This window comes from Alnus glutinosa, chromosome 4 (assembly GCF_958979055.1).
Source record: "Alnus glutinosa chromosome 4, dhAlnGlut1.1, whole genome shotgun sequence".
Lineage (NCBI taxonomy): Eukaryota > Viridiplantae > Streptophyta > Magnoliopsida > Fagales > Betulaceae > Alnus > Alnus glutinosa.
Window position 1 is genome coordinate 3,873,047 of NC_084889.1, and position 68,017 is coordinate 3,941,063.

The window sequence follows — 68,017 nt, forward strand, 5'->3', positions numbered from 1 at the left end:
CTAATCATGCTTTTCAAATGTTGAAGGAAGCTGTCACCCATGCTCCTGCCTTGGCCTTGCCAAATTTCACTCAATCCTTTGTCATTGAGTGTGATGCGAGTGGAGTAGGCATTGGAGCTGTCCTTATGCATAGTAATCGGCCCATTGCATTTTTTAGTAAGGATTTGAAAGGGCGCCCCTTGCACTTATCGACTTATGAAAAGGAGCTCTGTGCTCTCGTGATGGCCATCCAGAAATGGAGACCATATCTGTTGGGGCAAACCTTTGTGGTCAAAACGAATCAGCAGACTCTTAAATTTCTGCTTGAGTAGAAGATTGGTACACCATGTCAACAGAAGTGGCTTACGAAGCTGCTTGGTTATAGCTTTAAGGTAGAGTACAAGAAAGGAGTTGAGAACAAGGTGGTTGATGCCTTGTCTAGCAGAAAAGGTTGGGAAGATGATATCAGCCTGTCTCTTCTGTCCATACCTACTGCTGCTTGGATTTCAGAGGTCAAAGCTCATTACCAGGTGGATCAAGACATGCTAGAATTGCTTACTAAATGAAATGCTAATCAATTGGATACTAGAAAATATGCTCTTCTGGATGGACTGCTTTTTTATAAGGGCAGACTTTGTTTAGGAAACAATCCGGACCTTCGGACTCAAGTGTTGCATTTTGTTTATAGTGATCCATTGGCAGGTCGCTCGAGGTATGAAAGGACTATGCAGAGGGCTAGAAGGAATTTTTACTGGAAGGGCATGAAGGCCGATCTTAAGAGATTTACTAGAGAATGTTCTGTATGCCAGCAGAACAAGCATGAGAACACTCTACCAGCTGGACTTTTATAGCCACTTCCTATTCCTCATAGGATTTGGTCTGACATCAGCTTAGATTTTATGGAAGGCTTGCTTGTTTCTCAGGCCTATTCGGTAGTCTTTGTAGTGGTGGATCGCCTTTCCAAATATAGTCATTTCATCTCTTTGTCCCATCCATACACATCAGCTATTGTGGCCCGGGCATTCATTGCCAATGTGTTTAAATTACACGGCATGCCAACTTCCATAGTGTCAGATCGTGATCCCACCTTCACCAGTGCTTTTTGGAATGAGTTTTTTTTCGCATGCAAGGCACTTCACTGAATATGAGCACCAGTTATCACCCACAAAGAGATAGGCAAACTGAAATTGTCAACAAGAGTCTTGAGCATTACTTGCGTTGCTTTTCTCAGGATCGCCCTAAGTAGTGGACTGCTTGGCTCCCTTGGGTTGAATACTGGTACAATACCAATTAGCACTCTTCCATCCGTATGACCTCTTTTGAGGCGGTGTATGGCATTCCCCCCACTCGGTTGCTCTCTTATGTTCCAGGAACTACTATTGTGGAATCAGTAGATGTTTTGCTACGAGATAGAGCCCAGCTTATCACTCTACTTCGCCACAACCTCCAGCAAGCTCAACACTGCATGAAGAAATATGCGGATTTGTGAAGGAGTGAGCGCCAGTTTGAGGTTGGACAACATGTCTACCTCTGTCTCCAGCCCTACTGCCAGAATTCAGTGGTTACTCGACGTGCTCTCAAGTTAGCACCTCACTTCTATGGCCCTTATACTATCATTCGGAGAGTCGGCTCTGTGGCTTATGAATTGGACTTGCCACCTACTTCTAAAATTCACCTTGTGTTCCATGTTTCTCAGCTGAAACTGAAACTGGGGTCTTCTTCAACAGCTGCTACAAACTCTACCTCTTATTGATGTTGATGGCATCATTCAGCCAAAACCTGAGGAAATTCTTCTCCACCGTTTTCGTCCACAGAACAACCACTCAATCATTGAACTGCTCGTTTGTTAGGCGGGTCAGTCTCTAGAGGATGCTATGTGGGAGGAGTATCATTCCCTTGCGCATGATTACCCTCACCTTGTGGGCAAGGTGCTTTAAGGGGGAGGCAATGTAACGAGCTTCCAGTGAGCTCGCCACTTGGATGGACACGTGGAGTGGCAATGGACGCGTGGCAGGAATAATAAGCTGCTGCTGTTGGCTAGCTTGAGCTGAGACGCATGCAGAATAAGTTATGCCTTTTGTACATACGTTGTTGTTTAGTCTTTTAGTCGTTAAGACTTGTTTTAAATTCCTGATTGGGACAGTTTGGGTGCTAAACATTTGTATAAAAGGGAATGGGTAGTTTTGTGAGGATTCATTCGATGAGTTGTGAACAAACTGAATCTGGAGGTTCATTGGCTCCTCGAATTGCCAAATTCTCTCAATAAAGCTTGCTAAGCTTGTTCTTCCATTGTTCTTCTCTTCTCCTTTCTCAATTTCTTCCTATTTTCCTCTTAATTGCTTGAAGAATCTCAGTAACAAGATCAGACCTGTTACACTCTCTCTCTCAAATAATTTATTTATTTATTTATTTTCATATTTCACAGCGCCAGAATTGCAAGGCAAGCCTGAAGATATCTCCAAAGAGAAGGCTCGCTTGGCTGCCATTGAGGTCCTCTCTCTCGGTCTCTTATATCATATGTATATATGTATGTATGTGTGTTTATGTATTGCTAATTGAATGTGTGTGTTATATCGAATGGGAAGGTGAATGGGCCAGTGCTGGTGGAAGACACTTGCCTCTGTTTCAATGCTCTAAAGGGTTTACCTGGTATGCCATTTTTCCCTTTTTTTTAGTTTTTGTTGTGTGTCGTTTTTTGTTCATTTATGCTATACCCACATGTACAGATATACAAAATTTTGTATATAGTACTTGATTATTGATTTATTTGGCTGTTTGAAACTATTGCAGGGCCATACATGTAAGTTCTGTTTTTCTCTCGATCTTAGTCTTGAAGTGAAGTTCCGTATCTCATCAATTTTTGAATGCTCTTGGTTATGCCATTTATGTCTGCTGGATTTGATTATAAGTTTATATGATGAGTAAGTTTATATATTTATTTGACAATTTTGCGGGAAGCAATGTGAAAAGGAAGGCTTGCTTGAATTTTATGAAAAATGGTGCAATTGATGCTCACATTTATGAAAAAAGTAGACAATTCTATTAATAAAAAATCAATTCTTGCTTGTTTTGGTTGTTCCAATACTTGGTTTGGGCGAGGCGGATTTGGCTATTAGTAATCGCTAATTAGGTCATTTAAGCTTTCATGTAAGCTAAAAGTATTTGGTGCGTTTTCTTCACCCGTTGACAAAAACATCATCGTTGGTTGAGATACTCACATATCCTCAATGATGTGGATTTCTACTGATGCTGTAAATATTTTTGAATCCTTACTCTCAATTGTAGTATGTTGTCATATGAAATGGGAACTTCTTTGTCCTGGTTTAGGTGAGGATAAGAAAATTCTCGTTGTTCATTGGTCTCAAGGCCTCAGGCTTGATATTGATTCATTTCCTTGTGAAAAAAAAATAATAATAATAATAATTTATTTACGTGCTTTACTATCTTCATTTTGGGGAGTGGATTGGATATGGTATTATTTGGGCCTTAAATTTTGAGAAATAAAGAAAAATTACCATTAATTGTGAGCTCGAATGTTTATGCTCTTAAAAGTCTTCTGCCTGGTGAGGGTTATGGTCATAGCATACTAAAGTTTGATCACTTGTGTTCGTTTATTTGAAACTGAACTTTATGGTGTTGATTGCTCGTCTTGAATTAGTTAATTGTGAGCTGGGATGTTACTTTATGCTCTTAAGTCTTCTGCCTGGTGAAGGTTTAGGTCATAGTATACTAAAGTTTGGTCACTTGTATTCGTTTATTTAAAACTGAACTTTATGGTATTGATTGCTTGTCAATTAGTTATTGGTGATTTTGTAGTGCTTGACAGCTAGTGCAACTGCATGAATGGTTTCATCTGTCTTTTTTTTTGCAGCTTCAGGCTAAAGGCCGTGTTACTTTTTTGGAGAAACCAGTAAAAAATATTTCCAAATATAGACGCTTTCTTAATTCAGAGGTTTGTGCACTCTCTCTTTTTCCCTCTCCCCTACTAGGATTTGTATTGTATAAGTACAATTGCCCTTGTTCTTGATTGAATATAACTTCATTCATAAAAAATAAAATAAAAAACAGCAGAGGAAGTATTAACTTAAAAACAAAAAACAAAAAACAAAAGGAAAAAAAGAAACAAGGTTTCTGAACTCTCATTATTGGTTTTTTTCAGGTTCTATGCCAAAGGAATTGTCGAATTTCATATCTTTCGTTATCTGTAAGTTTTTACGGTTTGAGTCAAAGCTCTTTGTGCTTTCTTGTAGTCTTCACATAAGCACGCGTGTGGTATACATATCGGTCCTAGAACAGCATGCGAATTTTGATGCTCATTCAAAATATGTTATAGTTTCTTATGCTCAATGTTTTTGATAATTTGCTTTCCTCAACCTTATTTTAGAGGGCTAAGCAAACCAACAGGAGACTGATTTGTTCGATTACCACAGAAACCTTGCAAAAGCCAATTGAAGAACCCGGAATGGATACGCGAAAATAAGTCTTTTTGAAGGACTATAAGATACATGATTACTATTTTGATATGGTACACATACTTAAAACAAAACAACATATATGGGTTGGGACTTCATAGAGTATTTTGTGGCATATGCTTTTGTGTTTGCAAACTTATAGAATTATGATTTCAGGTAGATTTGAAATTTTCTTTGGGCGAAGAGAAAACAACCGTTAGTTCAAAAATAACTATCTTCCCTAGAGTTGAAGGTAAGTTGTGACCATTCTTCCCACTTAGTACTTTATTCACAAACAATATTTATATCTTTGATCTGTAGATAATTGGCTTTTCATGTGCAATGTCTTTTTCTCACATTTTCTTATAGCATTGGTCTAAGTATTAGCTCTTTTTTCAATCTTCTGTGTGATTTCATGCTTATGTAAAGTTTTGGAAGAATTATTGTCATTTTTATTCTCTCTCTTTTTTTTTCTTTTTTTTTTCAAACATTTTCTTGTGAAATAGGATCTTCATCTTCTCTGGTTTTTCTGAGTAAGGTCGTTAATCTTAAGCTTTTAAGATCATGTGCTAATTAAAATTGTGACTACAGGGGAATCGAGCCATCTGTTTCGGCATTTGAAATTAAGAAGGCCTATAGGAAAGCTGCACTTGGACATCATCCTAATAAAGTTTCAAAATGTGTTGATTCATTTACTTGTGAAAAAAAAAAAAAAAAAGGTGCCAATTTATTGATGTGCTTACTGTTATTTAACATTTTAAACTAGTCCTTTCTTCATGTAGGCTGTTCAATCCTTGGCAAGAAGTGACAATGGTGATGACAAGCTGTGGAAGGTGATAGCAGAAGAAGTTCACAAGGGTGCTGACAAACTTTTTAAAATGATTGGAGAGGCATATGTAGTACTTTCAGACCCTATCAAGGTGTGGCATGCATATTATCATTATGTAGTCTATTTATCTTTCCGTCGCTAATGTTCGAATAATTTGACGCCTCTTTCCTTGTTTTTTTGTTTTTTTTTTTTTTTTTTTTTTTTTTTTTTTTTTTTTGTATAGAATATCCTATTATGAAATGTTTAACTATTACTTAGAAAATGTTGTTGAGTTAGTCCTAAATGTGGCTTTGCAACTTGGCAGGGATGCTGTATTAGTTGGCTTGCTCAATTGGGCACACAACCTATAAGATGCTTTTCTTGGCACTAATTACAAAGTTGCTCTCCACTTATTTGCTGTCTCTAAAATTTTGTTTGTAATTTCAAGGTGTAATGCAAAATAGTTATTATAGGTAGATAGTTGTTTTGTTTACATTTTTGTTGCCAAGTATTTTTATAATATATAGTCTTTATTCCAGACATTTATTCCACAAGCGCATATCAGTTTGAATGGGCTTTGGATTTTGAATAGTCATGGTTGGACAATTGCATACAAGTCAGAAATGAAGAAGAATAGGTTAATCATGAACAAATATGTTTTACTTAATCATTTTTAATGCTAATGATGTATGTTGGCCGTTATAATTTGCATTATAGGTTATTATTTCTAAGTCACTTTTACAATGCTTTTGATGTGTTTGGAATGAAAGATGTTGTGGGTGTCTGCATGAATGTAAGGCTTTGATAGTCTTCCCTTTTTTATTTTGACAAGTAATTGGACTGTTAATTTGTGCAAACTTAAAAAGAACTGCATAGATTTTGGTTTTTTTTTTTTTTTTTTGGTTTGTTTCTTCAAATGAGCTCAAGATGGGTTTAAATTCTCAGGTCAAAACTTAGTTATGAGTAGTGATTGAAAAGGACTTGACCTGTGACATCATTTTATATCTTGCTTTTATCCCTTTCATTAAATCACAATATATGTAAGTTAAACTTGACTTGTTTACAAATTCATAAAAATATATTAAATTTGTAAATATAATATCTAGATTATATATTGTAATTTCACACAGTCAAATAGAAGTCACTGTTGAGGAGGCTTTACCACTTTTTATATATATATAATGTTAATAATTATAGTGATACATAACATCGGAAACCAAGCACGTGCATCCCAACTAGTATTTTTTTTTAATCTGCTTCAATATTGGCTACATTCCCATTATTTTACATTCCATCAACTTGCTTTGAGCCAATTGTATATGAGATCGAGATTTGGTGACAACTACCTTTCTTTCTTTATTTTTTGGAAAAAAAGACCACCTTTCTTTTAATTCGTTATAACAAATTCTGTAAGAGTTGTCTTTTTCTTATCAAATCTATCACATGCATCCAGAATGTACTTTGATTGGTTGACTACTCTATAAAATTAAGCTCATCCTTGAATGTGCATGGCTTTTTGTTGTTTTTTTTTAACGTATTTTGAAGGGGGGAAAAAGTGTTTTAATATGAAAATAGTTTTGGTCCATCCAACAATTGTAGAGAATTTGTTTCCGGCTCCTTTGAACACCTACTGGCTACCTAAACATATGAATTTTATAAAACATCTCTCACAATTACAATCGAACAAACTACAATCCGGACAAGAAATTGCAGCCAATCCCAAACCATTTGGATGTACCCAGATGCTTGACTTTCTCGTTATTAGCTAAATGCTAATAATAATGCAACTTCAAAGAAAGATATTTTTCATAACGATCGATACTTCATTATTTAATTAATCTAATATTTTCTTTTGTAAATTTTTGATATTTTCCCTTATATCTGAAAATACAAGACAGTACCTTTTTTCATATATTCTTTGATATATATAGTATTTTTTACAATAATTTCTTTTCTTTTCTTTTCTTTTTTGGTTGTAAGTGACAATAATTTCTGATATATCAACAATATATTTATTAATGATATTTTAAAATATAGATACTATTTCTCATTATCGACATGATATCTCCTTATATTTCAACGAGATTCTAAACCATAATTAAACTTGGAATCCCATATGAACACATCAGGCCACAGCTTGTTTGTTTGCAATTATCATTTCCTTTTCATATTTCATGCTTACAAGTAGTCGTCCAAAACACTTCAACGACACTGATGCAGAAAATAAATGCAAGGAGCTAGCATAGATGCCAGTACAAGAGTTAGAAAAACGCATTGTTCAATGTTCAGACCGACATGAAATCTAGAGTTTTTTTTTTTCACATAAGCCTTCTTGGGGCTGCCAAACACACTGATGTGTTAAGGGTCCAAGTAAATGATTTCTGCCTGCATGGAGGATCGCCGGAATCGCAGCAATTCTTTTAGCAATTCCCATCCTCCATGGATGGAAGCAGGCTTAACACTCATTGTTTCAAGAACTGGGGTAGCTAATAGCAGGAAATTGATGAAATTTAATTCAGGTTTTATACCAAGGATGCCAACTATTTTCACTTGTCGCAGTTGGTCGAATGGACAACTCCAGTGGTCGTCTTCCCAACAGTTGGTGAATGTCACTGTGGCAACCTGTTCCTCCGGGCGAGCCTACACAAGTTCTATGGCATTAAAATCTTTGGAAGTTTACCTCCCAAGCAAATGATGGTAATGCATTATCAGTTTATAGTTTAGCTGTCGAAATGTCAAGTATCAGCATGACATGAAAATCAAGTATTTGACAGCATGTGCATGCTTGTGATGTCAATTTGGATGAAGCTAAGGTAATAATCAGTAGAAAGAAACTCACCAAAACTTCTAGTTCTTGTAGATTAGGGGAACTTCTTAAGAGGCACAGAGCAGTTAAAACCTCCTCCACATCATTGAAGTTTATGCGTATGGAAAGATAATTTAGATGAACGCATGGTGTAGGCAACTTTCCTGGCACAATTCCAACAGCCAAATACTGGAGCAAAAAGAAGATAGAGAACAAATATAGATCAATCTCCAATAGATGCAGTAACATAGCACTTGGACCTCCCTGTGAAAACTGAATCAGTTCATTGGGATTTACAAAACTATTTAAGCAGCCAAGTCGATGGTGCAAATGCCAAGAAATAAGCACAATGACACATAGAAATGAATTCAATAACTGAAACCTGGAAAAACCCTTCAGTGCAGAAACAAAGAACCTCGTTTCAAATCATAGGCAATTTGCAAAACCCAATGAACTCATTCACTTCCCTGTGGCATATGAGGGCCCCTTAATTATGTTCACACAATTATTACCTTCAAAAAGTAGCTCTGAACCTCCAGCCTTCGAATATGGGGCAGATGAACAAAAAATTTGAGCAAATTGCTAGAATTGGAATAAGCTCGCCTTTTATCACTGCCAACATTTACATATAATCCAATGGAAATAACAGTCAAACAGAAGGTGTTTTCAAAACTAATGTCCTCAAAAGAGCCTCCAATATCAAAAAATTGGAGATTTGGTGCATCAATGTTGAGATGGGTGAAACCGTCAAAGTTCATCAATGTCAATCTCTCTAGCAGAGGGCAGCTAGAAATCAGACTTCCAAACGCATCTTGGGCCAAGGTCACATGCTGCAGATCAAGGCTCTTCAAGCTCCTGAAGCCTTTAAACGCCAATGGAGGTTTTAGCAAACAATTAAATAACTCTAAATGATTCAAATTGTGGCAAGAAAATAGAGAAGAAGGCATCTTGTAGCGTTGCCCCTTCCAAATTTCAAGAACGAACTCTTTGATAGAGCGCCTTGATAGATGAAGAATCCACCTATCAATGTCAGGAATCCCTAGAACATCTCGGTGAGATAGTTTGAACTTGTATATTGGGCCATTATGAAGTAAGAGAACATGATCAACAATGTTCACAAGTTTATTCTTGACAATTGTATGATCTTGAGAAGAAACAGAGAAACATTGATTATCAAACGCAAGATGTGGAAGTGTAGCCCATTTGTACCTCCACTTGCTGGACAAAACACTTGTCCTAACTGCCTCCCTAATTGACAAATTTGACAAAATGTGATCTATAACATGCCCTGGTAAGTTGCTGATCTTGTCTAGCTCCATCTCCATTCAGCACAGGCACTTTGGTGCTTCTCTTTATTTCTGAAATATTTCAGGAAAAGAGGAATCAGAAGTCAGATTCAAAGACCTAGGGTACATAGGTCATTTACTTAGTGAGCATTTTAGAGGGGGAGAGAGAGCCGAAATCCTTCGGAAGAACCAGAGACAAAATGTATTTAACCATGAAAATAATTACAATTAACCAAACTATTCCTATTTTAAGTTTCATAACAAAGTTCAGAACATAATAAAGACAAACTCGTGCCCTAAAAAATTGCACACCTTTTAAATATATGATTTGCTTAGTTGAAAAGAGAGCATTTCAATTTGCTTTTATTTCTGAAATGATGTGTTACGAACCTGAATATCAAGTCCGTAGACAGGTTTTTAGAAGGAACCTACACCTCCTTCAAACACACGGTTTGGAAAATAAACTTTTCTTCTTTATCTTTATTCAAATCACTGTTTAAACAGCCTTACATCATCAACAATAAGAATCCAAATATAAAACAACTTACAAGTAAAGACTCCTACTCGTAACCACATTGGAACATCTCGGAAGCTGACCTTTATTTGACAGCTACTATAGCCTACTAAACTGAAATACTTGAGACCCACTAAATTACTACTCAATGAAGGACTCCAGAAAAAGGTAGAGATATGGTCTTCTTAGCACCCAAGGATTGTAACACTCCTCCCCCCTTAAAACGTCCTCGTCCTCAGGGAGGAAATTTGCTGATTTAACGTCACGGGGATATAGACTGGAACAGTATGCTCATGGATATATTCAAGTCCTCTAGCTGAATACAATGCAATTTGAACTCTAGTTGACCATGGCAACCGTTCCCTCTCTGAGCCACGCAGATGTTGACTTAAGTTGTCATTCTCGATGTACTCATACACTGGAATAAGGGGCCTTCAACATAATATCCTATTAAGTAAACCAGGTTCAAGTGATGAACATGTGATAAAACCTTCAGCTCAGCAAGAAATTCTTTTGATCCTTGCGATTCCATCTTCTTAATTGCAGCTTTCTCTCCTCTTAGTTCCGCATAGTAAACAGATCTCAAGCCCATTTCCAACAAACCCTTTTCACTCCCACACTCCTTTCCTGCGAATGGATCCAAAAATTTCAAGTGTTTTCTTGTTGGCCGCTCAAAAAGTGGTACATCGTGGTGATGGGGTGCATCAATCTGGGCTCGGGGTGGTGCAAGCACTGCCCTGAGATGCTTCTCAATCAGCGTGGGCTTGTGGTGCTGGGGCCATTGATTTCATGCAAAAGTAGCAGTCCATGGCCGCGCATTCCGGTGGAGCAGCCCGTTGGTTATGGGCTCAGATGGAAAAATATGTTTGGGGACTTGAGTTTGTGTGCGGAAAGGCCGGTGCAGTGTGAAAAGGTTGTGGTTGTTATAATGTTATGTGGTTTTAGGCAGCTGGTCTCTGGGTCTCGGGGCAGTGTTTTTGTGTGGAATTGGATCTGATGGCTGGGATGCAATGGTGCTGTGTGGGGCATGAATTGGGGGTTCTATGCAGTGGCTCACGGTAGTCTGTGCTTCATGGTTGAGTTGCTCTTGCAATTCGACAACGTTTTGGTTGTAGATGATTGGAGTTTTTGGTTGATCAGATGGCTGTGGAGGTGGCACTGTTGTTGCTGCATCAGTTGATCAAATCAGGAGTACATGGTAACAAATAACTCCAGCATCCCACGTATCTCTGAATCTAATTTTGCCTCCAAACGTTCAAGCATCTGCTCAAAATTGGAAAATAGTGATGCCATTGTTGGCTTTGATACCAAGTTGTTACGAACCTGAATATCAAGTCCGTAACAGGATGATTAGGGCAGGTTCTTAGAGGGAACTTAGACCTTCTTCAAACAAACGATTTGGAAAATAAACTTCTCTTCCTTATCTTTATTCAAATCACTGTTTAGATAGACTTACACCCATCAACAATAAGACTCGAAATATAAAACAACTTACCATCAAAGACTCCTACTCGTAACCAAATTACGACATCTCTCGGAAGATGACCTTTACTTGACAACTGCTAAACTCAACTAAACTGAAATACTCGAGACCCACTAAAACACTACTCAACGAAGGACTCCAGAAAAAGGCAGAGATATGGTCTTCAAGGACTTCTCAGAAACCAAGGATTGTAACATGACGCCCGAACAGGACCATCACAGACAGCGTTCTACTTGAACCAGAATTTGGGGCACATACTGAAACAAATGAACAGAGCAAATTCTTGATATCCCAGATTCATAAGCTGCAAGAATGCAAGCTAGCCCCACCATTTTCGAACAGGACCCTCACAAAAACCCATGACTGAACTGAGGAGCTATTTTCCATATCATGCAAATAATCCCCACCCATATTCCATGGGAAAAATCTCGTTTTGTTTATTTAGCAATGATATGTGGGTCTTCAGTCCTTCACAGTAAGCAAATCAATTCAAATGCCATCATCACAGAAAACTCCTCAAGAACAATTATTTTCAATCACAAACAAAACCCATTTCAGATAATGAAATAAAAAATCGTGTTGTATCAAAACCTCAAAAGAATTTCTGTACAATTGAAAACTCGTACTAGTACAATAAATGCCCTAAACATGCGGTGTTAGCCATTCAATGACAAAAGCCATTGACTTTTAGTACAACGTAACGTGAAAAATTCTCGTGTTTGTGTTTCTGGTACCTGAAAAAGCGAGGAGATGGATTCCAGTCGAAGCTCTGAGGAAGTGAAACTGAAAGCAGAAAGAGCAGCCCCAGTGGGTTTGTACCGTTCGTGCGCGCACACGCTCGTTCTGGGCTAAAAAGTAAAAATTGTGCAAAAATATATGATTGATTTGAGAAGTTGTGTCTAACTTCCATTGCAAGTATTGAACCCGGGTCGCCTGGGTGAAACCCAGGTAACCCAAACCCGACTAGACGACAATGGATTAATGCCAAAATACGTGGATTAATTTTTTATTTAAGTGTATTTTATGAGTGTTTTAATGAGTTTTAGGGTGCGTTTGGAATTGTGATTTCGTAGAGAAAAAATGCGATTTTAAACTAAATCGCAAAAAATGAACCGTTTGAAAACTGCGTTTTTAAAAAATTACGATTTGAAAACGCAGAAAAGTATTTATTCAAATCGCAGGTAATGACGTGCTTTTTTGAAAATGCAATATTTTAAAAGGTTAATTTACGATTTTAAAAGCCAAACTGCAATTTTGTCAAACGCTTAACTGCGTTTTTAAAAATTACTTTTTTAAATCGTACATTTTAAAATTACTATTTTTAAAATCGCACTTATTTTTGGCATAACTTTGCGGAAGGTTTGGGCTTGGAAAATGGTGAGCTATACGCCTATACCTTTGGGCCGCAATTAACTGATCAGGTTTGCTAATATATGATAAGGCTGATAACAAAAATTAACATATGGCCACCTAAAATTTTAATAAAATTAAAAAAAAAAATTAAAAAAAAGTGAAATTAAGAGCACTACAATTTTTATTATAAATTGAGTAACGTTATTTAATAAATTACCATACAAATATTATATAATTTGGATGACATGAAAGTGAAAATCAACCTTTATTTCTTTTTAAAATAAGTGATGATTCAATAGCTAATTTTTATTATCGCTTCATCAAGTTATATGACAGTTTTATAGTAGTTTACCGAATAACATTAGTCAATTTTATAAATTCTTTACAAACTGATATAATAATTCACATAGTATTCATGTAAGTTGTCTCATCGACTACTAAATAATTAAATTCACCTATCAGAATATTTCATTTGTTGCTAAATTTTAAAAATATTAAATGAAAGCTTTATGCTGCTAAATTTCCATTTTATTCTACATATATATCGAATGATGGAATACGCTGCTAAATTTTGAAGAAAGTAATCCCCAAACGCATTCATTTGTACTTGTTTCCATCGCATTAGGTGAGATACCTAAACTGGTGCGATATATATAATCAATTTCATATTCATTTTATGTTAAGATTGAATTTTACAAATTTAATGATGTATAGTTGCAATTTTTAAATAACGTGGTATCATATATATTGCTAAATAAAACAAAATCTTAATTATTAAAATAAAGAGTAATGTTATTTAGTAGATTGTTATATGACTGTCGACCATATAATTGGAATGTCAAGCATTGAAAATTAATATTTTTTTCTTTTTTTACAAATGCAAATCTAAAGGCTAATTTTTACTGTCACATCATAAAATTTGATGACAGTCGTATAGTAATCTACTAGGGTTCGTTAATTTGGGTTTACGATTCAAAAAAATGTGATTTAAAAATAATGATTTTAAAATGTGCGATTTGAAAAAGTGATTTTTAAAAACACAATTTAGCCTTTAAAATCGCAAGTTAGCATTTAAAAGTAAGTGTTTTAGAAAAAGCGTCATTTTCTTGTGATTTGAAAATGCAGATTTTTCTATGTTTTCAAATTGTATTTAAAAAAAAGAAAAAAGAAAAAAGAAAAAGAAAAAGAAAAAGAAAGAAAGAAAAAAAACCTCAGAAAATATGGTTTGTGCGAATTGGTTTAAAATCGCACTTTTTTTTTCTTTTTCTCTCTCTCTCTCTCTACGAAATCGCAATCCCAAACACACCCTAAATAGCGTTACTCTAAAATAAATTCTTTAAATTTCAAATGAAAATGAAATTTTTAAGTAAAAGACTACAACAACAGCAAAAAAAATGTTTTGGTCGTACACGCAAAATAACGAAGTTTTCATTCGTTTACATAATATAGCAAATTTTTGTACATAAGATTAGGGTTAATAATTTTTGACACGACCTGCGAATCCGACACGAAGTTATAGGATTTTGATTCAAATTAAACGGGTTAACACGACCTTTGCCTCTTTTACTCTTCTCCTTATCATGAGTAGCCACAAAGTGAACACTTTGTGGTTTCTCATGCTTTAACCTTTCCTTCTCCTGAACACACATGGTCAAAAATTCGACCATTTATCTTTATGTGTGTTATAGGGTATCTTAAAAGGAGTGTGCTTAGTCAGGAGTGAGTTCAAGATGAAATGAACTAAGAAGGACTCGAAAATATCAACTTCTAAGGACTTCAGTTGAGCTGCCATGTCATTTATTTCCATAATGTGCTCTCGCACACTTCTGAATCTGTCAAAGGTTTTACTTGAGAGTTTCTTCATTAGGGTGCTTGCCAATGCCTTATCGGAACTTACAAATTGTTCCTCAATGGCTGGCATGAACTTTGTTGCCTTATTGCATTCATGGATATAACCTCTAATGCCCTTAGTTACGTGAGACTTCATAAACATGAGACTTAGGCGATTAGATCGCTCCCACCTCTCATGCTTCGTAACTTCTAATAGCGTACTTGTATCCGTGAGGGCGGGTGGTTTATCCACATGGCGCGTCAAATCAAGTTCTAAACACCCCAAATAGAAAAGAAATTTTCTTTCCACTTATAAAAATTGTTCCCATTAAGCATTGAAATAGTACTTTATAGAATAACAATAATAGAAATAGCTGCAATAATCAAGAAAAATTTTTAATGCTATGAAATTAACTTTATTTTAAATTAACCAATGTTAATTTAATAGTAAATAATAAATTTCAACCTACCTGTGGGCAAAGGTTGCATCACGCATGAAATTTACCATTTATTAATAAGACTAATAAATTTAAACATTAATAAATAAAATTTTCCGTACCTGTGGGCCTAAAAGAAATTTTATTTTTAATATTAAATTTATTATCTTATTCTAATTAAGTCATAAAAATAAAAACTTCCATGTGGGGATAAACAATTAAATTTATGAATTAATTACATAATCGATGTTAATTTTTATATATGAAGTTCATGTGTATAACCCTGATATAATTATTATTCTAAAATTGGGATGCTGTGGCTCTCCCAAAAATATTATAATAATTACGACTTCATTAACATCTATTGACTGTATAGATGCCCACAAATAGCCAAAAGAATATAACAAACCAATACCTAAATAAAAGAATATAACAAACCAATACCTAAATAGGGTAAATAGCATTTTCCAATGTGCAACTAGGTGAGTTCCTAGGAAAGTGAGGGGGGGTCATAATAGACACACTTAAATTCCAAGACTTTTCTTAGCCATAACTTTTCTAGATATTGCATTCTTGGATATTATTGTAAACACGCTAACATGTATGGTATTGTTAATTTTTCTTAAGTCTCGACATCAAACAAATTATATTTAAACAATATAATTAAAAAATTTAATTATATTCCTAAATTCAAGTATTAAAGAAACAATAATTTTAATACTGAATAATGAAAAATATAAGACAAATAAAATTGCAATATGAAAACAAAATAAATCTTATGACCCAATGGTTTTAGTAGTTTAAGACCCTTTAGAGAGCCCAAGTTCTAAACCCCACACCACATGAGCCCAATTTTGTTTTGTTTTTTGTTTTTTTAATCTGGATAGGCTACTTAAGAGATTGGGCTACTGGATAGAAAAAATCAGATGGGCCACTCGGGGGTTTTTTTTTTTTTTTGGGTCAACCCACTTAATGACCCAGGTATTTTTTTTACTGGACACCAGCCGTTGTTTTGCTACCGCCTTATGCAGCGGCCTTGATGGGCCTCAGGGTCCCTGTTGGCACCGAAACCAGGCGGCCCGTAAGGGCTGTCGATCCTAGTGATGGAGAAAGGCCGCTGGAAACGGCCTCTCCTTGGACGGACGACGCCTTCTGTATACCGGCGGCTTCTGTATGCCGATGGTGATGGAGAGATCAAGTGGTGGTTAGTGGTCAGTGGAGGTTTCACAGCAGTGGATCTGAACAGTAATTTTTCAGTGTTTCCAGAATATGTGCGTGAACATCATTTCTTTAGTGCTATTTTACTAAACAAGCTTTACAGCATGTAATTATTTAGATAATTTCAAGACAAAACAAGCTGGGTTTCTGTGCACAAAATGGTGTAGCTTTCATGATTTTTCATGCTTTACAGTGTTCATGTTTTTCTTAAACAATTTAGACACATATGTAAAACAGCAAAAACAATACGTGCGTTGAACAAAACATGGGTAAATTTATGTACAGTAAATTTATACAATTCAACCAACGAAGAATTGCCAAAAAAACTAAAAGCTGAACAAATTGGCATAGATGCTAGCTCTGATACAACATGTAAGCATAATATATATAAATAACATGCTATATATTAAATTAAATAAGGAGCGTAATTATAAATACCTCCAGCCATATCTTTGTTTAAGCGAGACGAAGAACGAAGAAAATTTTCTGCAACACCAAGAATTCTGAAAAAGACAAAAAAAAATTCAGAGAGTTCTTCTGGCCTATGTCTATGAGTGTGCCAATAGATTGATACACATGACTCTTTATATAGGTAGGCTAGGGACCCTCGTTATTAATTGGATAGCTTATTATTCTCCTCCCATCAAAGATAATAAATCAGAAATATTAATAAAAAACCGTTTTAAAACGTTTTAATTTCATATAACTTAACATGGAATAAATCATATTCAATCTTTCTATTAAATAATTACATAATTATATAAATTTCAACCGTTACAATAAATTAAATAATTACCATTACAGCGAATTAAATATGTGTCCTTCAAATTTCAACCGTTACAGCGAATTAAATATGTCTGAAAGACACATATGTAATTTCTTACCAGGGTGTTAAGAGGTGATTAGAGGGTGTTAAACTTTTTAGACTAATTAATCACATACTGATATGTGTAAGAAATTGTAAAAGAATTGTATTACGCGACTGGTTGTCCTTTTCAACTTCTATCCAGCTTCTTGATCATATTGTCAATGCGCCCAACAACTCGCGTAGAAAGCTGTGATCAAATAAGAGAGATACCAAAACATTTTAGATGCGCATGTTTGACTTTTCTCCAATTTCTTCACCGCCAAAAGGCCAAATTTTCCATACGTACCGATGTTGTATACTTAAATATTGTATTCGGTCCAAGTCAATGGCTTCAAAAGCTTTCTCGCTATCTCTGGCTAGCATTAATTTGGCTTGCTTTTCTTCAACCATTTTCTGGCCTTTTACGTTTAGATAAGAAACTGCTCCGAAGATCACCATGCAGAAGATCTTTAGGTTTTTCAGAGGACGAGCAAAGTTGAAGAGAAAGGCAATGGGTTTTATGAACCATCATGATCATCAGACAGCGAGTCATGAAGGAATAAAGACCGTTGGGGTGGTGGATAAGCTGTGCGACTTCTCAAGCAACTCGGATCTCTGCATTTGCATTGTCACTTGGAACATGAATGGACAGGTGAGGAGGAGATCATCAACAACTTCATTGACAAGAATTAACGTTTCTGTCATGTTTTTGTGATTGACATTTATTTGATACATGCATGTGAAGGTCTCTTACGAAGATCTAGCAGAACTCGTCGGGAGCAGCCGAAAATTTGATCTTCTCGTTGTTGGGTTGCAGGAGGTTCCACGAGACAACATTTTACAGCTATTACAGGCGGCTCTAGCAGAAACCCACATGTAAGAGATCGACCAGCTGCTTTATATAATTCCTAGCTTTGATCAGCTCTTTAATTTGTTCTTTATTATTATCTCTTCCCATGAACGACGATCGACTCTTGATAATCGTGAAGAACAACAGTCGTATAATAGAAGAATCTTTTGGTGGCTGCATGCGTTAAGAGAAGCCTGGCCGGTGCGGACTTAATTTGTTGTAATTAAAGACAGAGTAGGGTCATAATCTTCCTGGAAATTTATGTCTTTGCAGAACAAAAGGTTGTTATATGTCAACATTGATAATGACAACACAATTATATGTCACCTTCAACGTATAGATTCGATCCGAATCTATGCACTTTCACACTTTTATCCTCAACCGCCCCTGATCTATGTTTTCTTAGCTTTCATTGTCGCGCTTTTAACAAACGCCGATAAATATCTTACATTTCCGATACTCTTGATTTAACGACACTAATTTACAAGATTTATCGGCGGCTAATTAAGAAAAGCGCCAACAAAGACCATTTGGGTCTGCGTTTATAATTTTGGCCGGCCGCCGAATAAAAGCGTTATTTTCAGTAGTGATTCCAATTCCATGTTTTATATTCAACGCGACCATAAGCTGGTTACTGATTTTATTGTGTAATATTTGAAGTGTGTTAGGGAAAGCAATAATGCAATCTCTGCAGCTGTATGTTTTTGGACCAAAGAACTCAGGCTCGTTAGTCAAAGGTAAGCTTTGGTTTGGTTCCGACAATAGGGCATGATTAATCAAGTCAATTTTCACCTCAAGTCAATTGTGGTTAATTGGGATCATTTTTCTCTTTTTAACTAATGATCATATAATTGCTTCGATTTTATTTCTTCTGATTTTGAAAAACCGCGCGCTTTGTAGAATTGCAGGTAGATAAGCATTCCGTTGGAGGCTTTGGAGGATTAATTAGGAGAAAGAAAGGGGCCGTGGCTATCCGCATCAACTACAAAGGCATCCGAATGGAGTTCATATCATGCCATCTCTCTGGTAAGTTTATTAACTCTCAGAATATTAATTAACTTAACAGTTTTTTATTAGCTTAAATGTTTAAAATAATGGTAAATTTAATATACTATCAAAGCAAAAATTTTGAGTTTGAATATTGTCCATGATGATTAATTTAACAGGATTTTAGCTTAAGGTTTTCTTGAGTGGAAGTCTTAGGATATATTCGATAATGGTTTTATATATATATATATGGGTGCCTACATTTGAAAAATGTTTTATATTTTCAATTGTTTGTTAATGATTTTGAGAAAAATGTGATTTTTTTTTTTTAAAAAAAAAATAGAAAAATATTTTCAAAACTGTTACTACACAAGGCCTAGCTAACTTTTCATGATTTGTCGTTTTACCTTGCCGATATTAGATGTCAATGGCCATCCAAGGCTTGTAATTAAGAAACCCAAATACGTACCCATAAATTGTTGTTCTTTTTCTTCTTGTAGTTAATTTCATAGCCAACACACCTTTCGTTTTTCTTCATCTATTAGGCATAGTACGTAATTAATCTCCTAATTTCATGTTAGTGAGAATCAATTACCCAGTACGTAGGTTGGTATCTGATAATTTTCTTTTTTTCTTGTTGTTTTAATTAAATAGATTTTTAAAATTTAACCAAATATATATATTATTATTATTAATTTTGTTATTGTTTTGGCATGCAGCTCATGCTAGTAAAGTAGAAGAGCGAAATTGGCAGTGCAAACACATATCACACTCCCTCTTTTCCAAGAATTGGAACCCTTATGCCAAGCCTACTCATATCACTGTATGGTTGGGAGATCTTAATTATAGGATACAGGGGATCGATACACATCCAGCGCGATATTTAATACAAAAAGATCATCACAGAGTAAGTAATTGCCAATACACTATATTAAATAAATAATCATGATGGATTATAGTAATTATATTTATTTGCAAATTTAGGATAAAGATTTTGTTTTGATATTTAATTAATAGATTTATGCAGATGCTGACCAGGAAAGATCAACTCTTACAAGAGGCTGAAAGAGGACGTATCTTCAATGGGTACTGCGAGGGGAGATTGACATTCAAACCGACATATAAATATGATGTTGGAAGTAGCAAATACGATACTAGTTACAAGGTACCACGTTTCTTGTGTCTTACTCTCTTAATTAAGAGTGATTCCGAAAATAAAATTAAATAAGCCTATTAAACTAACATTCATTTTTAAATTATGTAATTTTCACATACAATTTTAACAGAATTAACAGAGCATTTAATTTTTAAATTCATATTTAAAAATACATGTAATTATTATATCAGTGTTTTTAGAGCTTTTAGTTATGGAAATACTTTTTATTCACGTACAGGTAAGAGTTCCAGCATGGACAGATCGAATCTTGTTCAAGATAGAAGACGTCGAGAAAATCAACGCGACTCTACGTTCTTATGAATCAATGGATGGTATATACAGTTCGGATCATAAGCCAGTGAAAGCTCATCTCTGTTTAAAACTTGAAAAATTGTTACCACTGTAAAAAAATTGTACACAAATCTCTCTCTCTCTCTCTCTCTCTCTCTTTTTTTGTAAAATTAAGTCCAATTCATATAGATTAAGTTAAGGGTAAATATATATTTACTCCATGAGCAATCACAATATTTCAATTTATTCTCTAGATTTTAAAATCTGAATTTTAGGGCACGTTTGTTATATAAAATGACTATTTTATTAAGAAAATAAATAGTTATTACTGTGAATGAAATAAGTTGAAATTGAATAATTATTCGCATTTCGTAATTTGGTGACAACACATATGCTCTCACTAAAATTGTATCAAAATTACTAAAATACCCAAGATATATATAAATAAATTTAATAATACTAATAATTTTTTTTTTTTTTTTTTTAAAAAAAAAGCTAGAGACAATTCTTTGGTGGTTGACCACCCCTGGCGGCTTAAGGGTGGTCGCATTATCCCCGTGGTTCTACTAGTGTGGCCGGCCACTCATAGAATGCTTGTGGATTTTTTATTTTTTTTGCAGAAAAAATGGTTTTTTGAAAAACTCATTACATTCTTAAAGTAATAGCTATTCATCTTCTTTCTTTTTTAAAGAAATAAAGTATTTATCTTTTAAGGAAGAATAACTATTCCTAAGAATGATGTGTAACCAAACAAAAGAATAAATATGGCTTATTTTATAGGAATAATCATTTTATTATAGGGGTTTATTCTACTAACCAAATGTGCCATTAACTTTTAGTTTTATTTATTGTATCTAGCCCCAGCCATATCCTAAGGGCCGACCCGTCTATTCTAGGGTCCCTTGGGCCCAAACGCGACCAAACTCTCCATTGCCAAGTAGCACAAGGCCCGTCTTCTAAAGAGCTCATCGGCCTGTCAAGGATATTGGAGCCAAAGAAAAGCCTGTCGGCCAGGCCTTAGACCTACCTTATTTAAGGACCATGGTACACCTATACCTTAATAGGATGCACCATAACCAATTTTTCCTCACACCAAGTAAGTAAAGTTTTTCCTTAAAATGTTCATGAGTTCGAATCTTCATTAAAAAAAGAAAAGAAAATCATTCACACAAAAAAAAAAAAAAAAAAAAAAAGGATTTCCCTTTAATTAATCAACATAATTATATTAGTTTGACCTTTTTTTTTTTTTGTTTGAAAGTAATTTGACCATTTAACTAGCAAGCTTCTATTGAGATATAACAATCCAAATAATTTGATGATAATAGAAATTAGCATAATCATTAAACCTAATATTTTTGGAAAACATGACTTTCTGGAAAGTTCTCCCATTTGGTATGGAAATCCAATTGGCACGACACGATTTCAGTTCACATTATATAAAGGGACAGTTGTCAATCTTGCGTACGCGATCAAATTACTGCCACATCCTATGACATCATTAGTGTTAATAAATTAAAGAGGTACAAACAGTTTTGCATATTTTATATTTTGGATTATTTATTAATATTTTTGCTTTTTTTTTTTTTAAAAAAAAAAATAACAAACAAAGCTAATTCTAACTTTATTTGCTTCTTTTTTAAATATGAATTACACTTTTATAATTTAAAATATTTGCTAATTTTTTGGCAAAGAAAAAAAGCCCAAGCATTTTTTTTTTTTTTGGTGGGAGACTTTCAAAGCGGTTTGACTGGTCGGTTTTCGGTCGATTAGGTTCACACTTCAACTAAAGCCACCTTTATTGACCCTGTCTAGTTGCGCCCAGTTACGTCAATTTTCAATGCCATAGAAAAAAAAAGAAATAAGTTTATTTATTTTTTTTTATTTTTTTAGTTCTCAGATAAATAATCCAAAACGTGTTGGCCGTAAGAAGTTTATAGCCAGCTTGGCCAACCAAAACGCGTTGGCTCTATGAAGTTGGTAGATTGACCTAATAAAAAAAATTTAAAAACTTAAAGCCTCGTTGATTTTTCTGAATGATTATTTTATTAGGGAAATGAATAATTATTTTAGGAATAAAAGGTGGTGAAATAAAATGGCTATTCATATTCTTTTGTTTGGTAATAACTCACATATTTTAATTGAAATTAAAAAAAAACAATACTAAAAAAACCCTACATTATATTATTATTATTTTAAAAAATCAAACTAAAAGAAACCAAAAAAAATTTAAAATAAATTGATGGGTGGCCGACAAACCATTGGGGTGCCCGGCCACCCACCGTTTATCGGAGGCGGCAGCAGCCACCCCCAATGTACTTTGGGGGGCACCCCCGAGGCCCTAATGGACTATAGCCTCAATGAGAACTAGGGCTGCTGGCCCCAGTTGCTCTGGGGGTGGTGCGACCACCCCTAGCCTTCCACAGTGGCTGGTCGACGACCCATTGGGGTGGTCGGACAGCCACTTTGAGGTTTAGTTTTTTTTTTTTTTCTTTTTTTTAAACAAAAGATTTGAAAGGAAATAAAAAATTAGTTTTTTTTTTTTTTTGGAAAATGTAATTTTTACTTCAAAGAATAGTTATTCCTCTCATTTTTTTAGAGAAATAGGTATTCCTCTTTGTAAGGGAATAGCTATTCTAATGAGAATAGTTATTCTATGGAATAGACCCCTACCAAATTAAAGAATAGTTATTCCTATAGAATATCTATTCCATTCTAATGGCCTATTCTGCAAACTAAACAGGACCTAATTGTTGAAATTGCAAATACAAAGAGATTAAATTAAAATTGCATTAAAACTTATGTATAAGGAATTATATGTTTTATTACAAATGCATGTACAAATCATATACTCTAATTTAAGGAATATGTAAGTTTAATATATTAGTGGCAAAATTAATTAAAAAGTATTTTATTGTTTTATGAGAGGTCATATGATGCTTAACAATAGGATATAAACTATCCGCTATTAAAGAAGAAAAAAAAAATCTTCTTTAAAAGAGTCATTGGGTTTTAATCCGTTTAAAAACAAGTTTTTAGGTTTTAAGGCATTTAAAAATCACTCACTCCATTATATTTTCAGTCCAAATTTTTGATGTAGTTTCTATCACGTCAACCACCATCACATATGAAATTCTGATTATTTCCAGCATTAAGAGAAAAAAAAAAAAGAAAAAAAAAAGTGAGAATTCCGATCATAAAATAAATAATATTCATTTCATTTCAAATTGAGAAGATCCTATTCACCGAGGGTGACTTGAGAGTTAACTAATGTGACAGAAAAAATTTGTCAATAATTTGGGAGAAAAAATTAACAAAAGTTAAATATATTAAGACATAGAAACTCATTGTTTATTTTCCCTTATCTTTATATTGATTAAAGAATATTTATTTTTCCTTTTACTTTTTGTTAGTTGGTGGGCTTGGAATCTGATCATATCGTCATTTTATCGGCTCCCTACTTTTTCCCTTTGACATTGTCGTCAGAAAATCATTATTTATTTATTTATTTATTTTAGCTGGGTTTCATATTGCCACTGTCGGAAAGAGCAAAAGAAAAATTAGAAAAAAATATGAAAAATTAAGAGACGAATTTCCTTGTACGCCTTTTCTCAACAACCTCTTTGGGCCCTTCTTTGGGAAGAGTTTTAAAGAACCGCACATGCACTAATATATGCATTTCAAACGTTAGCAAATATTCAATGCCCAACTGGGTTTGATGAACCTTCGTCAAATCCATTTTGGGTTATGTCCAAAACCATATCAAAGTGTAGATTTTCTCCAAATTTAACTTTTGAAATTGCGTACGATCCAAGTACCCTTTCATTCTTTACATACTTCTTGGGAATTCCTTATACATGTGAAAGATCTTAAATTCCTTATACTCTCTCATTTTTTTTTCTGGAACATCTTTATGTTTTTTTGCTCTGTTAGATTCTGCTTCGGGTTGCGAGAGATAAAGGGTGTCTTTGTGTTTTCTTTGTTGTTGCTTTTTCTTGAATAGATTATGAACTTTTACCCAAAAAAAGAGAAAGAAAGAAAGGAAGGGTGTGCATAATCTTTGTTTATTTTTCTGAACTCTGTAATTATAATAGCTACTTTTGAGCGACTTGGGATCTTAGCTGATCTGGGTCTCATCTCCTTCAACCAGTACTGCAGGCTCTTGATTTTTTTTGAGGTGAGTCACTCCTCCACTATTTGATTCTCTTCCTTTTTCTCTTTAACACGAAATCAACCATTGTATGTCATGAATTTAACGGGCATGTTGAGCTGGAAGAATCTATCTTTATCTCTCTTCCTCGTCTGCCAGTGTATGTTATATCGACTTGAGGTGGCGAGAACTTTGATGTTTTGTGATTTTTTTTGTTAGCAGAAACATAGGGGGTACTAAAATGCCTGGTGGGTTTATTTTATTTTTTTTGGTCTTTTTCTTTCCCGGAATACCTTATTGAAGTGAAAAGCAAGAATTCGGATACCTATTGGTGGAGTTGAGATGTCCATGCAATTATAGAAAATATAGGAAATGCGATGTGTTGAATTGATTGGAGATATAATCATATTAATTCTATTTTCCTTTGGATTGCTTTCAACCCATTTGACCTTTTACTTTTGCGCATATGTTTGACTTGATAGGTTTCATGGAAGATTTCTTTCTCATTGTTTTTGCTTATCATCAAAATGGGAACTATGTGCATATGCGATTTTCCTTCTCGTGAATTACTGGTATTTCTTCATGCACACACAAACACACACAAAAAGAATTGCTGAGAATGTTGCTCATAATACTTCCATATCTGAGAAGCATGGACTTGTGATTCATTTTAAAAGGCATGCAGTTGCCTAATGTTTTCTGTGAATACTTTGAAGTTATAGGAATCACACAGGCTAATCAGAATTATCTTAAGTTTCTGTTGCATTTCTGATTTAATTTCGACACTTCTTTGCTCAAATAGATGCTTTATGAGCAGGTAAAACCTTCATTGACCATGAACAGATAACATTACGCATTATGGGTTGGTTTAGCAAAATTTTCAAGCTCTCTGGCCTTAAAGATTCAGAAGAGCATAGCCATACAAATTATGGAGGAGATCCAAATCATTATGCACCTACTAGTTCAGGGGTAATTACATCTACCACTTCTTCCTTTCATTTTATTCCTATCTCTGCAAACATGTATGATTGGAATGGGCATGCAAGCAGTTATTACTCTTAATGGGGTTTGTTAAAAATTACATAATTTACACATTTACACTTTCTAAATGTTTTCTTAATATGGTCCTCCTTTAACATGTTTCAGTGGGGAACTTGAATGTAGGATATGTGGCCAGAGAGCGAGAATGAAGCTATGGATCATGCAATTGCACTCTCTCTTTTAGAAGAAAGTCAAAGGGGATCAAACGTGATTGGTGAGTGATGTGCCTTTCAGATGCTACCATAAATGCTCCTGCCATTGTATGCTGTCTATGAGCTCAAAGGCATTGCATCGTTCACACATTCCAGTATTCATGTCTCAATCGTTCCTAGATATTACTGTCTTTTTTTTTTGGATGAACTAACACTTTATAAACCAAACACTGTATGTACAAATCTCTCCAGTTAAAACTGGAATCTCACCAAAACAAAATCAACACAGGCTAAACTAGCCTTACTAGATATTACTGTTTTTTGCTTGTTTTCATAGAAATGATATGTGACTCACTGATTCACCTCGATATAATTGCTCATAGGTTTTATTAGGAAACCTTTTGTAGTTTTCTATGATTGGATGGATTTAATGAATGGGGTCCTGGCTTTGTTGAGCCAATCAGTGTGTTAATGTATTTGGTGAGCAGAAAAAAAAATGTTGAACTTAACCTGTGATGCATGGCAAAGGAAATTTTGTTGTAAGATTATATTTTTGTTATTACCGGTAAAGAAAAATTTGCTCCTTCGTTTTGTTTTGTTGGTATGCATTTTATGGCAAATTTCATAGCAAAAATTTTGCACCATGGCTTCTTTAAATGATGACTGTGGCATCTATTTTGAAGCACACTTTTTATATCCATACCTCTGTTATGCTGCAAAAACTGTAGCTTCCATAGTGAACACATGATGTAGGACTTCCCACTTGACAATAGTAGTCATGTGGTATATCTTAATATGACTTATGGTTCCTATTAAATGGTCCATTCTTGTAGACTGTGTGGCATTGAAAGTAATTAAGTAGTATTTGTTTTTAATGCAGTTGATTAATTTAATTTACGAGCGACTACCAATTGCATTTGAGACAAGATTTCTTGATTTGGGGAGTTAAATATGATCTTGACTGTTTTTGAAAACAAGTTAAGTTATGTTGATGCTTTAGATTGGTTTTGTCCAAGACTATGAACATTTACTGCGAACATCTTGTATGTACTATTGCAGAGATGCATTATATTTAAATATGAACAAAATGCTTTTTAGATATTGAATCTTCTAAGCTATGGGTAAGGTAAAAACATATGTTTCTGCAATGGCAAAATATCGCAGAGGCACATCAGTTAGCCATGCCAATCACGAATGACATAGTCCATGGTACTGAGGAATTATTTTGATTCATGTCTATCTCTTTACCTAAGTTTTTGGAAACAATATTAGTGGGTATCTAGTATTTCAAACAATTGATGTAGGGTTCGAAGAGAAATTTCAAAGAAGTGAACACAGGTTCAGTTTCAAGATCCACACACACACATCCTGAAACCTCTTATTGCAAGTGAAGGCAGGATTAGGCCAGATGTATTTTGAAGTTCACTACATGATATGTTAAGTAATTAACAATCTTACATTGTTGAAAATAAGGTAGAACCTATAAGTTTTTGGATGTGTGTACGTTGGTTTTAAATTTCGGACCTGCATCTGTTATGGGTCTAAGGTCTTTTAGGGTCAGTATTTGGTCCAAGTCATACTTAATTTGTCAGTTAGATTAATGCTCCCCAAGTATGGTTGCTCAGACAAGCATATGCAGCCCATATAAGTGATACACTGACATATCTTGAAGTTCATGAAGGAAGTAACAGAAAGCCAATCGCTATTTCATGAGGTGTGATGCATTTTCTCTTTGGTGTCAATTTATAACCTGGCCTCCAATCTGTATGAACCTCTAAATACAGCCAAAAGTGTAATGATTACTTATTTCTTCAGTTTCCTGCATTGCTCCTTCGATTGGCTTTGAAACATCTTAATGTTCCTATAAAATTGGTGCTAATATATGAGATACATCAAATTTGGTTTCTGACCTCCTGTCCTATGTCATGGATTTGCTTTTTGGGTAAATGACATGAAATAAACAAGTTGTTATATTAATAAGTGATGGAGCATATTCATCTCTAGTTTTGTTTTCTATAGTGTGTGTATATATATATATATATATATATATATATATATATATATATATATATATATATATATATATATATATATATATATATATATATAAAATTAAAAAATGCTACAATTTGAATTAATTTGTTTCTCAAAATTTTTGATAGATCATGATTCTCAATTGGAGGATGATGAACAACTTGCCTTAGCAATGCAAGAAAGCCTAAATGTGGAGTCTCCTCCCCGATATGGATATGGAAACACATATCAACCTGCCCCAGTCTACTTCCCTATGGGGGGTTTAAGGTATATTACTTTGGTGTTAATTCGATGTATCATCTCAATTTTTCATGTTCTAGGTTGTTTATTCCTTCATTCTTTCTATTTGAGTGCTTTATTCAGCCATGCATGTATAGAATATATTCTTTGACAACCATGAATTGGAGCTAGTGGATGAAATTATCATTTCTAATCTATTTTTAAGGTTTTAATTTTTTACATTTATAAATGTACTTTTTTTTTTTTTTTTTTTGGCTTCATAACTATGCAAGAGCCACAATAAAAAAATGCATTTTTTTCTTCTTCTCTTCATCCTTTCCTTTTTGGTTTTCCTGTAGGATCTGTGCTGGTTGCTGCACTGAGATTGGTTATGGACGATATCTGAATTGCCTGAATGCATTTTGGCATCCCGAATGCTTCCGGTGCCATGCTTGCAACGTACCGATTTCTGATTGTGAGGTGCAAAAATTACTCTCAGTTAGCTGCCGAAGAACACAGTTTGCAGTTGATTCTATTCTTGGCATCAGTGGTTCTTTCACCATAAATATTGTTTGAATTACCATATTTCTTTTGTGGCTTGTAGTTCTCTACATCTGGAAATCACCCATATCATAAATCTTGCTACAAGGAGAGTTACTACCCAAAATGTGACGTTTGCAAGCACTTTGTAAGTACCTCCTCGTTACACAATATAGTCCTCCATTCTAATTCCGCATAAGCTAATTCTGCTTCAAATTTTTGTGTTGATGGCCAAGGAGAAAATAAGGGTGTCCTATAATTGTCAACCAGACCTTATTGAAGCTAAACATTTTGAAATGTCAACAAACAATAGTATTGTACCAAAAAATGAATTTTCATTTTATTTTTCTGTTCTTGAGAGTAGATACTGATCACAAAGTTTAGGTTAACAGATAAAAATGCATCTTTAAATGTGATGCAAGAACAGAGAGCTACTTTTAGATAAGTTGCATCTCATTTTAAATGTGATGCAATTTAGATATGATTAAGATACAATTGTTTAAGAAGGGAAATCATAGAGCTAACCCCTGGCTAATAAAATAGCAAACACCAATATTTCAATCGCTTGAGGAGATGAAAACCTGCAAATGCAGGTTAAATCTGTGACATACAACTTCAAATCCCTTGGATGTTATAAAGAGGGTTCCCTATGAAAGATGCTCCCAGCCCTTAAGTTTATTTATTTTTTGATGAGTCTTTCAACCCTTAGACTTAATTCTAATCCATTGGCCTGGATATATCCTAGAAAGGTCACATGACTCATTTTAGGAGTCTCGTAAGTTGTAAATAGAAGTCTTATCAACTAAAATACTTCTAATTAAGAGACCACTAACCAACATTAGTAACCTCATATGGTAATAAAGGGGATTTATGCACAAGTTGCTCCTGACATCTGTGATGTGTCATGTTTTAAAGTTCAAAATCGAAATGTTTCAAAAGGGAGAAAAAGACGTGCCGATTGAATATTTTTCTTCCTTAGATATATTACTCATTATCAGTTGGTGTTGGTTTTTTTTCAAAATATATATCTTTTCGACAGATTCCAACAAACAGTGCTGGTCTAATTGAATATAGGGCACATCCGTTTTGGGTCCAGAAATACTGCCCTTTTCATGAACATGATGGCACTCCTCGATGTTGCAGCTGTGAGCGAATGGAGGTCAGTGATTGAAACACTTTATCTGCCAAAATAGCCATATAAACCAACCATGTATTCTGGAAAAAATTTATTGGCATGATATATTAATTAATTATGTGCAGCCACGAGACACAAGATATGTTGCCCTTGACGATGGTCGAAAGCTCTGTCTAGAGTGTCTGGAGTCTGCAATCATGGATACCTCTGTATGCCAACCCCTATATCTTGACATACAAGAATTTTACGAAAGTTTAAATATGAAAGTGGAGCAGCAAGTTCCGTTACTCTTGGTCAAAAGAGAAGCACTAAATGAAGCAAGAGAAGGAGAAAGGAATGTAAGGGAAAATGCATTCAAACCATATTATATCAGCTATAATATGTAGGATATTTTGCCATAATGACCACCAGTATTCATGAAATCTGCCTTCACTCATGTCTGATACTTGCTTGAGCAAATTCCAAGAGTCCACCCTTATGATTTTGCAAAGTGAATAAAGCTTTTTCTAATTGAAGTCGTTACTGGATACTTATTTACTAAATTGTCCCTTGTGGTTATCGACATGTACATACAACAAAGTCAACCAAGTCACTGGATGTATTTTTGTTATTATTACTATTTTTTTGGTGTGGTAGATTCATAAGAGCATTTCTATACGTATCGTTACATCTAGATCCCAAAGAATTTCATGCCTACCAATTCCTATTATGTGTCTGAATGTGACAATTCCACTGTTGTCCATCTCTTTTTAGCTATAAAATTGAGTTTTATTTCTTTTTTCTTGGCCAGGGCCATTATCACATGCCTGAGACCAGAGGACTCTGCCTTTCTGAGGAGCAAACTATCAGCACTGTAAGAATTTGTTCAAAAGCTTCATTGTGTTTATATACTGAGATATATGGAGCTCTATCTGATCATTTGTTTATGGTAAGCTATTTGTCTTATTTTGACCTGAACATCACTAGATTTTAAGGCGGCCAAGGACTGGGGCAGGAAAGCGAGCTGTGAAGACGATAACAGAGCCCTACAAACTAACGCGTCATTGTGAGGTTACTGCAATTCTCATCTTGTACGGTCTTCCAAGGTATTGAATCTTTCTTTCTCTTCGCTTTTACCACTTGTTCTAAAGGAAACTCATGCAACACACAATAAAACAAATGGATTGAAAGTACATCTATTCACAATTCTTATAAGTAGTAATATGTAGTTAAAGATGCTTAAAAAACAAAAAGATATGGAAACCTTGATCGTGACAGAAAATCATGAAAAGAAAAGCTATATACTAATTGTTGATATTAATTAATTGCAAAACATATTCAGAATCATGTGTGCATGCATGTGTATTCATATGTAAAGATATAATCAATATATATGCAAGTGCACACGTGCACATATCCACACACACGCACAGGCACACGCACAAGACCTATGTAGCACATGTAAAACAATTTTATGCTCTAAGACAAAGGAAAAAATAATTCCAGATCAATGGATTATTACTGTTGTACAATAGATCACTATTACAATAAATAACACACAACAATCATACAAGAAAAAACCAAAATTTACATGGTTCCCTTGATGTGAGGTACGTCCACAGGCGGAGGCGATCACAAAAAAGTTCACTAACCAAAGATGGAGTACAAAATAATAGTGAAGAAAAAAATTACTTAAACTTAAAACTCCAATACACCCAAATTTCTCACACACACAAGATACCCTTTACAAAAAGAAAACTCTTTGCTCTCCTTGTTGCAGCCCGCCACTGCAAGATTCTTATGGAGCAGAAACCAAGAGCTGAAATTCTTCTCTCTTGTTTTGTGCCGCTTCCTCTCTCTTATCTCTTTCTTTGTGTGGCGGCAAAACTAGAGTCTTAAAAATAATGAACTCTACACATCTACTTATATATCCAAGGTTGGCTATAAGACGTGCCAAAACATAAACCTAAGTCCACTCTAAGTTGACTAGGAATAGAAAAGAGTGACACAAGGAATAATGTGTCGGCTGGAACTCTAAGATCACTTTCAAAATAGGGCTCTTCATGTGAACAAATTAAAGCCACGTCTTTACAATTACAAAGCATAGTTCTTGCCTTGATTGATAGGAGCTCCAAAAAATAGTACGAACAATGCTTCTTTTTTTCCTGTAAAATTACTACATTGCTGCTTGGCTTATTCTAGAATGAGAATTACATTTTAACGAGTGCTACATTAATGAATGGCATTCTTATCAAAGATACTGTGGCCCTACTAGCTTCACCGAATTCCATCTTTATTCCCAAGTTCCGAGAAGCTTCATTAATTTTTTTTTGAAAATCTACTTTATTTGAAAATAATACCATCTTTCTGTAATCGAAGAAAAGTCATTGACAGAGAAGACAAATTCGTTCTAAACAATCAGCAAATACTGCAGAAATTACTCTCTCTCTGTAAGCAATATTTGAACCTAAGGCTAGCAAACATCACCCTACCCTTTTAACACCCGAGCCAAGAAATGGCAGCCTTGTGGAAGTTACTTAAAAACAATGTGTTGCTTTTAAATTTTTGTTTTAATACATGCATGACCAAGAAGAGACATGTTTCTCTGAAACCACATTTTATATCGACTTCCCTTTCAAAGAACTTAGGAAGGATGGGAATTGTGGGCAAATTGCTGACTAAATAACCTGGAACCGAGTTACATGTTAATCTTGGTGGAAAGTTTTTGCTTAAATTTGATATATGGATCTCTGTTGAGAGATCATGATTGCAATGATTTTTTGATAAGTAGATCATGATTGCAATGATATTATTCTTGAGGGCAGATCTTTTTCATTATAAATTGATTAATTCTAAATACTCAATTCTCATCCCATTGGGCTAATGTGACAGTGTCTATCAACCCTTTGATTTTTTTTTTCTTTCCTAATAAAGGATGATCTAAGGATTGATGGGTACTATCACATTAGCCCAGTAGGATGAGAGTGGGATGTGAGTTGAGTATGTAGCATTACTCTTACAAATGTGACAGTTCTATGAGTAATAGAAATGAATCATAGTTGCATTATCTTTTTATTCTACGAGACTACACATATATCTTCAGGGCTATATACATCGATCATTTTAAGATGATGCATATCTATTCGTCCCCCATCTTGTATTGTCTTTCTTTCTTTTTTCCTATTGCATATAATTTGTATAGTTTTTTTGGAGGAAGAGAGCGGCTTAGTTGAGACGATATTAAGGCCAAACACGGTGACTAATGAATTGGAGATGACAACTCTTTTGGAGGAGGTGAGTTGGAGGCAAAAATTGAGGGCACTGTGGTTAAGAGAGGGTGACAAGTGCACAAAATTCTTTCATCAAGTGGCCAATTCGAAAAGAATGAATTGTTCCATTGAGCAGCTTGTCGTTAATGGTATAGTTTGTTCAGACCAGCCAAGGATTAGAGATCACATTGTGTAGTTCTATGACAGCTTGTTTACTGAGCTGTTTAGTTTGCGTCCCAAGTGTGATGGCCTTTTGCTTGATTCCATTGGGGGGAGGTGGCCAATTGGTTGGAGAGACCCTTTAGGGATGATGAGGTCTTTGAGGTGGTGAAAGCCCTTAATGGTGACAGGGCCCTAAGTCCAAATGGTTTTTCTATGGGTTTTTTCCAATCTTGTTGGGAGGTGCTTAAAGCAGACATTATGAATGTCTTACATGAATTTCATGCTAGAGGTACGTTTGTAAAAAGTTTCAACTCCACCTTCATTTCTTTTATTCCGAAGAAACCGGGGGCCATTGATGATAAAGAATTTCGACCTATTAGCCTAGTGGGTGGAGTGTGTAAGATTGTGGCCAAAGTTCTAGCTAATAGGTTGAAAATGGTTGTGGAGAAAATTATTTACAAGCCTCAAAATGCTTTCATCAAGGGTAGCATATCCTAGACTCAGTTCTCATTGCCAATAAGTGCATTGATAGTAGGTTTAGATCTGAGGTTCCAGGTGTACTATGCAAACTGGATCTTGAAAAGGCTGTTGACCCAGTCAATTGGGACTTCCTTTTGTATATGTTGAAGAGATGTGGTTTTGGAGAAAGGGGGTTGAAGGGCTTTTTAAAGAGGTTTCAATAGCTGCAATTTCGTGTGGCGGAGTTCTATGAGAGTTGTGATGGCAACACAAAAATGTTTAGAGATCGCTTTTCAGTCTTGGTTAATGGGACCCTGTCAGGTTTCTTAAGTAGCTCCCGTGGCCTGAGACTGGGAGATCCATTGTCTTCCCTTCTTTTTATTATTGTTATGGAGGCGTTAAGTAAAATGATTTTAACTTTAGTGGATGGGAGTCTTCTATCGGGCTTCATGGTGGGGTCAGGGAGTGGTGGTGCTATCAACATTTCTCTCCTTTTGTTTGTGGATGACACCCTGATTTTTAGCAAGATAAATCCAAATAATCTTCTCAATTTGTGCAGTTTGTTTTTATGCTTTGAAGCAGTTTTTGGTCTAAGGATTAATTTGGCAAAATCAGAGTTAGTCCCAGTTGGCAATGTAATGAATGTTGAAGGTTTGGCTAGTATTTTGGGTTGTAGGGTATCTTCCTTACCTATGAAGTATCTAGGTCTTCCCTTGGGAGCTTCGTTTAAAGCCAAATCTATCTGGGATGACATCATTGAGAAGGTACAACGCCGTTTGGCTGGATAGAAAAGGATGTACTTATCAAAGGGTGGGAGAGTTACTTTGATTAAAAGCACTTTATCTACTATGCCTACCTATTTCATGTCCCTTTTCCCCCTTCCAGTTGATGTGGCCAATCGCTAGAAAAGTTGCAATGGGATTTTTGTGGGGTGGCATGGGTGAAGAGTTCAAATTTCACTTGGTTAGTTTTACTAAGTTATGTTCTCTGATATCTGAAGGAGGGTTGGGGGTTTGAAATTTACTCATATTCAACCGGGCTCTTATGGGGAAGTGGTTGTGGCGCTACGTTCATGAGAAAGAGGCCATATAGAGGGTAGTTGTGGATTCCAAATATAGCAGTGCTTTGGGTGGGTGGTGTTTTAATGAGGTTCATGGGTCGCATGGGGTGGAGCTCTGGAAGAATATTAGGAGGTTTTGGGGGAGCTTTCTAGCCACACTAGATTTGGTGCGGGGGATGGCTTCAAAATTCGATTCTAGCATGATGTTTGGTGTGGGGATCGAGCTCTCAAGGCATCTTTTTGGGACATGGTTAGCATTGCCTGTTTTAAGGATACTACTGTGGTAGACTATTTTGAGCTTTCTAGTGCCTCCCATAAGTGGAATATTAAAATTTTCAGAGCGTCTCATGATTGGAAGATGGATCTGTTTACCTCTCTTTTCACTTTGTTCGATTCCTTCCAAAAAATGTTTGTTGTATGTTAAATCTTACTATAATGTTTTTGTCCCCCATGATAACAATCCCTTCCCTTGGAGGAGTATTTGGTGAAACAAGGATCCCTTGAGAATGGCATTCTTTGCTTGGTCGGCCGCCTTAGGAAAGATCCTCACCACGGATAATATAAGGAAACAACATATCATTGTGGTTGAGTGGTGTTGCATGTGTAACAAAAATGGGGAGTCAGTGGATCATCTTCTACTCCATTGTGAGATTATAGGTGCACTTTGGAATACTATCTTCAACAGTCTAGAGCTGGCTTGGGCAATGCCTAGAAGCGTAGTAGATTTCTTTGCTTGTTGGAGAGCGCCAGGGGATAGGTTTCAGCTTGATGCAGTTTGGAAGATGATCCCGCTTGCCTTATGTGATGCCTATAGAGGGAAAGAAACGATCGTAGCTTTGAGGACCATAAGAGGATATTATTGGAATTTTTTTTTTTTTTTGATCTTACGATATTATTGGAATTAAATGCTTTATTCTTTAATACTCTCTTTCTTTGGGCTGCTACCTTGGATATTAGTATTTCAAACTTTCATGTGGTCTTAGATCTTTTCTCCGTTACTAGTTAGGCTTTTATCTTGTATACTCCATCTGTACTTGGGATGCGTTTTTGCCTTTTTTTTATGAATATACAATTACTTACAAATATATATATATATATAATCTCTTGCCGCAAACCAGCTGATTCATGGGCAAGTGTATCATAGAGACTCAACATTTTATTTCTGTCTTAATTTTTTCTTCAATATATAAGTTAGATATTGAGAGGAAATGAAGTTCAATTAGTGCCGGACATGCTCACATGCGAATCAGAATAAAGTTATCATGAGAATTGACTAAGAGAGTTAAGGTTCCCTTCTTACACGGAGGTAGGGTCAGCTGACCGTTAGCGATCAGCATGTCAAAGATGGGATGAATATAAAGTGTAATTGAAATTCCTGGGGAGTTATACATTTGTGTATTGATAAGACCATTCACTATTTCTTGAAACTCGATCTCTCCCCCGGACGATCCATATAGCCAAGAGAAACCTATACATTTTTTTTTTATTAAAAAAATTAGGTTTGGAATTATTCAAAGAATTCTTTACTGGCAGGTTTATCAGTTTTGTAATGAAAAGTATAGGGTTTTGTGACCTCTCCAACTATCTCCCCATTGGGTAGGATTTTATTTCCCCAAAATCGACTCGATCATCAAATTAGAGATTATAACTTCATAACCCTAGCCCATTCCCATTTTTAGTGATATGGGATGAAGTCCAGAGTCTCTTAGGTCTCACATATTCTACCTTTTGCCTTTCTAAAAGAAGATTAAAAAAGAAAAAGAAAGAAAGAATTTTTTTTTAGTAATGCTGTGTAATTGGTGATGCAATATCTTAACTTTGGCCAATGTCTTATTTCTGATAGTGAAATTATTGGCCGAAAGTTTTGATACATGACTGGACTAATCTTTGCATGCAGGTTGCTTACCGGATCAATCCTAGCTCATGAGATGATGCATGCGTGGCTCCGTCTTAGAGGTGCTTCTATACTCCTTCCATGGCATCTGTGGTGTTAAGTGGGGGGCATCATTAAACATTTAGAAATGAATTCTTTCCTCCTTGGGGTTTTTTAAAAATGGATCTCCTCTGCTTAAAGTATCTAAAATATTGTCAATCTCTTCCTCTAAGATCACATCAAGGTTTCAGGGAATGACCTAACGTATAATAGTGCCTTTGCTTATTAAAACATTCAATATTTCTTTCTGGGTTCTGACTCTGGTTCAACATGCTGTGGGCTTGTGCTTCTTAAAGATGCTGACATATATGCTCTCTTTTGAAAGGTTACCCAAATCTCAGGCAAGATGTTGAGGAAGGTATCTGTCAGGTTCTGGCTCACATGTGGTTGGATACCAAGCTCAAGTCTGGATCAGGCAGCAATGTTGCATCAACCTCATCATCTGCTTCCACCGCATCGAAAAGTGGTACAGGATCACAATTTGAAAGGAAGCTTGGCGAGTTCTTTAAACATCAAATTAAATCAGACATTTCCCCGGTGTATGGAGACGGATTCAGAGCCGGCCAACAAGCAGTGCATAAATATGGTCTTCAAGTTACCCTTGATCACATACGGATGACCGGGACTTTTCCTTATTGAGGTCAATGGATGTCGATGGTGCCTCTTTCTTTTCGCTGAGTTTAGAACTAGGCCTTTTCATATTAGATCCTTAGGCTAAAGCGCATATAGGAACTCTCTATAGAATAGTTTTGAGAAGTGCAAATTTTATGCCATGTGTTATGCCACCAATTACTTTTTCTTTAACAAATTAATCAATATATGATTTAAATATTATCTTCCACTATAAATCTTCCTATTGATGATTTAAATATTATATAAAAAAAAGAAGCAATTGTCAAAGTTAATGGAACGACTTAGGGAAGTGCTATTCATATCTGCACTATCACTCCTGTTAGGTTTTTGAATCGGTTAATTTAGCGGCAAAACGAAGAAAAATCAAGGGTTTAAGATTTGGATCAATCAAACTCAATTTGAATCGATCTAATTTGTATGGACAAAGAAAAGTTCATTTGACGATATTGCAAATTTTGATTGATCAAATTCAAATTTGATCAGACTAAATTTAATAAAATTTAAATTTGATCATCAAAATATAAAATGAAATTTACTCTAGTTGACTTTGTTCAAATAGGGTGAATAGTATTGTCTTTTCCTACTCTATATAAGCATTAAAACCTACAACCTTAGGTGAGTTAGAGACGCTATCTCGCTATTGTTTTGGAGAGTTTTCATCCATGTTTTAAAGCCTAAACAATGCCTAATCCTTTCCTCTTTGTGCCAAGAGAAAGTTATGTCTTAAGAACTTTCGTTGCTTATTCTCTTGGAATTTTTCTTTCAAACCACATAGTTCATCATCAAACAACTTTCAGCCTACCGGAGTTCCAGTAAAAGAGATCAAGTAGTAGAATTGTTCAGAAGTTCTAGGAGAACTACTGTGATATCGGGCAAGCGGCTCATTTGCTTAGTATAAGAGTGTGTTAATTGCAAAGGTTGCAAAGGTTTTGTAAGTATAAACATATTGTAATTTCTCATTCTTCTATAATTGATTGGTTTCCTCAGTTTGGTTGTTTCAAAATGGTTTTATTTTTGAAGAGTTCTTCAAAAAATTTCCACTTCGTCATTAAATTACTTGTGTTGATTGATTTATTGCTTTCAATATTTGAGAACACCTATTCAACTTCCATTCTAGGTGTTGTTTGGAGTCTTGTGCTATATAATTTTCAACTTCAAAATGACTAGTCAAATTACAGTTAAGGCCAATTGTCACTTGAGAAGTCATGAATTTTACACATTCTTGCCAATAAAGGTTTCGGATTGTTGATGGGTTGTATTGATCCGACAAGGCGATGTTTGTTGTCCTTGTTTTCCTAAAGAATTTCCGGATGTCATTACCAAAACAATTAGCGGAGACAATACGGCTCTGTTTGGTAACCTCCTTCCCCTCCCTTTCCCTTATTTTCACTTCTCTAAAAAAAAAAAGTCCACTTCAAAATATTATAACTTTTTTTACTTTATTATACTACAACAATTTTTTATTACTATTCAAATAAAAAAAAAAACCACTACAAAATAAAACTTTTTTACTTTTCGATACAAATTCTTTTTATTTTATATCATATCAATCATTTCTTATTACTATTCAAAAACAAAACTCATCTCAAAAACCTTAACAACACAAGTTACAGAAATACAGTTTTTTTTTACGAAGTTATAGGTTGTTTGTTAATATTTTTGTTTTGAAAATAACAAACAAAAAACAATAATGAAAATGAGAATGGTTTAACAAACAAAGCCGATGTTTGTTAATTCTTTCATCAAAATATTGACTTGACATATGTACAAGGAGCTGTTACCTCGATAGCTTCCACTCTCTAACGAGTTTCAGCTGTTCTGAGATGTAATGAAGTCAACATGAAAAGCTTCTGTTCCATCAAAATCCGCCTGAATTTGCAGCAGAGTGGACACAACCTCCCACATCCTTGGTCTCCTTGCTGGTTCTTGTGTCAAGCAGGCTACACTTAGTTCAGCCATCTGCAGAGCAAATTCAGCCCCTTCATTTTCTTTCAGAGTTGGATCGACAAACAAACTGAGCTTAGCTTTTGGGTTCTTTCCTTCGATGATGGATACTATTGCAGCTGAAAGTTCTACTTCTCTTTCATCATGTACAATAATAGCCCCTTTCCCTGTGATCAGTTCCAGCATTATCACACCAAAAGCATAGACATCCATCTTGGGAGTCACCAGCCCTGCCCTTTTATACTCCGGCGCCATATAACCCCTAGTCCCCTCAACATGTACTGTCACAGCATTGCCACTTTCCCTCTCTACTGTTCTTGCAAGTCTGAAATTCCCTATCTTGGCCCTCAGCTCGCTGTTTAATAGAATATTGCTGCTGTTGATGTCCATGTGAATGTAGGGAGGTTCAGTAAAGTTGTGAAGATAGTGAAGTCCATTTGCAACATCCACAGCAATCTGAATTCTCTTAGTCCAACTTTCTCTATTCTTGGAGGTGTTTCCCCTTAGCCATTCTCTTAGAGATCCATTTTCCATATACTCAAAAAGAAGATACAAACAGCCATACTTTTCACAAACACCCTCAAGCTTTATCAAATTAAAGTGTTTGATCTTCTGCAGCATGTTCACTTCCTTGGATGCATCTCTACTCACTTTCTTAACAGCCAAGGTCTTCCCACCAAACTCCCCACGATACACGGAGCTCCTTAGTCTATTATTGGTACTGAAATTTTCTGTGGCTTTCTTTATCTCCTCAAATTGGAACACTTCCAAAACTTGCTCACAGTTGGCAATTTCTACACGGAGATCTTCACTTGATTCCTTCTCCGTTTTCCCTTTGCCATCCCCTCGCCGGGAACCCCCAAGTCTCTTCTTATAAAACAGACAGAGAGCCGATAGAATGACGCCGATGACTAGCAAAAAGCAACCTGTTGCAAGACCTACATAGAGTTTTCCCTTCGATTTTTTGGGATTAAAAGCAGGTTCTTGATGGCGAGTTATGGTTTGTGAGCTTGAAGGTTCAGTTAGCAGAGGAATTAGAATTGTTGTAGAAGAAACAATATCTGGATTTTCTTCTAAAAACCCATTTGCATCAACTATACTTCTCACGCTTACATTAAATCTCCCAGCAATATCAGGAACATGATCATCCCAGTCGACCAAGTAAGTTAGCAAATACCTTGTGCCATTTCTTGTAGGACAAGCACATCTAAGTGCCACTTGCAATTCCAGACCAGGGTGTAAATGGTATTCACTATATGGATTCACACGCTTAAGAGCATTACAAGTTGATAATCCCTGGTATATGTTTTTTGCTACAAAAAAATATGTTTCATTGTTTAAGATTTTATATGTGGTTTTGGACCAGTAGTAGGACTGACCTTCACAAGAACACTTCACAGGAACAATCACCTCTTTGTTTGTTGGGAACACTGCTTGCCTTGAGACGTTGTTGATTCTAGCAAGCTCTTCTGGGACTGAAGATGTGAGGCTTGAAATGGTGTCAACTGAGTTATAAGGAGGTTGAGATAGGAAGATGAGGAAGGCTTGGCAGGATTGGTTTTGGGCAGTGCAGGTGTAAAGGAAGCCTGGAGAGTCGTCACAACTGTCTGCTGTATAGATCTGTTGACCATTAATATGTGAAGTGAGAAAACTGAGTATAAAAACACTGAAGAGAATAGAATTCATGGAGAAATGGGTTTTGCAAAAGAAGAGAATAACTACAGAAGATTATAAGGAAAGTTTAATTTGATCATCAAATTGGATAGTAGCAACCCTTTTTATAGGGCTGCTCCATCAAATAATAATTCTCATACTCGAAGAGATTTAAGTTATTCAAAGTTGTGCCGGCCTGTGATGCAAGTTTACCTGCAAATTGTCAAGTTTAGGACTATCTAATGCATATTTTAGTCCTAGACAGGCCCTCTCAATCCGGCTGAACAAACCTTAACCTCCTCCTTTTCATTTACTTTTTCTTTGGTCTAAGATTGATCAAACTTTTGACTTCCCCAACTACATTGTTTCAAACCAGACACCTACATTAGTCCATACGTTTCTCTCTCAAAAAACAAAAGAACAAACCATTAATATATAACATATCTGGCATGGGCGGAAACCAGGATTTATTATCTAGAAAGGCCAAAGTATGAATGATTTGAAATGGTCAAACTAAACAATTCATGTAGAAATTTTAAAATTTTTTGGAGAGGCCATGGCCCCCAAAGGCATAATAGTCTAAATAGGAATTCTGAAAGATTTTTTAATGAAGTTTTTTTTTTATTTTTTTATTTTTTTTTTATTTTTAAAATACAACTTAAAAAATCAATTAATGAAGTTTCTTGAACAATTATGTAAGATCTCGACAATTTTTTTTTTTTAAAAAAATAATTTATTAAATTAACATGTGTTCAAAATAGATGTGATTTTTATATACATTTTTAAGAAGACATTTTAAATACAAGTTAATTTAATAGATTAAATTGCAAAATTCATCCATGGAATTTGAGATTGTTATTTCAAAAGTGATATACAACTCTTTGTGATATGTCTCTCAAAATGTAGTGCTAAAAGTCTCTCGTGTGTCACTCTTGTGTTACTCTAAAAATGATGTGGCTTTTAAAATCACCATTGAGTTGTGATTGATCACTATTGAATTTTGATTAAACAGTAATTTTAAATACTACCTCATTTTTAGAGGGACACAAAAGTGACACATAAAGAATTTCTAAAATTACTCTTAATATTTATAAAAATAATGCATTACATACAAATTCATGTCATTTTTTGTCTGTAATTGTGAAATTACATATTTATTATATATATATATATGTTAAAAAAAAAAAAAATGGTTTCTGGGCCACCCCTCTTGCCGGCCACCAAGTGCCCATTTTATTTTTTTATTTTTTATTTGTTATAATTTTTTTAAAGTGAATGTTTAATTTCATAAGAAGAAAAATGACCGAAACTTATGTAGAATAAGGCATACAATAAAGAATTATTTTATCACTTTTAAAACCCAAAAAAAACTTATTTATCACAACCTCAAATCCGGGACCAATTTTACAATTTTCGCTAAAATTTGCAAACGATTAACTTTAACCTAATCGAACTGTACAAACGTTGAAAGTAAAATCTCCGAGCTCAGAGACAGGGACCGGTAGTACTGTTTCACTTGTTCGCACATTCCTAAAATCTAAAAAGCCCCCCAAAAATGCAAACGGTTGTCCGAGAATTTTGAAGCTACCATGGTACGGATTCAACAACAACAGCAACTCTCTCTGCGAAACCATTCCACCGTCGTTGCCTCCGATGCTCAGGTACTTTCCGACCTCCACTCATTTCCTGCTCTGTCATCTCCACTCAGGCAGATCACTCCACGTGTCCCGTCCCCTCCACTGGAAACGCCGGGACGAATACAAGCTGACCCGACCCGAACTGGTTGATCGGATATCTCGCCTCGTCGTCCTCCGACGGTTCGATGCCCTCGGCGACCTCTCCTTCGAGTTCTCGGACGTGCTATTGGATTCCGTTATTCGGAGACTCCGTTTAAACCCTAGCGCGTGTCTAGCGTTTTTCAAATTGGCCTCAAAGCAACAAAATTTTAGACCTAACGTCAAATCTTATTGTAAACTTGTCCACATACTGTCTAGAGCTCGAATGTATGACGAAACGAGGTCGTATTTGAACGAATTGGTCGATCTCTGTAGAAACAATTACTCGGCGTTTGTTGTTTGGGATGAGCTCGTTAGAGTTTATACGGAATTCACGTTTTCGCCCACTGTTTTTGATATGATTTTGAAGGTCTATGCTGAGAAGGGTCTGATAAAGAATGCACTACATGTGTTTGACAATATTGGGAAACACGGTCGTGTGCCGAGTTTGCGGTCTTGTAATTGTTTATTGAGTAGTCTGGTAAAAAAGGGCAAGAGTTACGAGGCAGTGCTAGTTTATGATCAGATGATAAGGATTGGGATTGTGCCCGATGTTTTCACGTGTACCATAATGGTGAATTCATATTGTAAGGATGGGAGAGTGGATAGAGCTGTGGAGTTTTTGAGAGAAATGGAGAATTTGGGCCTTGAAACAAATGTTGTGACTTATAATTGTTTGATTGACGGGTATGTTAGTTTGGGAGATGTGGAAGGAGCGGGCAGGGTGTTGAGGTTGATGTCCGAAAGAGGGATTTTGAGGAATGTGGTGACTTACACGCTGTTGATTAAGGGTTATTGCAAGCAACGTAAGATGGAGGAAGCGGAGAAGGTGCTTCAGGAGATGAAGAAGGAGGAGTCTGTGGTTGTGGATGTGCATGCTTATGGGGTGTTGTTAGATGGGTATTGTCAAGCTGGCAAAATGGACAATGCGATTAGGGTTTGGAATGAGATGTTGGAGATAGGCTTGAAGATGAATATATTCATTTGTAACTCCTTGATCAACGGGTACTGTAAGCTTGGTCAAGTTTGTGACGCAGAGAGAGTTTTTATGCGTATGGCTGAGTGGAACTTAAGGCCAGATTCTTATAGTTATAACACCCTCGTGGATGGTTACCGTAGGGAAGGTCATATAAGCAAGGCTTTCAAGCTTTGTGACAAGATGCTTCAGGAAGGAGTTGAACCAACTGTTTTAACATACAATACACTTCTCAAGGGTTTATGTCATACGGGGGCCATTGATGATGCTTTGTGCCTTTGGCGTTTGATGCTGAATAGGTGTGTGGGTCCAGATGAGGTTGGCTATTGTACTCTGCTTGATGGGCTGTTCAAGATGGGGGATTTCAACAATGCTATTATGCTGTGGAAAGATATTTTAGCACAGGGCTTTACTAAAAACAGGATTGCTTTCAATACGATGATTAATGGATTATGTAAAATGGGGAAGTTATTTGAAGCTAAGGAAATTTTTGACAGGATGAAAGAGCTAGGATGTTCGCCTGATGGAATAACTTACAGAACCCTGTGTGACGGGTACTGTAAATTTGGAAACATTGAAGAAGCTCTAAAACTTAAAGAAATGATGGAAAGAGAAGTTATTTTTTCTTCCATTGAAATGTACAATTCTCTTGTTTATGGGCTTTTTAAGTCAAGGAAATTAAGTAAAGTGATGGATCTTCTTGCTGAGATGCAGTCAAGGGGATTATGCCCAGATGTTGTTACCTATGGCATCCTTATTGCTGGTTGGTGCAATGAAGGGATGCTGGATAGAGCTTTTAGTACATATTTTGAGATGATTGAAAAGGGTTTTGCCCCCAATGCAATTATTTGCAGCAAAATTGTGAGCAGCCTGTATAGGCTCGGTAGGATTGATGAAGCAAGTATGCTGTTGCAGAAGATGGTGGATTTTAGTATTGTTTCAGATGAAACATGTCTTAATAAGTTTCCCAAGGATGATGTTAGACATTTAACCATTTTGAAAATTGCTGATTCGATTGATGAAAGTGCTAAAAGTTTTTCCCTACCAAACAATGTTGTCTACAATATAGCTATTGTGGGGCTATGCAAGTCTGGGAAGGTTGATGATGCAAGAAGAGTATTATCAGCTTTATTGCTTAGAGGCTTTAGTCCAGATAATTTTACATATTGTACCCTAATCCATGGCTGTTCAGCTGCTGGTAATGTGAATGAAGCTTTCAACTTACGGGATGAGATGCTGAAAAAGGGTATTGTTCCAAACATTACTACATACAATGCTCTTATAACTGGCTTGTGTAAGTCGGGAAATTTGGATAGAGCACAGAGGCTTTTCCATAAACTTCACCTCAAGGGGTTAACTCCTAATGTCGTTACCTATAATATATTGATTGGTCAATACATTAGGACTGGTAATACTATTGAAGCCTTTAAATTGAAAGACAAAATGATAGAAGAAGGGATTGCTCCATCTGTTGTTACCTACTCTACGTTGATCAGTGGCCTTTGCAAGCAAGGAGATATGGAACAATCCATGAAGCTTTTGGATCATATGGTCGAGGCTGGCATGGGCGCAGACCTTTTCACATACTCTAATTTGGTTCACAGTTACGTCAAATGTGGAGACATAGAGAAAGTTTCCAAGCTTCATAATATGATGCAGATGAGGTGTCCCTCTTCGGGTATTATTTCTCAGGAACCAATGGTTTTAACCAAGTGCTCAGATAGTAAAGGAATGCCTGATGAGTATTACACGTCTGAAGCTGTGAGTTGATGAACTCAGCGAACTAAGAGTTTGTTGGGAGGTTTATTCTATCACAGAAATGGTTTTGAGTTTGCCATGGCCTTGTGTTCTTGAATGTGCATCCTCCTGCATTAATATTGAAATCCTGGAGTTGTGACCTTGTTGTTAAGGGGGGCTATAGTCTCTTAGAGGCCCATGTAATGTGCATTGCAAACACCGACATGTTGGCCTCTTTGTTGCAAGATTGTGCAAGTAAAGGTGGTTTCATTGATGCAGGACACAATTTGTCGGTGCCATGCAAAGCATATGAAAGTTCCTCTTCATTTCTCCACCATCAAACTATATGTTGCTTCCTAATTCCAAAATTTGAACAGTTAAAACTTCAGTTGACAGCTTGGATCGATTCAGAAAGTAGTTTCCTGGGGGCCTGTCTGCAATTTCATGTATTTGGAACCAAGATGATTATTGTTGTTGCAGACAAGTTGCTGCTGGATCTAAATCCAAACAAATTATTTCCTGGAGAAATTCCCATTATCAATGCTCACATTGTCTCCAGTTCAAAGGTATTTGCTAGTTATTCTGTTGGTCCTTTATGTTGTTTAGATTGTTTGTGTTTGGTTCAAATAAAATGTAGAATAATATTCTACCTTTTTTCAAATTTTATCTCATAAAGTCAAATCTCGTAATTAATGCAGTGAATTAGAATGATATTCGGATTCAACACCCAAACGGACTCGTTGCTCTTAAGTCGGCATACGGGTTTCACAGCAGTAAAAAGAGCAGTAGATATGCTGGTGGCGGTATTTGAAACCCGGGGAATCTACAGAAAATGGAATGTCGTATAAGCACAGCACCTTATTAAAGAGATTGTCCAATACGAAGGTGGAGCTGCATTTTTTCTCCAGCATGATACACCTCAGTAATTGATGTATGTATGTTCTGTTTCTCTTTGAGGGCTAAATTTTTTGTGATGCATCCATGGAAGTGTGCTTAAAAATTGTCACGGGGATATATAGAGAGATATGGGTTTGCATTCATCAGTCTTAAGTACACAATTCAATATTCATATTTTGGCACCGGGTTGGATATGGACAAGTTTAAAATCTATTCACCTAATTGCGTGATTTTTCTTTAATATTCTTGGGTATTGAAAATCTGGTAGATATCCTAACAATTTTTTGTTTTGCTAATCTTCCTCCTCTTGTCTGTGTTACATTGATTCCAGGGTCTTGTTTTGTGCTTTGAGAAGCCCATCCAATGCATCATAATTTACTGATTCGTCTAGTAAGCTGGGATTTGGGTCTGGCCACATACTCTTTCGTGTGTGTTCACAAGCTTGCAATAGAAATGTTGCTCGATGGTCATCCACCTGACCTGGCAACCACACTAGGTTATCTTTCTTAAGCTGCATTTTTTTGGAAATGATATAGGGTTAATTGTAGTCAGCCAATGAAAAATATACTGAAGTTTGTCCTAAGAGGATCTAAATTCAAAAAAGAAACCATGGGATACAAGAAGAAATGTAGTATTGAGATGCGATTCTTTATTTCTTTTTTCATAAATAGTAAAAGAGGAAATGGAGAGCCCCAAGTACGGGAGATCCTCCAAGGGAGACTGGAGATGCATTTTCAATATAATTCATGTTTGTTGCATTTTTCTCCAACTTTGTTTTAACTGCTTAAATTATGCTTAAGGATTACAGACCAATAGACTCAAACGACTCAAACCATGATTAAATCATGCGTATGCACGTTCTAATAAATGATCATACTGGAAGTCACTTTCTTTTTCATCAAATATTTAATTTCTAGAAGACATCACTACTTCATTAACTTGTAATTAATGCTTATTCATCATATGCTTGCAGATCCGTCCCAACCGAGTCAACTGCATTGGATGTGATTCATGTGAATGAGATTTATTTTAGGGTTCAAATTTTATTCAGTCGCATTTAACAATATATATGGTGTCTCATTATTTAAATTTTTTAAAATGATGTGAACATATTTATTATTTGATAATAAAATCTAATTTGAATATCCTCTTCATTTTAGTAGCTAGAGACCTCATTCAATTTCCTCATATTAACTTTTTGAAAGTAGAACTCATGATTTAAATTAGGACTAAAGGATTTTTTATTTTTTATTTTTTCTCCCCTCTTCTAGGTAGTGGATGCAATCCAAAAGTGACATCAAATCCAAAAAATAGATAAGCATTGGGTATAAGCTTTTTTGATCTCTCAAAGGAAACAAGTGATTGAAAGGTCTTCCTGATCTAAAACCAGGGCAGCTTAGAATTTCAGGCACCTCCAAAATTGATGGGCCGAAAAGGAAGCCTCAACTAACAGGAGAGCTACTGCAAGATTCAGGCAACTTCGTGTGAGTTTCAGGCACCTTCAAGCTTCTTTTCTTTTTCCTTTTTTGTTCTCCTACAACAAAAAATTCTTCATTTCCAATTCTCCTAACCAATACTGATTTGACCCCATGACCTCCCACCTTGCCACCTATGAAAGCTGTAGATGACCAAAAAAGATAAAAACTTAGAATGCGCATGCTTGCCTTGCCCATAATGCCTGGAATGGATTCTCTCCATTTCATTTCAAATGGGGAGGATCCAGCTAGATTGAAGATTCTATATCAATCTAATTTATTTATTACATTGAAAGAGAAATGTTAGAAATTATATTTTTATTTTATTTTGTTCATGTGGCACGGTGGATCACTATTTCTTACAATTTTTTTTTTCTCAAATTACGGAATCTATGCCCTTTTTAGGCATCAAAACACTAGTACAACACCACCTATTAAAAATGTGGCATGCTACGGTTGAGAATTGAGCATATTCTCATTAGGTTCTTTCTCTTTATGTTGTAAAAAAACTTTAAACAAAAAACTGTCTTTTAGTTTTCTGAAAAAGAAGCGTCCTGGCAAAAGTGAAAGAAAAAACATTTTGGGAAGAAAATTATTTTTGGTTGCTTCAATAACATGTCACTTTTTTAATATATGACATTTTTCAAGCATTTCAATGCTTAGAAACGCCTAAATTTCATAATTTTTAAGAATTTAATATTCTAATTCTAGATAATTACGGACATTTGAATTCTCTTTATTTAAATGGAACCAAACCATGAGAAATCTTAAAACGTTGTCATATTGAATTCTGAAACGTCATCGTAAATAGGTATTTCACCATGAGTTCACCATACATCCATGAAAGCAACCTTTAATATAATATACGGCCATTTAGGAAGTGGTCCTTCAAATATTTTTCCCATAAAACTTATTTGTTTTTCTAACGGAGAAAAACAAGTGGTCCTCTTAGTGAAAAATAATAATAATAAAAAAAAAAACTTTGTTTGTTCAATATTAAAAGCATCTTCTTCACACTTATAATTTTAAAGAAAATTTAGAAAGCACTATCAACGAACACGATCGTAAGCAATTGTGAGAAGCTCTTGATGAAGTATGCTATCTATTCGAACAATTTGATGCCTGTTCAAATTAACATGTAATTTTCAACGGGAGTCTCTCTCAATTGCGCTGAAAGTTACAAGAGATTCCAATTCTTAAGAACAACAATGTCATCAGTTTGAATGGAGTAACTATGAAAATGCTTTTACTTTGGTTTAAAATTATGACTTTAGCTTACAAAAAAGAAAATTATGGCTTTAAATTTTACAGTAGAACAGCTGCAAGCCTCACAACACACGCTATCATGCATCAAGCTCTGAAAAAAAAGAAAAAAAAAAAAAGCACTTTTGGGCCAACTTTACCTTTGTTTATAAAACTTTTTTTTTTTTTTTTCTCTCTCTCTTTTTCACAAATTGAAGACATGATTCATGATGCTACTTTAGTTAATTAATTAAGAATATTCCTCTGGGAAGTCCAGTAAATACACGCAACTACTCTATGACTTTCTGTTCTAAATATTTTAATTAATCTGTATATTTTAGTCAGGTATCCTCAATCATTTTGTTGTAAACTTTATCTAATCACAAGTTGATTGCTTTAGATTTCAAATGATTTGGCTTACCTTCAGTGCATTAAATGACTAGAAATCTAATGTGATTGATTCAAATAGACGGTAAAAAAAAAAATAGTAAAATTGAGGGAGAGCTCATAATAACTGAAAATCTCGGAGATTTTCAAATAAATGGTGAAAATGGTAAGAATTAAGAATAGTATTTTAATTTTCACCGATTATTTAAAGTACACTCTAATTATTTAATAACTGAAAATTCAATAAATCTTTTGACTGATTGATACTAGTACATACGAAAATTCAAATGAAATTGACTAGAAACATGCCTCCCAGTTCAAGAATCTATAAACCAAAAAAATTAAAAATAAAAAATCTTACAACCGATTGGAGAACAATGCCATTTAAAAATTTAATACAGAATTAAATGCCCAACATTATGAATGTACATCTGGGAAGAGGTTTTATTTATTATTTTTTTTCTCTTCATTTATTATTATTTTTTTAAAATAAAAATTTGTCTGGGGTAATAATAATAATAATTAAGAAGACTAATTTCTGGAATAATGGGGCATATGATAAGTCGACGGACATATCTGACATCACGCGTGCCGACCGCGGAGATTTAGGAAGCTGAGACTCGCGGGGAAGTGGGCCCCACGTATGTAAGATTATTCCAGCCTGATCTGATCCTGATCATATGCCGTGCATAACTCTTTCATCTTAAATGCAAGCCACGCGTCCTACATCCAAGTCCCCACCAGCTCGACCTCTTATTGTTTTGGCCTTTGGGGACCTTCTTCCTAGTCTCCTCTCCCTACCCTACCGACACTTTTTTTTTTTTTTTTTTTTTTATTATAGCAAAGGATTTAAAAATGGGATCATACAGGTTGGTCTTTTAATGATATTAATTCTAATTGATGGCCAATAAAATATAGTAGAAGGAAGCCACCACAGAAAATGAAAATAAGTCCCTTTTTTATTATAAAAAATAAAGTCAATTTATTATACTCTCGAAGAAAGCATACTCGATTGGGTAATTGGTCAAATGTTGGTAATCACATTATTAAATGATATGGGAATGACAAAGGGAGGCAATTGGCAACAAATAGGAAATCGAGCAAAAACAAAATTCAAATAGAAAAAGGGACTTCTGAAGCCATTTGTTAACCCATCAACTTCTGTGTTTAATTAGGGCCATTATTTTCTTTGCAAATTAAGATAATCGAACAGATTTTGAGGTACAATTAATTAATTAAAATAATTATTTGACTTAATTATCGAAAACTCTCCCGCTAATCCCAACGCTAGCGTTATCGATGATCTTCTTATTTTTGCAGGCGCTTGTCGTTTAGTCCAATCGTGCAAAAAGTCATAATTAATTTCATCTTTAATTTCTTTAGCAGCATTATATATGTCAATAGTGATAAAAACAAAAGAAATAAAAACTTGTTTTAAAAAAAAAAAAACTACTTGAGAGTTGAGATGGCTGAGAGAACCTTTGTTTAAACTTATATATATTTTATAAAAATATTAAAACCATTGAAACGGAGTATTGAAATTCTTCCGGTACTGTATATAATTGTCACTTTGTTATTTTCTAACCAACTACTACTGTATAATGGGTAGACTTTATTCGAATAAGTGCACAAAGAGGCAAACCAGCTGGCTGGGCGTCTTTCCAGCCATAATCCACTTGATTCCTTCAAGACAAGCAGTATCATGCTGATAAAGATGTATAGAGAACTAATTGAATATAAACTTAGAGAGAGAGAGAGAGAGAGAGAGAGAGAGAGAGAGAGAAATGCATTATCATTTCAAACAAAAAAGGAGGACCGTACCGTAATATTATCAATGATAATATATAGCTGATGAATAAATTAATTTTATTTACCAAATAAATGGCTAAAAAAGAAGAAAATGAAAACGTTAACTCAAACACCGATTCCAGATCGATTAGATTAAAAGAACTGGAGATCTAGAAGGTTTAGAAAACGAATATTGAAACTAGTAAAATCCAGAAATATGATATAATTAATTGAACATAAGCAAAATAGCTCTTTTGCTGTACAGATCGACTTTGATACAATTATCATGCATCCGTGATGCAAAATATACGAATCCCATTTCTCTTCAGGATCTTCTCCTTATTATTAGACAACTAGAAAATTAAAACTTTGACAGATTTGTTTGAACTTTCATTTTTTTTTTTTTTTGGGGGGGGGATCATAGCTACCAAATCTGCATAATCTACATGAACAATCTCCTCCTTTCAAAAGAGAACAGTTTTCTTTAATCCTTTTTCCCTCCGACTAGTAATTAAGCGCCAGAAGGAGCTTAAGAATCCAAAGCAAATGGCGTCCGTAACAAATCATAAGGAGCCCAAAGAGCGTCCAACGGGCACGGCCGGTTCGCGTCCAGGCGAGCCCAGGGCTTACCCTTCCCACTCCAGTGCAAGAGACTCGCCGGACCCGGGTGCAGATCCCTGCAAAGTCCCCGGAAGTTATCGCCGCCAAGGCCGTGCTGGTTCCACCTGTGATCAACCGAAGCTATTTTCCCAGCAAACACGAGCAGAAATGGGGGTAGAGAACCCAGCTCGTATATCCTCATCCTCTTCTGGAGCTCCATCCAATCCTCAATCTTCTTCGTATAATCCCCAGCTCTCCACCGATCAAGATTGATCACCATCACTCCGGTGTTGAAGTAACACGCCTTCCGGTTCGCGAAGGTCAGTGACAAAGAAGGGTTAGACCAAAACGTTGGGGTGAAATACGACGTGAAGTTGGCATTGCAGTACTCCGGGGCGGCGAGGACGGAGTAGTCTCCGAGCGGTGTGGCGGCGAGCTTGGCAATGTCGTCAACGAGGATAAGATCGGAGTCGAGGTAAACGACTTGTCGGACACACAAGGGCAAGAGGTTAGCCAAGTAGCTGCGGGCGTAGTTGAGTGGACAGTCTAAGGCGGAGCGTATGGAGGTGGAGATGAGGCCCGACACGTGGGAGTCATCGAAGCGGTACACTTGGAACTTGAGATAAGGGAAGGAGTTGGAGAGGGTGGCGCGTAGGAGGGACGCGTTGGCGGAGGATGCGGAGGCTACGAAGTGGAAGAAGACGTTCTCCGGGCACGAGGTGTGTTGAAGAACGGAGAGAATGGCGGCCATAGAGCCTCTGAGGTATTGGGTGTCTAGGGTCATTGCAACGTGGACTGCACTTTCAGAACATACTACGTCGTTGTTGGTGTTGTCCTCGTCGTTTTCGTCTTCTTCGAGGTCGTTGGTTGTGGACGGGCAGTCCGGGGAGTTGTAGAATTGTGGGGCTTCTTTGAATTGTTGGGAGAGAGTGGCGGTGGCATTGGTGGCTGTAGATGTGTAGGATTGGCAAGAAAGGAAGAGGGAGATCAGTGAAAGGAAGAGAAAGGCAAAGAGTGGTGGTTTTGGCATAGTTTTCTCTGTGTTTGTGTGTGTGTGAGAGAGAGAGAGAGGGAAGGAGAGATATAAATTAAGCTTTTTAAGGTTTTGAATCTTTGAGGTTGTAAAGTTTGAACACGCTTTGGCTTTAAAAATGAAAGAGGAATAGCTAGCTGGATGGGTGGCCGGGCAGCAGCCTGCAGAGCACGAGAGAGGGGGACTGAGTCAAGGATTTTTCAATGGAAGCTTGTTGTGTTCACAATGGTTGGTTGTTCCATATGGGTTTTGTAAGTCTCAGGTCCTACTTCTCTTTCTCACGTACTTTCTTTTTCGTTTAGAGGAAGATGAAGAAATGAAAAAAAATAAAATAAAAACATGGGATTTGACGCAAGCATGAAAAGAAAGGTGGGGGTTGCTTTAAGGTCCAGAAAATAATGGAAAGGGACCGTAAAAACGATTTTGTGGTACACCTTTTTTTATTGCGGGGGCAAATATAAAGAACAAAAGAGGGTTGTAACCTGTAGGGATCGGTTAAGACTTAAGATTTGTGTGTACTTGACTTTGCGATGCTCCCATTCACCGACTTTTTTTTTTCTTCTTTTTTTTTTTTTTAAAAAAAAAGAAAACCAGAAAACCAGAAACTGTTTAATTAACACAGAGTTACTTCGTGTACTCAGTTCTATTTGGTAAATTCAAGATTCATATGTTTTGCATTTCTCTTGGTATAAACCGATTGAATCACGGACTTCACCCGAGGACTATAAAAGTGAGTAAATTTCGAACTTGAAATCACGAAGGAGCACTCAAAATCTCAAGCATCCATCAAGTGAGCCAACCTCTTGCACTAACTTAACTATTGAGTCATTACCAATTTCCATAATATTCCTAGCTATTAACGAATTTTTTTTTTGTTTTAGTTGCCTAAATCATATATTTTTCTCGTCAAACTAAAGCAAACAATATTTATCATGTATGTACGTTAGGATATTAATTTATTCAAATTTATCAGTTTAAACTTTTAAAATAATTGGTAATATTATAACAGAAATATTAAGTTACGTGAATTTACCAACACCCTTTGTTTTTTTTTTTTTTTAAATAGATTTGCACAGCAGGTGTATATTATGTGTACAATGTACGTATTAGAATGGCAGGGTTGTTGAATGTTGATGCTTAACCGTCATAACAATCTCTCCCATACGCATGTTTTGTCGTTTTCCGGGCGATAATTACTCGTATGTTGATCTATCGCACTCCGGGAAAGATTAATTTTCACCAACCAGGTCTTTCAAATGCGAATAATTTAGAATAAAAAAAAAAAAATAAAAAAAAAATAAAAAATAATGCTTTATAATCAAGTTTGCCTATCTACAGATATATGCCACCTTCCATCGAGGTGAAAAATCTCTTTTCACATTCAGTTATGAAAGCGTCCTGTAATTTTCTATGGATTAATTAATTAATCATTTAAAGCTTGTTGACGCAGTTTATTTCGATTCAGTTTATTAAATTGATATAGTTTACATGCATTCTTAACTCCAAACTGAGTTTTCAATCAATCTGGATCGAAGGAAATTTCTTTGCATGTGAATTATATGTATATAATTTTTCTTCAACTCTTTTAATTTTATTAAAAATATATGTATTTTCATATGTTTAAAGAACACGTTTAAATTTTATAAATTGAGTTAATTAAAGAAACTTCTTCCAACCCAAATTAAAAGAAAACCCTATCATATTTAAAATATATATATTTTTAATAAATCATGTAATTCTAAAAAATTCATTAATTTTAGACACAACTTTTTTTTCCAGCAAACTCATAATTGGTCTTTTTCTTTTTCTTTTTTCTTTTTCTTTTTCTTTTTCTTTTTAGTAGGTGAACACGATTAAAACACTCCTTTTAGCTGGGCCCAAAAGCAGGTCATGGATATATGGCTGTATTGCAAAGTACCCATGTTCATATATTCTGTTGGGCACATGTTGAACCGGCCGGGCGGTCGGGTAGTCGATAACTCAACAAGCAGACGAATTACTGATGTGGCTGATCAAATTTAATTACTCTATTAATGACATTATTGATTCTCCCTACCTCTGGTCCCCCTGTAATAGTAGTTAATTTTACATCATAATTACATTAAATTGATTTCTGGATCCAGTGACTCTACCAACTATCTATTACTATATATATTCCTTTAAGAATATCCTCATTCGATGGATGCAGATGTCAACCCCATCCACTATACTCTAATATAATTAATTAGTAAGCCTTTGGTTATATAGCTAGCACCTTCCTACCAGATTTAAAAGATAAAAGATTACAATTATTGATAGATGAAGCGAACTAAATCAGTAAAATTATAAATGAGAAAGCATGTTATAAGCATGGTCCAAAAGGTTAATTAACCTAATAGAAAACAGGGAATTTGATTATTTAATTAATATTTTAACAGTCATCTTTCATGTTTGGGTTCAAACCCCTCTTTAATTAAGTGAGATTAATACAAATCTCATGTAGTACTTATTAAATCATTATTTGTTTCAAAAGCTGAAGCTGGCATGTAGAATATTTAATTAAAATAAAAGGTGGATTACGAAGCCGTATCTATTTTGGCAGCTCAACTCGCCTTTCAGTATTCGATGATTTAACATTATGCTCATACATAGTATCAAGACATTTAATCTATCTAGCCGGCCTATAGTTTCTTGCGTACTAAATCACAAAGCCGCTATTCATTATTCGACGAGCTGCATCTGATCTCATACTCTACATAGTGGCTTGCTCTGATATCAATACAAACTTCAGGCAAACTCACCTTTAAAAATTGACTTGCAAAAAGAGAGTGTTCAAAAGTTTATATATACATAATTAAAATTACATTTAAGATATATGAGATACTTAATATCGTAATAAAGACCCAATACATATAATAATATTTAATTGAACTCGGAACTGGATTACAGAGAAAGGGTAGAAACTTATGCGCTAATACTATATAAAATCACCAATTATTCTAAATTAATTAATTTGAGTATGGACTTTTCAGTACATTCATTAATTATATTTCTATAGCTTTCCGGTTTGGTAATCAGCTCTGGACTGATCGATGATGCAACTCGATCACAATTGTGACGGCGGATTAAAAGTCTGCGATCAAATAGGAAAATCTCGGCCATGATCAAGGGTATGTAGAGAGATCAAGATAGCTCATGAGGAAGCATCTTTTATACAGGTTTTTATTATTATTATTATTATTATTATTATTATTATTATTATTAAGTTGTTAATATATTATGTGGTTATAGCCTTTATTTCTGTGGATCTCTGGCTATAGCCCTATAAATTAGGGCATATATAGCCCATAAAATGGAACGTCCCGGTTTTGATTATTGGCCACGTACCGATTACGCACACCCAGTAAGCTATACTGTAGCCTCACTATCAAGGGGCTCACAATTCCTGTATCAAAGTCAATCTTAAAACGTCATTATCTTTGCATTAACGACTTGCTCAATTATTGCAAGAAGAATTAACCACGGCTGTCATGCTGATGTCTTAATCAACTCAGTCGCTGCCGCCTCACTGCCGCACTGTTACTATTACTCTCTCACCAGTTCTACCGGGAGTGACCAACTAGTCTTTGAAACTAGTGACCAAATCATCTCTTTTAGTTACAAGAATGGTTTGGTCACCCTTAAAGCAGTTAAAGATGTGACTGGTCAGTGGCCGGCCAGTGCTACCCTTAGTAGTAAAAAATCATGAGCGGTGGTAAAGTTGAAAAAAATAACAACAGCAGCTAGAAAGACAAAAATTTAAATTTTTAAGTGATGTGACAATTTATACTGTTCTCTTAAAATAAAGAGAAGCACAAAATAAAACTATTGCACTTAGATCTCGATCATTCCGTCCGCCATCAATGGAAAAACTCCCACTAGGAAGAACCTGCTCTATCCATAACTTGACCATATGTTGTGGTTGCTTTCATGCATGCCAAACATACCGATTGCATATATGTATGAGGTGTACGTGTTCGATTAGGCGCAGTTTTCTGTAAATTTTGTTGATATTAATTAATAAGCTCCCCTGTACTGAGAGTTTGCAGGGTCGCCGACATTAAAAACGTGCGTGGGTCATGAGGGTGATGAAAGTCAGCTTATGTGAGCTGCACGGCAGCACATGGGTACGTAGAGCCATCATGATAGAATACGACGTCGGTGCCCGGTACAATAAAGGACATGGGGTCAAAGTTCAAACGTCGTCCTTCGATTCTACTGTAAAATTTTGTGATTCACATGAGACTTTTTATAACATGCCTTGTCCTGGTTCACAGTTGGTCATCTTAAGGGTCCATGGGAGCCTAACAATGTAGAATATTGATGCATGCGAGTCAATATCCATCAGCCACTTCTTACAGTTCCACGAAGTTTCTCATCTTGACTCAAACCCCTGCCACCTTTTCTTCTTCTTTGTTGAAATATATATAAATCTTAAATATATCATAATTTTTATCTCATTTGCTTGACGTAACACTATTAATCAGCCTTTGTATATATATGCAGTACTCAATCTATCCGAATTTCATCTTGATCCATGATCGGCATATATATATATATATATATATATATATATATATAGCCCTGTTCATGTAGAATATCCGGATGAAATCCAAATAGATCGATTCGCTAAAATATAGCATTACGTACTCATTAGCCTTTAGATCATTTGTTAAAATAAATAAATAAATACAAAAGTTGAATAGCAGTGTCACATCAATAAAATAGAATAAAAATATGGTGTATATTATTTTTCTTATTAAACAATAATGATATGTTTGTTAATGTGATTTGTAGGTATTTTTTTATTTTTAATTTGAAAAGGTATTCGATATGACATAAATGTAAAAACTGTTTTTATATTTTAATGAGTGTTTTATATTTTGTGTTGTTTGTTAATATTTTTGTTTTTTTTTTAAAAAAAAAAAATAGAGAAATATTTTTACATTATTTGTGACTTTCTACGATATTATTTGTGATCTTGTATGCTTTACATGATAGGTATGCTTAACGTAAGCAATATATCGATACTTCTAGAGTGAATTGCATTTAATGTCATAAAGAAGAAATCATAAATATCCAGAGAACTGGACTGTTGGGTTCATTCATGCATGTCGACAACAATCATTTCCACAATTTGAGTTCTTGATATTTGTTTTTTTAGAAAAATTACATATTTTAGTCCTTAAAATTTGCAGCTGTATCAATTAATCTTTAAATATCAATAGTATCTTAATTAAGATCCTTAGGGTAGGCTATCCGTCTAAGATTGAGGCCAATATTGTAAAGTAACAATTTTTTTCACAAATTATAAAATAAAATTATAAGGAGGGCCAACCACCTCGGGAGGGCTCTCCTCACCATACGAGGGGCAGTCGGCCGACCCATACCAGTAAGGGGTGGCCAGTTGCCCCGTCTCAAGAAAGATTGTTCATCTTTTTTTCTTTTTCTTTTATTTGTAAAATTGTAACTTCACAATAATCTAAATTAACAACTATATATATCACATGCCAATGAACGATCGGTTATGATGTTAATCCACAGGTACATTTAACCCTTTCTTTCAAACAACTAATGATAGAAATCTTTTTGAACAAATAGTTTATCCGATGAATATTCAAAATGGGATAATCAGTTTGTGGCAACTACAAAAATGAAATTAAGTTGGAGCATCAAGAACCGAAGCCCCCAAATGCATATGAATCTTCAATGCATTAATTTCCTTTTCCTTTTTTTTTTTTTTTTTTTTTTTTTTTTTTTTTTTTTTTAATTTAGCGAATATTTAATATATTATGACACTGACAAATAAAGCTATATCACGACTACATTTTAAGAATTTACATAATCGAAATAAATTCACAATGCTACATTACGGTGTAGATTTTGAAAAGATCTTAGACTTTTGAGTCCTTAATTAAAGATACTCGTCCACCCTTATGTAGTTTAGTAATACTTTAACTACTTTACAAAATTTGTGCTCTTAGTTCTACTTGTTAACTAGTAATGTTATTTAATAAATTCCTATATAATTTTCATATAATTTAAAGATGTGATAGTAAATTAAAAATTTAAATCAGCATTAGATAAATACTTAAAAAAAAAAAAAAAGATTTGATTTTCTCTGTCAAATCACTCCAGTTGTATGATAATTGTATAATAGTCTACTAAATAACATATTAAAAATTGAAATTTTGTTGTATGGATGTTGAAATTTTGCGAGTTATCAGTTCTTCTAGAATAGAATCTCTTCATTTAATGGCTAGAGTTTAAGTTTATGCATCTAAAGGTGTACATGATATCATATTATTTAATTTTTTTAAAAGACATACCAACATTGTCATTATATACACCAATTTTAAATGAGAAATGATCCCTACACTCATTTCTCACAACAGCCCTACAACAAGCTGACGTGGCTGGTAATATTTTATTATTTTTTTAAAAAAGAAATGAAAACAAAACAAAAAAATAACAAAATATTACCAGCCACGTCAACTTGTTGTGGAGCTGTTGTAAGAAATGAGTATAGGGATCATTTCTCATTTTAAATTTGGAGAGTGATTCCCAAACAACCCTCACACAACCCCTCTCATATTGTGTGAGTTTTACATGTGGGACTCACACAATGTAAAAGAGAATTATATAAGAATTGTGTAGGAGTTATAAGAGAATCATCATTCTTTCTGAAGCCTACAGCGCCGCAACCAATATACACCTTTTAAACAGGTGGATCAGATAGATAATTCAGGGGATCGAATCTAAAGGCCCAACTCAAGTTAAAATCTTAGTTGATGACCATGCTACTTTCTACTAGCTAGTGGACGATGGATTGCAACACTTCCAGTTCAAAAGTATATTAGACAAACCTTTTCTGCTCTTCAATTGGGGCCTACACTATCAAACAAAAGTATTAATTACGAATTCCGTGTTAATTCCAGATTCCATGTTCAGGATCCGTTCGAGGTGACCCACAGCCTGGCACAGCACATGGGCTTGCTGTGACCCATGGCCAGTCTCACACTTGGGTTTGTCCTGCTTTTTTGTTTTTTTAAATCTAATATGGGGTATTTTTGTCATTTTGAATCACGTAAAATGTCCATTATACCCATTCTATTTGGATTTAATAGAAAAATCTTAACGGAAAGTCAAAAGTGAGACATCTTGTAAATTTCAAAAATTGAAACATTCGAGAGGACCTTATAAATTTGGTAGTACATTGAGGGGGTAAATGGAATTTTCCATAATTTTAAGAGAACAAAAAAATAAAAATTACAAGCATGATTCTTTTAGTAGTCTTATTTTTCTTAAACTAAAAATAACATATAGTAATAAGAAATAATAGTTCTTTGAAAATAATTCTTAAAAAATATTTTTGGCAGCATATATTTAATTTTATTTTTTCTGTTTTCGTGATGTTTTTCACTTTCTCCCAACTCAGAGCGAGAAACACACGAAAAATTAAACTAGAAAAAGAGCGTGCGGTGTTTTGAGAGATCTGCAATAAGAGAGCCAGAGAACCACTTTGAACTAGCTCACAGAACAACACCATGACCAAGAAACCGAGTTCCTCAAAGTCTCCACCTTGAGCTAACAACCACCACCAGTTTAACTTGTTTCCTTAGAACTCAAAAAAAAAAAAAAAAAAAAAAAAATCTAGTTCAAAAACAAATAAATAAATAAATTATTAATCTCCAAACTTCTATTGAAGATAAAGTATTTGTTTGGTTTAACAGTTTCAAAACCGACCATTAAAAAAATTTCAATTTAAAAACACAATTAAACATTTGATAAAATTGTAGTTCGACCTTTAAAATTATAGTTCAACATCTAATCCATGCATTCTTAAGAAGCTCAACCCATGCCAAACTGCTATTTTTTTTCAAACACGCTCCAAAACAGAACAATTTTAGCAATTTTGTTTAAATACGGACGTTAGGCTGCGAAATGACGAGGCCAAGCACACTCTTTTGACACGTCAAAAAAAAAAAAAGCACACTCTTTTGACATACACAACGATAAGGATACCCACCAGCCCGGACAACCTTCCCCACGACATACCCCTCAAGGCACCAGTGCTCCCCAACAACTACAAATGGCTTCCCCGGCCCACTGGTTTGCCTGGCGCATGACTAGGGAAACCATTGTCTATTTTCAGTTCACTTCAAGCTCCAATGATTGGCAATAATTCCTGTTCATTTGATTTTCCAAATTCCTCTACCACGGGACTGTTCTCTAAAGCATATCACTATCCAAAACTCTTAGCTTTTACAGGCTTAGAGCGATAAACAAGAGCAGTACCGGTAAAATAGTGGTCTACAAATGGAACCTAATTCTCTAACCTGAGCAATTAATAAAATTACCAAATAATATACTAGAAAACATCATGATTGATACACAGCAAATTATGTCCACCTATAACTACTGAAGAATGTGATACTCAGATGATTATGCAGAAGTATTTGTAACAGTCCCCTGGACTTTGTAGGAATTACGAAGGAAAATTGATGAATTGTAAATGGAAAAAGGAATAAAAGTGAATGAAATCTGTATTAAAATGGGCAATTTGAGGTATCCGGCCTCCTAGAGCGATTTGAGGTGCTCAACCTTTAATTACAGAAGTAAACTCTTTACTCATCAGACACCTCTACAATCATACTCCTGGGCCGCCTTATATACATGTAGCCCTAAGCTAACAAAGTAACAACTTGTAAGGTGCTTGTTTTCTTTAGGGCTTTTTTAGAGATTTTGGGGAAGAAAGAGAGGAAACCAAGTGGATAAAAAGATGAAATTCATTGAAATTAAAAGAATAGCAACTCAGAAATTCTTTTCATATCCATTCTCCTCCTCTACCTCGCCTTAAGTAGCTGTTGCATTCGGTTAGGAAATCTAACAGAATGTACAGCTGTGATATTCCTTCTAAAAATCTAAGGAATTACATAAAATGCAATAAGGAAAAAAGATGCTAAATGACAAGCTAAAAATGCTGGAAAAGAAATAACATAGATTCGGCATACGTTCTCCACCAACGTTCTAGACTATTCCTTGTCACGTGTGAATAGATGAGCTGGCTCAGTAATCCTACCACCATAATCGCCCTCTACCTCTAGCTAGGGCATTCCTCAAGTAACAGACCCATAACAAAGCCTCTCTCTCAAAGCACTTTGCCCGCAAGGTGCGGATATTGGGACTGTAACTTCCACAAATTTTCCCAAGAATCATCCTCTGTGGCGGCACCTTTCCAACGAACGAGGACCTCAGTGATAGCACGACCCTTACGGTTGACCAAGCACCGATCCAAAATAGCTTCGAGCTCTGGCTGAAGCTCCCCATGAACATCAACAGGGGGAAGAGTCGGCAAGGCAGTAGAATGGAGCCCCAATTTCTGTTTCAGACAAGAAACGTGAAAAACAGGATGAATACAAGCATCGATAGGAAGGGCCAGCTTATAAGCCACAAATCCGATCTTCTGGATAACCTCGAAGGGGCCAAAAAACCGAGGGGATAACTTCAAATTTTTGCGGACAGCAATGGAGGTCTGGCGATAGGGTTGGAGACGGAGGTACACCCAGTCGCCAATTTGAAAAACTCTTTCGGTACGACCCTTGTCTGCTAGCACTTTCATTCGATTTTGTGCCAATTGAAGATTCTCCTTTAATAAATTGATAATAACGTTGCAATCCTTGAGTTGTGTGTCAACAGCTAGATTGGCTGAAGTCCCTGGCACATAGGATAACAAGGAAGGAGGGGGGGGTACCCATAAACAGCTTCAGATGGTGTGAGGCCCGTGGCAAGATGGTGGTTGGTGTTATACCACCATTCAGCCATCGGAAGCCAAAGACTCTAGTCCTTAGGCTCAGAAGTTGAATAGCAACACAAATAAGTTTCAACACACTTATTGAGGGCCTCAGTTTGACCGTCGGATTGGGGGTGATAGGCGGAGCTGAAGGCCAATGTGATGCCTTGTAATTGGAATAACTCCGGCCAAAAGGAGCTGGTGAAAACGCGGTCCCTATCCGAAACAATGGTGGTAGGCATCCCACGGAGCTTGAGGACATTAGCAAAGAAAGCTTGAGCAACCCGAAAGGCTGTATAGGGGTGACCAAGAGAGATGAAATGGCCATATTTTGTAAAACGGTCCACAACCACCATAATCATCGAGAAACCATGAGATTTAGGCAACCCTTCAATGAAATCCATTGAAATGTCGGACCATACACGACTAGGAATGGGCAAAGGTTGTAATAAACCTAGGGGATGGATCGTTTCATGCTTGTTGACTTGGCAGACCTCACAGTTCTAAATAAATAGCTTAATATCCCGCCGCATGCCTTTCCAGTGAAAATCCATTTTTGCCTGATGGATTGTCTTATGATAGCCCCCGAGTGACCAGCTGTGGGATTAGAGTGAGAAACTCCAGAAGTTTAAGCTGGAAAGGAGAATTCTTGACTACCCAAATACGGCCCCTTTTGAGGAGTAAACCTTGCTGAAGGGAAAAATCCTTAGGAACAGATTCTGCTGAAGAGCAAGAATGAGTTTCTGAGTAGTAGGGTCCGAAGCATAAGAGGCTTTGAAATCCGAAACCCAATTTGGAGTTGGAAAGTAAATGAGAGAAACCGAAATTTCATCAGGGCTTGAAAGAGTTTCAAATTTACGGGATAAAGCATCGGCAACTATGCTTTCGTAGCCTTGTTTGTACTCAATAATGAAATCGTAGCCTAATAACTTGGAAATCCAACGTTGCTGTGAAGTGGTAGCAGCCTGCTGCTCCAATAAATACTTAAGGGACTGATGGTTAGTTTTGACAACAAACAGTTGCCCCAGTAAATAGGGTCGCCACTTTTGATCTGATGAGACCAAGGAGAGGAGTTCCTTTTCGTAGGTGGACAGGAATAAGGCCCGACCCTTGAGAGCATGACTGAAAAAGGCGATAGTACGGCCTTCTTGCATTAAGACGGCACCAAATCCAGTGCCACAAGCGTCGCATTCCACTGTGAAAGGCTTGGTGAAATCCGGAAGGCGCAACACCGGGGGACTAGTGACAGCCTCCTTCAGACGCAGAAAAGCTTCAGTAGCCGCTGGAGTCCATTGAAAAGCATTCTTCCGTAAGAGAGCTATCAAAGGAGCAGCTATGGTGCCATAATTCCGGATAAATTTTCGATAATACCCGGTGAGGCCCAAGAATCCACGTAAGACTTTGAGATTGGAAGGAAGAGGCCATTGGATCATTGCCTCCAACTTAGAGGGATCAGCACGCACCCCCTGGTTGGAAATGAGATGACCAAGATAGTCAATCTCTGACACGCCAAACCGACATTTAGATTCCTTAGCATAGAGTTGGTGATCCCGCAAAACGGTCAAAACTTGGCGCAAATGAGCTAAGTGATCAGTGAGGTTGCGGCTATAGACCAAGATATCGTCAAAAAAGACAAGCACAAACCGCCGGAGAAAGGGTTTGAACAATTCATTCATGAGACCCTGAAAAGTAGACGGTGCGTTCGTAAGCCCGAAGGGCATCACAAGAATCTCGAAATGACCATCATGGGTACGAAAAGCAGTCTTATGGACATCATCAGGCCGAACTCGAATCTGGTGGTAACCCAAGCATAAGTCCAACTTGGAGAAGATATGTGGCCCAAACAGTTCATCTAAAAGTTCGTCAATAACGGGAATGTGATACATATCCTTAACCGTGGCATGGTTTAAGGCTCGATAATCAACACATAAGCGCCAGCTGCCGTCGGCCTTGCGGACCAATAAGACCGGGGAAGAGAACATACTTTGACTTGGCCGGATGACCCCAAAGTGCAAAAGTTCCCCAACAATCCATTCTATTTCGGCCTTTTGAAAATACGGGTATCGATAGGGACTCACACTGACAAGAGTAGGGTCATGCAGGGTGATTGAATGATCAAAAGAACGTGGGGGAGGTAACCCTATAGGTTCAACAAAGACTGGTGAAAATTCAAGTAACAAGGCTTGAATAGGATCCGGAACAGGGGATACCGAGGAAGCAGGATCTTGAGCCCAAATTTGCAACAAAAAACCTTTAGTGCTGGAAGAAGGGGGCGGAGGAAACAAGCCCCGTCCTGTAATGTAAAACCCGAAGGGGTTAAGCCTTACAAAATGGTGGGGCGAAAGCTCAAGCCAAACTGCATGGTCATAAGGTTAAAGTCCCAAAGGACGGGGCCCAAAGTCCGTAACCAGTCCACACCGAGGACCATATCACATCCACCCAGAGGAATCAAATAAAAGGTCGTAGAAAACTCTTGGCCTTGAATTTTGAGAGAGACCTGATGACAACGCCCCTCACTTTCCACCTTAGCTCCGCTAGCCACCCGAACGTGCAGCTTCACAGAGTTAAGACTGCTGGGTCTAAGAAGCTACGAGTGCTTCCAGAATTAAGTAAAATTACGACCCTGTGGTTTCTAAGCATACCCACCAACCACATAGTGTTAGGACTCAAAGCCCCAGCAATCGCATGCAAAGAAATTTCATTTCATGTTCTGGAACCTCAGTAACAATAGGATCAATAGAAGGCTCCCCCGAATCCATCGAATCCTCGAAAAAAAATTCACCCAATTTTTCCTCGGTAAAAGCTTCATTACCATGCATAAGATAAAGCTTGGGGAACTTACATTTATGGTCGGGTTCCACTTGTCGTCACAGTTATAACAAAGACCTTTGTCACGTCGTTCCTTCATTTAAGCCGGGGACAGCTTCTGGACTAGAACAGGGGAAGGAGGAGCTCGGGGAGACGACAGTTGCGAAGAATAGGAAGAAGAACCACCCGAAGAGCTCCAAGGTAACGGCTTGTTGTACTGATAAGTGGAACAGTACGTGCACTGAGTACTAACAAGGTATTCCTCTTGAAGCTTGGCCAAGCCAAAGGCGGCCACCAGAGTAAGGGGGTTCAGCATCCGAAGAGGGAGACGAACTTCATCTTTCAAACCGCTGAGAAAGCAACTCAAACGATTTCTGTTAAAGAGACCGCAAAGGCGGTTGGACAATGCTTCGAATTGGGTGGTATACTCTGCCACCGTAGAGGTTTGCATAGTTTCATAAGGGATTCCATAGGATCGTCATAAACCGGACCAAACCTTGTCAATAAAGCCTATAAAAAATCCTCCCAAGTAGGAAACAAGCCAGCCTTATCAGCGTCCTGAAACCATACCAACGCCTCGCCCTCCATATGAAAAGACACCATGCGAATGCGCTAATTTGGAGGAGTCTAATAGTAACAGAACAATTGGTTGACCTTATAGGACCAACCCGAGAGGTTCTCACCGTCAAAACGGGGAAAATCCAAACGTAAAGTTCGGGTTTGAATATGTCTGTCATCACGAGGAAACTCCGCCTCATCGTCGTCACGCAAGAATCGGCGGTCGACACGGTCGGCACGTCGATCCTGGTCATGCTGGTGATAGTCATCATGTCCTGCAATGAATGGCGGTTGTTCAGGAGGTGACTGGTTAGCGAGAAGCGTCCGAAGCATGTTAGTCACCCCGTGAAGCTGGGTCTGAATAGTGGTATTCGTAAGATGTTGCTGAGTGATGGCATCCTGGCATTCCTTGAGAGATTCAGAGAGCTAATGCATGCGGGTACCTTCGGCCATGGAAACCCACAAGAAGAGGACAGGAAAAAATAAATAAATAAATTAAAAAAAAAAAAAAAATTGGCGGCAGGGAGGGAAGAACTGAACGGCTCTAATACCAAATATAAGGTGCTTGTTTTTTTTAGGGCTTTTTTAGAGAATTTGGGGAAGAAAGAGAGGAAATCAAGTGGATAAAAAGCTGAAATTCATTGAAATTCAAAGGATAGGGAGCATTCAAGAGCTCTAGTCTCTTAGATACACTTTAGCAACTCAAAAATTCTATTCATATCCATTCTCCTCTAGCTCGCCTTAAGTAGCCGTTGCATTCGGTTAGAAAATCTAACAGAATGTACAGCTGTGATATTCCTTCTAGAAATCTAAGGAATTACATAAAATGCAATAAGGAAAAAAGATTCTAAACGACAAGCTGGAAAAGAAATAACATAGATTCGGCTGACGTTTTCCACCAACGTTCTATATTATTCCTTGCCACGTGTGAATAGATGAACTGGCTCAGTGATCCTACCACCATACTCGCCCTCTACATCCAGCTAGGACATTCCTCAAGTAACAGACCCATAACACAACTCTTACAATTGAAATGGGTTTCGTTACTAACTACTAAAACCAAGCCCATCCAGCCCACTAATTGTACTTTTACACATATTGAAGACAGTACGCATTTAACAATGATTAGATTCACTGCTGATCAAGACCCATGCTTGCAACAGACAACCCCACTTAAAAACAGAACCTATCTCAGCAACTAAAAGTGCAGCAAAAACTAGATGGGGGAACAGGCCTTAGAAAATAAGATTTGTACCTAAGGGCATATAATCTCATAAATTCTAGTATTACTTATGACAAAAAATATATCAAAAAGCTTATCTGTCTTAAGTAATCAAACCAATGCATGGTAACATAACTCAAATCATAAAGAAAATTACATAAAAGATCTATTTGATACAATTAACACATGTTGAGGACCATATTTTCAAAACGGAAAATATAAATTTTGAAGTCAGCAACTTGAGCTAACCCCATGAATTAGATTTTTTTTTATAAGTAAGTAGATTTCATTGAAAAGAAAGCGTAAGGTGCCCCTACGTACACATGAAGTATACACAGGAGAACCACAACTAACCCGAAAAACCCGAAAAAAAAAACCCAGGAAACAGCCCCTAAGTCAAAACCTAGAAAACAAAGAACCAACTAAAATACTACCCGCAAAAGAAACCAAATAGCACCCAAAACAACAAGAAAACCTGAGAACAACCCACAAAGAAACCCTCAAAGCAACCAACCCTATGACCTATTGGCCTTGTCTCTCCTACACCTCGAAGAAGCTTTAATGTCTCCGTAATTTACGGAACTTTGTAGATTCCGAAGCTCCCTCTTACTCTCACGTTTCTTGTTCTCAATCATCTCACCCAAAATCTCCCAATGCTTCTGTCTCTGTTCTTTAGTCACCAACGGATACACCTTAGAGATCTTCCCCCAGAGCTCTGCCTCAATACTCCAACAATCCTTCTCCCAATTCTGATCGCAAACAATAGGCTGATCCTTCTTCTCTTGAAGCTTTGATACCTCCTCCTTCCACCAATAGACTGCATCTCGGACTTTCTCTCCCAAAGTCGAATCAGTGGATAACTCTGAAATCCGACGAGGATCTTCAGCAGACTTCTTATCTTCTACTGGATCTACAGAGACATGTAAAGAAGAAGCTGTGTGGGCTTGAACAGAAGGAACCGCAGGGACTAGAGAGGAGGAGGACACCGAAGAAGAGTTCAACTTAGAACTGACCAACAAGGAGACAGAACCCAAAGAAGCTGTCGAAGCCAC

General features: G+C 36.1%; 6 protein-coding genes across 10 annotated transcripts; 3 read left to right on the forward strand and 3 right to left on the reverse strand.

The window, feature by feature from the left end:
* Positions 1 to 7,375: 7,375 nt before the first annotated feature.
* Positions 7,376 to 12,198, reverse strand: LOC133867270 (F-box/FBD/LRR-repeat protein At1g13570-like). The gene is made up of 4 exons (XM_062303990.1): positions 12,062 to 12,198; positions 8,557 to 9,402; positions 8,078 to 8,233; positions 7,376 to 7,878 (listed from the first exon to the last, which is right to left on the reverse strand). The coding sequence occupies exons 2-4, from the start codon at positions 9,367 to 9,369 to the stop codon at positions 7,597 to 7,599; spliced, it is 1,251 nt and encodes a 416-aa protein (XP_062159974.1). The 5' UTR covers positions 9,370 to 9,402; positions 12,062 to 12,198; the 3' UTR covers positions 7,376 to 7,596.
* Positions 12,199 to 17,481: 5,283 nt separating this feature from the next.
* Positions 17,482 to 20,439, forward strand: LOC133865204 (type IV inositol polyphosphate 5-phosphatase 11). Its single transcript, XM_062301567.1, has 7 exons — positions 17,482 to 17,664; positions 17,758 to 17,888; positions 18,523 to 18,599; positions 18,763 to 18,888; positions 19,569 to 19,756; positions 19,877 to 20,014; positions 20,244 to 20,439. The coding sequence occupies exons 1-7, from the start codon at positions 17,524 to 17,526 to the stop codon at positions 20,409 to 20,411; spliced, it is 969 nt and encodes a 322-aa protein (XP_062157551.1). The 5' UTR covers positions 17,482 to 17,523; the 3' UTR covers positions 20,412 to 20,439.
* Positions 20,440 to 23,886: 3,447 nt separating this feature from the next.
* Positions 23,887 to 37,274, forward strand: LOC133865748 (protein DA1). Of its 3 annotated transcripts, none has more exons than XM_062302209.1 (12): positions 23,887 to 24,470; positions 25,287 to 25,412; positions 25,608 to 25,698; positions 27,799 to 27,937; positions 28,249 to 28,369; positions 28,494 to 28,577; positions 29,469 to 29,588; positions 29,690 to 29,902; positions 30,355 to 30,417; positions 30,531 to 30,649; positions 36,391 to 36,449; positions 36,752 to 37,274. In XM_062302209.1, exons 2-12 carry the CDS (start codon positions 25,302 to 25,304, stop codon positions 37,063 to 37,065), a joined length of 1,434 nt encoding a protein of 477 aa, XP_062158193.1. In that variant the 5' UTR covers positions 23,887 to 24,470; positions 25,287 to 25,301; the 3' UTR covers positions 37,066 to 37,274. The 3 variants fall into 3 exon arrangements, with proteins under 3 accessions (XP_062158193.1, XP_062158192.1, XP_062158194.1); XM_062302208.1 differs by having other exon boundaries at positions 23,888 to 24,470; positions 25,261 to 25,412; XM_062302210.1 differs by lacking the exon at positions 23,887 to 24,470 and having other exon boundaries at positions 25,271 to 25,412; positions 25,590 to 25,698.
* Positions 37,275 to 38,868: 1,594 nt separating this feature from the next.
* LOC133865683 (protein LYK5-like) lies at positions 38,869 to 40,689 on the reverse strand. Its single transcript, XM_062302113.1, has one exon. It carries the CDS (start codon positions 40,687 to 40,689, stop codon positions 38,869 to 38,871), a length of 1,821 nt encoding a protein of 606 aa, XP_062158097.1.
* Positions 40,690 to 42,099: 1,410 nt separating this feature from the next.
* LOC133865519 (putative pentatricopeptide repeat-containing protein At1g19290) lies at positions 42,100 to 47,166 on the forward strand. 3 transcript variants are annotated; one of them, XM_062301944.1, is made up of 4 exons: positions 42,100 to 45,710; positions 45,843 to 46,075; positions 46,373 to 46,537; positions 47,015 to 47,166. In XM_062301944.1, exon 1 carries the CDS (start codon positions 42,310 to 42,312, stop codon positions 45,175 to 45,177), a length of 2,868 nt encoding a protein of 955 aa, XP_062157928.1. In that variant the 5' UTR covers positions 42,100 to 42,309; the 3' UTR covers positions 45,178 to 45,710; positions 45,843 to 46,075; positions 46,373 to 46,537; positions 47,015 to 47,166. The 3 variants fall into 3 exon arrangements, with proteins under 3 accessions (XP_062157928.1, XP_062157929.1, XP_062157927.1); XM_062301945.1 differs by lacking the exon at positions 46,373 to 46,537 and having other exon boundaries at positions 47,015 to 47,165; XM_062301943.1 differs by lacking the exon at positions 47,015 to 47,166 and having other exon boundaries at positions 46,373 to 46,843.
* Positions 47,167 to 51,126: 3,960 nt separating this feature from the next.
* LOC133865520 (probable galacturonosyltransferase-like 1) lies at positions 51,127 to 52,795 on the reverse strand. The gene has a single exon (XM_062301946.1). The coding sequence runs from the start codon at positions 52,561 to 52,563 to the stop codon at positions 51,463 to 51,465; it is 1,101 nt and encodes a 366-aa protein (XP_062157930.1). The 5' UTR covers positions 52,564 to 52,795; the 3' UTR covers positions 51,127 to 51,462.
* Positions 52,796 to 68,017: the final 15,222 nt, after the last annotated feature.

What these genes read in the sequence shown, in the direction of transcription:
- LOC133867270 (XM_062303990.1), bottom strand. Translation starts at nt 9,369, where the DNA reads ATGGAGATGGAGCTAGACAAGATCAGCAACTTACCAGGGCATGTTATA. An exon ending in TTCAGAGCTACTTTTTGAAG is followed by an intron (nt 8,234 to 8,556) that starts GTAATAATTGTG and finishes TTTTTGCTCCAG; the next exon opens with TATTTGGCTGTTGGAATTGT. An exon ending in TACAAGAACTAGAAGTTTTG is followed by an intron (nt 7,879 to 8,077) that starts GTGAGTTTCTTT and finishes GAACTTGTGTAG; the next exon opens with GCTCGCCCGGAGGAACAGGT.
- LOC133865204 (XM_062301567.1), top strand. Translation starts at nt 17,524, where the DNA reads ATGGGTTTTATGAACCATCATGATCATCAGACAGCGAGTCATGAAGGA. An exon ending in CTCAGGCTCGTTAGTCAAAG is followed by an intron (nt 18,600 to 18,762) that starts GTAAGCTTTGGT and finishes CGCGCTTTGTAG; the next exon opens with AATTGCAGGTAGATAAGCAT. An exon ending in TACAAAAAGATCATCACAGA is followed by an intron (nt 19,757 to 19,876) that starts GTAAGTAATTGC and finishes AGATTTATGCAG; the next exon opens with ATGCTGACCAGGAAAGATCA.
- LOC133865748 (XM_062302209.1), top strand. Translation starts at nt 25,302, where the DNA reads ATGGGTTGGTTTAGCAAAATTTTCAAGCTCTCTGGCCTTAAAGATTCA. An exon ending in AAGGGGATCAAACGTGATTG is followed by an intron (nt 25,699 to 27,798) that starts GTGAGTGATGTG and finishes AATTTTTGATAG; the next exon opens with ATCATGATTCTCAATTGGAG. An exon ending in CAAGAGAAGGAGAAAGGAAT is followed by an intron (nt 29,903 to 30,354) that starts GTAAGGGAAAAT and finishes TTTCTTGGCCAG; the next exon opens with GGCCATTATCACATGCCTGA.
- LOC133865683 (XM_062302113.1), bottom strand. Translation starts at nt 40,689, where the DNA reads ATGAATTCTATTCTCTTCAGTGTTTTTATACTCAGTTTTCTCACTTCA.
- LOC133865519 (XM_062301944.1), top strand. Translation starts at nt 42,310, where the DNA reads ATGCTCAGGTACTTTCCGACCTCCACTCATTTCCTGCTCTGTCATCTC.
- LOC133865520 (XM_062301946.1), bottom strand. Translation starts at nt 52,563, where the DNA reads ATGCCAAAACCACCACTCTTTGCCTTTCTCTTCCTTTCACTGATCTCC.